This window comes from Homalodisca vitripennis, chromosome 7, assembly GCF_021130785.1.
Source record: "Homalodisca vitripennis isolate AUS2020 chromosome 7, UT_GWSS_2.1, whole genome shotgun sequence".
NCBI classification, from domain to species: domain Eukaryota; kingdom Metazoa; phylum Arthropoda; class Insecta; order Hemiptera; family Cicadellidae; genus Homalodisca; species Homalodisca vitripennis.
Genome location: NC_060213.1, coordinates 58,369,573 through 58,430,231, shown reverse-complemented (window position 1 = coordinate 58,430,231; position 60,659 = coordinate 58,369,573). Strand labels below are relative to the sequence as shown.

The 60,659-nt window shown below is 31.9% G+C and overlaps 1 protein-coding gene across 11 annotated transcripts; it reads right to left on the bottom strand.

Moving 5' to 3' along the window:
- Window positions 1-6,452: 6,452 nt before the first annotated feature.
- Window positions 6,453-46,753, bottom strand: LOC124365855 (cyclic AMP-responsive element-binding protein 1-like). 11 transcript variants are annotated; one of them, XM_046821925.1, is made up of 8 exons: window positions 46,620-46,753; window positions 30,467-30,629; window positions 25,137-25,286; window positions 22,008-22,173; window positions 19,378-19,467; window positions 16,769-16,921; window positions 11,889-11,976; window positions 6,453-8,484 (listed from the first exon to the last, which is right to left on the bottom strand). In XM_046821925.1, the coding sequence occupies exons 2-8, from the start codon at window positions 30,602-30,604 to the stop codon at window positions 8,337-8,339; spliced, it is 933 nt and encodes a 310-aa protein (XP_046677881.1). In that variant the 5' UTR covers window positions 30,605-30,629; window positions 46,620-46,753; the 3' UTR covers window positions 6,453-8,336. The 11 variants fall into 11 exon arrangements, with proteins under 11 accessions (XP_046677881.1, XP_046677880.1, XP_046677884.1 ...); XM_046821924.1 differs by lacking the exon at window positions 46,620-46,753 and adding an exon at window positions 46,478-46,613; XM_046821928.1 differs by lacking the exon at window positions 46,620-46,753 and adding an exon at window positions 46,478-46,613 and having other exon boundaries at window positions 16,778-16,921.
- Between the last annotated feature and the right edge of the window lie 13,906 nt (window positions 46,754-60,659).

Sequence of the window (60,659 nt, the reverse complement as noted above, 5' to 3'; positions counted from 1 at the left end):
CTAGTACGTAAAAGGAGCTTTTATTTTTTTCTTCAAACAGTTCCTGTCTTAAATCTTCATTTTCCCTCAAAACTGATCCGTTTAACTGCTCCGCAAGTGAGGTACAATTTATCTGGTCAGAATAGTTTTCATGATTCCCTTCAGCTGTCAAGTCAATTTCCTGCTCCTTATTTTCAGTAATTATGCTACCAGTATCCTTCAAGCATTTCCACTCTCCCAAGAAATCTTCCTTCTCCATATTCCTTACATCCGATAAGCGTAATCCAGCACACTTTAAATGCAACCACATATTGCACAAACCAGTACATAAAATTGCAGAAGACCGCACATTTATCCCACACACTCCACAGGGATATTTGGCCATGATATTTTACTATCAATGTGAATCAGCGAGTTTGTTTAATTTATTTATTTACTAAATTTCAATAGTTTATAAAACCACTTGACTTGTCCAGTAAGTTTTAACTTTTAATTATAATAACATAAAATAATATATAAAATAATATAAAAAATGCTATGATAAACAGTTTTTATATGTGAGAGATAATAAAACACATGCTTAAAATCTCAAAATAATATAGTCCAGCTTCAATTTTCAAGCAATAATTTAAAGCCTCAGGTTGGATTTGAACCAGGTATCTTCAAGTTTATAGTCCAAGTCTTTATCTACTGAGCTAACTCAGTAGATACAGCTGCTATGAAAAGTAGATTAATTTTCTTAGACGTCTTAGTTAAGAATAATATGAGAAATTTCCATGAAATTACACAAACATACAATTACTTGAAGAATCATTACAGAAAAAGTATTAAAGAAGCTAAAATCAAATTTAATACAAATATAATAGAGAATAGTAGTAACAAATGCAGAGCGGCATGGAATATCATTAAAAGTAATAATAATGTTAGTACCGTAAGTTTAAAAAATTCAGTAATATCCCCAGACACTTTTAATAATTACTTTTTGGATTCAGTGGAGACTATTAAGAACAAAATAGGCACTGCCCCTTCTAACTCAGAGCAGCTGCTTGCGTCTGTTGAGAAACCTGTTCCAAATGTACATTTTACGTGGAATATAATAACACCACTGGATGTAATCAATGCAACTAAGCGTTTAAAAAACTCTAATTGTAATGATGTTTATCAAATGTCCAATAATCTTCTAAAACAAATCATTGATAACATATCTTTGCCACTATCCTGCTGCTTTAATCTTTGCCTGTTAGAAGGAATCTTTCCTGATGAATTCAAAATTGCAAGAATTAGTCCAATTTTTAAAAAGGGATCTAAAGACAAACCTGAAAGTTACAGACCCATTTCAGTTATTCCTGTAATATCAAAAATATTTGAGCTTTTAGTTTTTGATCAGCTAAGTGCCTATTTTGAGAAAAATAATCTTTTAAGTATTTCTCAATTTGGATTTAGAAAAGGTAAATCCACAGTAGATGCAATAGATAAGCTGGTGCACGAAGTGCTACTAGCATTTGAAAATAAGGTTTTTGCTCAGGCTACCTTTTGTGACCTGAGCAAAGCCTTTGATTGTGTAAATCACTCGGAATTATTGTTAAAACTTAAATACTATGGTATTCAAAATTTGCAACTTGAATTTTTTAAATCTTATCTTTTTGAGCGGAAGCAAAAGGTTCTAGTGAATAGTGATTGGTCACAGGTAGTTACAATTAAATATGGTGTCCCCCAGGGATCGGTTTTAGGTCCTCTTCTCTTTTTAATTAGTATAAATGACCTCCCTGCTTTTATTGACTGTAAATCAATATTGTGTGCAGATGATACCACTTTCCTCAACATTAATTCAAACATTGATGAGCTTAATATCTTGGCACAAAGTGCTCTGGATAAGGCATCGGATTGGTTTAAAGCAAACGGTTTTTTTTTAAATGAAGATAAAACCCAAAACATAATTTTTACTTTAAGAGCTATTGGTATTGATAATAATTTAGATAAATATTCAAATCAAGTAAAATTTCTAGGAGTTTGTTTTGATAAAAATTTAACATGGGGTTCTCATATTGATTACATTAGCTCAAAATTATCTAGGGTTATTTTTCTAATTAAAAAACTTACTAATTGTATTGAAACAAATTATATTAGATCCGCTTATTTTTCTTATTTCCAATCAATTTTTAGATATGGTTTAATATTTTATGGAAACTGCAGCAGGATAGATGAAATATTAATTTTACAAAAAAGAGCAATCAGGATCATGTGTGGTGTTAGTTTTTTAGAACACTGTAAACCTTTATTTATAAACTTAAAAATTCAAACTATTTTCAACTTATACATATATGACTTAGTTTTGTATACTTTTCAATACCCTAACAATATTAAGTATGCTGATCATAGCTACAATACTAGGAGTAAGGCAAGTAGGCTTACTACAATCAATTTCTGCAGACTAAATAAAACCATTAATAGTCACCAGGTTGTTTCACTAAAAATTTACAACAAATTACGTAATTTAATAAATATATACCCTAAAAAAGTGTTTTACAATAAATTTTATAATTGGCTTCTAAACAATCCTTTTTATTCTGTAGATGAATTTTTTGCTGTATCCCATATTAATTTATAATTATATCTAAAGCTAAATAAGGACAATTGTTTATATTTCTTGGATGTGTTTACATATCACTTATATTTTAGTATGTAAACATGTATTTATTTATTTATTGACTTGGCTACTGGCTGTAAAGTGACTTTGTCGATGAGTGCAAAACTTAATATGACAATAAATATTATTATTATTATTATTATTTGAAAACCAAAAAGCCTCTTTGAGCCCTTAACTCTTTTTAGTTGTGATTACCTTGAGTTATTAACTACACACAGACATTGATAGCATGCAACAGTGTGACAATAACATTTATGTTTAACAATTTATTAATTCGATGTTAGTTTTAAGTTAAATTAGGTCCTTTCCTGTGAATTTACGTTGTCTTAAAATAATTTTAATAACGACAAGTTATTTACAATATAAGTGTGTCTAACCGTGTTTATTAGTCAAAGATTTAAGGACTTTCTATTGAAAGAAGGATTAAACTAGGATGGTTAGGTTTTAGGTTGATCTTTGTAATAATAAATTATTTTATGTCAGTAATGTAAACATTATGCAAGAGAAGTAAACATACCTTCTAAGTGGTTGGCTCTTAATAAAAGAAATTCAATGACAATACTCTCTATGAGATGAAATCTATACTTTCCAATAAGTAGTTTTTTACTGTAATCCATTTCTTTTAAAACTAAGTTTAACCCCTTGACTGCTGTAAACATTGTCAAATGCTAAGTCCTTATGGCTACCCCCGTAAATGTATGAAAATTGTCATCTACTTTTTGTTTTTATAAATAGTTGTGTAAATAAGAATGACTGTCATCTAGCAGCCCATTAAAAAACCATTACAATCACAGCTATGTTTTTGGTAATAGAAGCTGGTCTGTTCCCAAAGCAATATTTTTAATTGTCTCAAGACCATGTGTTTTTTCTGCAAAAGTTAAGTCATTCGAGCCACTGCGTTGGTTACAGTAATACATCATAAATTTTATTACACTAGGTGAACATAATTATTTTATAGTTTGAAACTTTAAGCTAACTGTTATTAGGAACTCTGTGGTATGAAAATCGGTGCAGTGAGGATTCAGCTCTACATGGGCAACCTCACAATAAAGAGATTTAAACTTTTATCAATATTACACAATATTATAAAAATAGCTTTCACCTATGTACTTGTGATATACACACATATGGCTCCAACAACTTTTCCCATTATCAAAGTACACAGCATGTACAATGAGACAGAGAGGATCTTTCAACTAATTGAAGTATGTTATCCTCTTTTCCCAATCTTTTACAAAAGCTTTGCTATAGGAGAAAGCTACCCTACAGCCCGGCTCTCGCCCTACCATAAGGGACTCTGTTCCTTTTTTGGTGAGGGTATCCCCTATTTCATTACCATGAATGCCCTCATGGCCCGGCAATCAACTGAGTATAACTCTCTTCTTTTATGCCAGTTCTACCAGAATATTCTTGCATTCCCAGACTACTTTCGTAACAAACGTACAGGTGTCAAGTGCCTTTAGTGCAGCATGGCTGTCGGAGAGTATTAAATATTTTGCTTCTTTTGGCCTCAATTTGTATGAGTCTTCTGGTACATGATTCTATTGCCTTGACTTCGCTTGGAATACTCATGGCAAGTTTTCCCAGAGGCACATCTAGACTAACAACTGGTCCATATATTCCAAATCCCACCCTAGAGTCAAGACGCAAACCATCTGTATAAAACTTCTGAACTCCTTTAGTAGGGTAGGCATCCTAACATTTCAGCCTCAGGAAATTCCTGAGTTATTTTCATATGGCCTTCTGAGGAAATAGTCTTTATCACCTTTGTACCCAGAAGCTTCATTGCGCTTAGAATAGCTGTCTTCATCACCTCCTGACTCAAGAGGAGATAAATACGCTGACTAGGGCTTTCTTTTCTTTGAAGGTGTTCTCCACCGCTTCCATTAAACTGTGAAGAGCAGTAGTAGTTGACTTACTACTTACTTAAATACGCATGTTGAGATAGACTGAGTGGGTGTATCTGTAAGATTTCATCCCTAATAAGTCTATTAATAATTTTTACCATGAAAGAGGTTAGACTTATGGGTCTGTACGAGCTGGATTGAGTCGGATCCATCTTTTTTCTGCACAAACACCACAAATGCCGACCCCCAGTTCTTTGGAATAAATCTAGGGCGTAGCTGCTTATAAACAGAGTAATCAGCATATTTAATAAGATGTCCAACGCTTCTTGGAGAAGGACCGGAAAAACTAAAGCTGCCCCAGATTTAAATGGCAGGATCTTATTGCCCATTTAATTCTTTCAGATGAAAAAATTCTTTTTGATTGCTGTCTAGATGTAGCTACCTCCCGACCAGATCTCTCCCCAACTAGAGAATAAGGATCATTTTGAGTCAAAAAAACCACCCGGAAAGTGCATATCCAAAAGCAGCTTTAAAGTCTCCTTTTGTTCACTTTAAGGCCTCCATTGGCCTTTACTAGGGACCCCAGAGGGTTAGAGTGAACTGTTTGGAGAGTTTTATGAAGCCTGGCAGCCTCTGGTAGGCTATTGATGTTTTTGCAAAAATTCTTCCAGGTTCTTATTTTATTTTATTAATTTCTATTTTATATTTGTTTGGGGCATATAGATAAGGGATCCAGGCATTTTTCCTTTTTGCCCATTTTAATAATTTTTTAATTTTGTTTTTAAGTGTTTCTAACCTCCCAGTCCACCAAGGCACATCTTTCTTCAGCCTGTTTTGTCTAAGGGGACAGTTTCCCACATGCCTTTATGATAGCTTGTTCAACTAGTTGAGCTGACCTTTCTAATTAAAGTTCATTTTTCTGGTAGGGTTCTATTTACTCCACTCTTTGGCTAAGGTCACTCGGCAGCCCCTCCAGTTGGTGGACTTAGGAACCCTGTGGGCACGTACACCTCAACTCCTGCCTCTGTCGAATCTAATGGGGCAGTGGTCCGATACATTCCTGTGAAACATGCCACCTTTCTATCTTTACATTTTTGAGTCCATAAGATACAGTTATACCCAGAACTTCTCATCTTGCTTTAGTAATAAATGTCGGACTAAACCCTCTATTTTCTAGAATTAAGTTGTTTGAGAACAAAAACTGCAGGAGCTCCTCACTTGGGTTGATGTTGGTGCTGCCCCAGGTGTGGTGAGGGTTGCAGTCAAAGTATTGCTTTATATAAATATGAAGCTTTATACAAAATTTTAAGTCTATAGATAATTTTGTTTTTGAGATATCGTGCAGACAGACAGAAAAAATAATTCAAATCTAACTTCTCTACACTTCTTATTATCAAAGAAATAAAAAAAAGAGGAACAGGATGCTAACCAACTCAAGTGACTCATTCCCTATGTGACGGATGTCAAGCAAGCTGTTGACCATTTCTACTTAAATCTTTAAAGCTATTCAGGATTCTGAGACACTGTTCTTTAAATTTAAATGTCCAATTTATTATACAGTATATCAAGAGATAAACCTTCCAGTGACCAAAATTCAACTCAGGAGGGCTTAGTGTGCCGTTTAAAAGATATACCAATCTTTCAATGTCCCTGTCTTTCAGCAGAAAACTGCATGTAAAGCCGTAACATCTAGTGAACAATAAAAATGCATTTTTGTTACCAGACACAATAAATGCAAAATTTTATCATTTTTAAAGAAATAACAATATTAAAAGAAATCTTTAAAACTTGTTATTACAAATAATGTTTTAACTCATATAATATGGCTAAAATCTTTATGGTAGAACGAGAGTTGTCCTCATCTTCCTTAACTGTCAAGTTGTTTTTCTTTTTCATTTTTTTTATTAAACACTACATATTGTTATATAAAGGTGCACTCAAAAAAGTTTAACACTTGGGAATATTTGATAAAACACTTATAATTATAAAATATAAGTTTTATTTTTCTGTACAAACACATAAGTGTATTAACTGTGGTCTTTTAAAATTAAGTCTAATAATTACACTTCGTATATGTTACATATGTCTATCATTTTGAAAGATTCTGTAGATGGTAATAAAATATTATTTACAGCAATCTAGTACAGCTTAGTCTTAGTTTTTACAGCAAAATAACAAAGAACAAACACACTATACAAACAATTTACGGTAATCCCTTAAAGGAATAGGCAGCTACCTACCCTGACCATTCCAAAATAATAAAAATTGGCACGTGGAATAATTTTTAAACTATAAAAAAAATCAGTTTGAACATTTAAAATCAAATAAATAAATTGATTCTCATAAAAACATAGAATGAGCATAAAATACATAATAAATTGCCTCAAAAAAATAAACAACAAAACAAATTATTTCTGTCTATAAAATATATTTATGTTATTTGTTACAAATAACAAAGTACTTTCTAGATCATAAATAAACAAACTAATTGTACATTTACAAATATTTACAAACAACACAAATCAATATTGACCAAGGAATAACAATAAAGCACTGGTGTCGCAATGACAGCTTAGTGATCACAAGATAATGTTGCCAAAATTATAGTATTGTTAGGACTTAGCTATGTAAAAAGTACAATAATGAAATAAAAATAAGTGTGATGAAAAATTTAAATGATCAATTTTACTTTTACTTTTAAAGATGTAACACATCGGAAACTATAAGCTCATCAAAAATAGTCTTTACAGGAACACGAATTCCTTTTGATTGTGTAAAAATTACCAAAATACAATTAAGTAGCTGGTTAATGACTTTTCAGACAAACAATCGACTGAAAAACAACAAGGTTTGATTCAACGAGAGAACAAGTTTTAAGCGTAAGCAATGGAAAACTGTCTACCATAAAGTGCATTTAATTTACATTTGTTAACGAGGCACTTTTCCCAACAAGGCTGCTGATGAAATATATTGTTAAATATAAACTTTAATGATTATTAAATAAATACTCTAATTTGTGATAACTTGATCTCTAATGATGATGGTAGAAAAATAAATAATAAATTTGCCTGCAAATTATTGATCCAAAGAGTATTTATTTCCTTATTACTGATAAGGAAAGTAAAGCATGAGTAAATTATTTTCTTTTATAATATAAAGAAACCTTTAACTTCTGGTAACAAGAAATATCTTTACGAAAGAAGTAATAGACTCAATATCTATGAAAACAGCAGATACTTGATCATCAGTAATAAAAATTGTCACATGCATTGAAAACAGTTTGTTAATTGTATTATTATTAATACATGAAACTATAACAGAAAATGTTTTAATCAATTCATGAATGAGCAATTAATTCCAAGAAACATAGCAAACATTATTTTCTAAACTTTATTAAAGCTATGTGTTTATACATAATATTTAAACCATCTGCTTTAGAAACTACTAACTGTTTAAGGCTGTTAGCACATTCAATCCAAATTTGTATTACTCTTACTTTAAACTGAGGCACCAAAATTATCTGAGTATATTCTAAGCCAAACTAACTAATAGTAATAATTGGAAATGCCTACACGAACACAGCCTAGTAAATATTGCAACAAATCCATATAGATGACCACAATGGAAAACAAATAAACATAACCATAATAAACGGTTCATCAACAGCCTTGTCCACAATAAAAGCCTTATTTTGGTTCCAAAGTGTTCCGAGGGTAACCGACTGCGATCGAGACTAGATCGTTACAACTACGGCGACGTACCAACTCTCGGGGGAAGGGACAAAGAAAATATATACTCTGGCGCTGTGAACCCTTCCTTCCGAGGGGTCATTGAAGGCCTCTTGTTCAGTCAGTGGGGAATCACTATTCCGTCTTCTGCTGGCAGTACAACTCCTTTAGAGACTTCAGTTCGTCTATTAAGGCCTTGTTCTGGTTCTCCAAGACAGCCACTCGGTTCTCCAGACACTTTATATACTCCTTCTTCTTTCTTCTGCACTCCCTCGCTGCTTCTCTGTCAACAGAAGTGGTCAGGTCAGACGTAGAACGATACAACCACAACAAAGTTTGAGTATGGTAAAGTACTTTACAAAGTAAATTTCCATTAATAAAAGTTAAAAATGCAATTAAAAAAAATTAAGTAAAAATGCAATTTAAAAGTAATTAATAAACAGCCACACTTACTTAATCTGTAAATGGTAAAACTTAAATTGGAACCTCAATTATATATTATTATCAAGGGTATTAATGAAAGTTCACATTATCACAGATTTGATGTACATATATCAAGATGGAAAAATTGTATTGTTGAGAGTTATGATTTAAGATGTTAACATTTTAAAATATAACAAATTAAATTTTTTCCTTATTCCATAACAAGAAACTATGCCTAATCTCACTCCTGGAGCCACGAATACTCCCAAGACCTTGAAAAAAGGTCAATATCTGTGACACTCCCATGAATGCTGCCTGTGCTAGTCCTCTTCTGCAGCCTCTGCTAACCAACCTTCCAAATATTTTATGACACCAGATACTTCTTCAACCAAAGTATTAAACTAAAGCCACAAGCAGTATAACAATTTTACATCAGCATACCCAGACAATAACCAGCAAAATAAATAAATTTATACACTTATTGGAAACAATTCCAATATCTATGTGATAATCCCCATCGTGGACTAAAACCACAACAAATTGAGAGTGCACAATTAATACTAAGATATTGCTTAAAAACACACTTCAGTCGAGAAGAACTAAAAAATGGAGATTTATGTGGGAGAAAGGCTGGAGTAGAGAAGGTCATACACACTCTTAAACCAAAAACCTCATCTGGTACTGACAAAATATCAGCAAAGCTGACTAAATCCTGCAAAAAAGAACTATCCGCTCCTCTTACTAACATCATAAATAAATCACTTCAAGAAGGAATCTTCCCAGACCAACTTAAAACTGCAAGAATTTACCCAAAATATAAAAACGGGCCAATAACCGACACCAGCAGTAATCGATCTATCTCACTAATATCAACCTTTTCCAAAACTATTAAAAAGATTGTGCTGGAAGGCCTCTTGCAGCATAACAACCTTTGAACAAGCCAACCACACGGTTTTCTAAGAAGCAGATCTACAACTACCGCCCTCATACAGCTTTTTGAACATTATCGTTCAGCTAGAAGAAGGCTGCACAGTAACCAGCTTGTTCCTTGACTTCAGCAAAGCGTTCGATTGCCTAAACCATTGTCACTTACTTGAAAAACTAAGAACCCTAGACATAGAAGGAACAGCAGCAAGTTGGTTCTGGAGCTATCTGAAGGACAGAAAACAAATAATAGAAATCCAATGCACCAAGGAAAACACCATGCAAAGGGCCCAGTCACAACTCACTAGTGTACAAAGGGGAGTACCACAAGGATCAGTACTGGGCCCAGTGCTATTCTTGTTGCTTACAAACGATCTACCAGACTGGCTTCAGGGTGTCTGCCAAACAGTTATGTATGTTCTTTGTTTGAAGGTTATTTTTGACGATGGAAGGATTGTGAAGGAAACAGGATTTTTCCGGACATTTGCCATCGTTCAGTGAAACAAGAAATCAGTAACACTACGTTTCGAGATCTGCAATCTGATCTCTTCTTCAGGTAAAGAACTAACCTAATACATAATTACAAAGAACTAAGCTAATACATAATTACAAACTAGGTTAAAATAAACAAATCTTACCAAAGCGTTGTGGCACGCCTAGGTCAGGAATCACAACCACCATGTTGTTTGTCAACTTCACTAACTCTATAACCATGCACTTAATAAAAAACTATACAAAACACTAATTATTATAACTTAAGTTATGTATGCTGACGACACCGTCCTCACTGCAGCAAACAAATCAATAGACCACCTCAACATATGCACAAGGAATACTTTGAACAAAACTAAACAATACTGCCAAACCAACGACTTAGTCTTAAATGAAAATAAACTGTCCAGATTAACTTCACAACAAAACACAGAAATGCAGACCTGACAGCACTACCTGGCTTGGAAGCCAAAAACCACACTAAGTACCTCGGCGTCATCGTTGATTCAAATCTAAACTGGAAGCCTCATGTTGATCAACTTTGCAAATAAACTTTGCTCAGGCATCTACGTAATACGTAGAATAAGACACATGAGTAACATAGAAGTAGCTAAAACTGCTTATTTCGCTCTGATTGAATCACATCTGAGGTATGGACTAGCAGTGTGGGGGAAGTACAACTGCAACTAACATTGGGAGTTCTCAAGCACCAGAAGAGAGCTATCAGGAGTCTGGCAGGTCTGCAATTCAGATAAAGCTGCAGAGAGTCATTCAAGGAACTTAAAATTCTCACAATAATATCTCTTTATATTCAAGACATCATCCTACAAGCAGTTAACTCAGGACAACAAAGACATAACAATATTCACAACTACAATACAAGAAATGCCTTCAACTTCAGCTTGCCAACACATCACCTGAGCCTCTTTGGAAAAAAACCATCTTACAAAGGAGCCCTATACTTCAATAAACTTCCAGATAATATCAAACGGCAACAGTCTAAACACTTCAAGAAAGCCCTGAATGAATGGCTCCAAGAGAGACCCTTCTATAACGAAGACGAATTTTTTAAATCTGACCTATTTATGTAATATGTTGTTGTTTTGTTATGTAAACAAAAATGTAATGACTCAATTATTGCTCTCTATGATCATGTAATAAATAAACTTTGTCTATTGTCTAAACCATTAAAATATACCAGCACCGTGAAAAGCTCCTTCAAAAGATGTGAATTTGTTAATAAAATTATCGTAAAAAGATTACCTTATTAACGATTTTCAAACACAAAATATAACAAAATCATTTTGGCAATCGGTAATTTGTGTACTGCCGTTAAGTATCCGGTGAGTCTCTGCAGATTCGATTGTCGAACCTCGTAATTGATTGTCATTCGTATCGATCAATTCTCGAATTCATATCTTGGTTGAAGATTCAGTGGATTCGTGATTTGGCTTTGACACATCACTAGTTATTATCATTATGCCATAAAAACTGATACTTTAAACAAAGAATTTCTATTACTTAAAATCCATCACTTTTTGGTGACATCCATGATCTTCATTAAAATCTGTGACATCTTTACTTTACTTTTCAAAGACTTTGGTGACCAACAGACACTCTGAATATAGTTCAACGTAGTTGAAACGCTGTACAATGTACATCACCATAAAATCTACTTTTACTTTTAAAAGCATATTTTTATAATTTTTCATTTTCTTAAGGTGATCCACAAGAAGGCTGCAAAAACTTGAACACAAAAATTTAGATCACACCTTAATCATCTTCTTCACCATTATACAGTAAAATTCTTTTGTGATTGTTACAATATATTCTAATAACAAGTTATACCTGTTCTTCAGTAGCCGAAGTTCCCGCTTCCTGGCCTGGTCCTCTGCCATAATTGGTCCTCCCGATAGGCTTCCAGACTGTGTCACCACTGCAACAGTACGTAGCATTGTTATTATGGAACTAGTTTTGATTTTAATCAACCAAGTACTGTCTACAGAAAAATGCAATGAATGTTGGTTAAAAATAATACCCTGAAAATTTGAATTTGTTGATATTTATTTTATAAAATTAGAAAAGCCAACACAAAAATTTCTTTTAGTATTGATATAAAAGCTATTCCCATATCATTATCAAGAAATTAGTAAAATTAGAATTAACTAGCCTAAACCCACGGCTCCGCTCGCGTGTTTGAAGTCGTGCATCGCCTGATCTGTTTGCAACCGCTCGATTACTTTGCATTCTCAATCTATCATTCAAATTTGATGTTTCTCTTTCTTCTTGCGACAGCATCATTCTTGATGCTGATGTTCGTATTCGATTCAATTCGTTTACCTTTGCGCGCTGGTCGTTGCTTTGATTATTACGAATTCGTTTTGTTGCTATCGCACGTGCGCTGTGACGGCTTAAAGCACTTTTTTTTCTTGGCGGCATTATGTTATTTTCCAATAAAATTCGTCAAAAAACTGCTCAAAGGAATTCTTTAAAAAAAAATGTTGAGAAAAACATTCTTCAAAGAATATTTACATGAGAAAACAAAAATACTTGCCTATTTTTTTAAACCTTTTACTGATGGAAAATAACACTGTTCTTGGAAATTGTAAAAAAGATATCAAATCACGTTTATCAAAAATTTGACATTTGTAACACGTTGTAAATGTCAAAAAATGTTTGTTTACATAGAAACGTCAAAAATATTTATGTTTACTTAGTTACTGTCAAAAATAACAACAATTTTTTGTCGCATTATATATGTTTAAAAAGAACAGCTGATTAAAAATTTGAAAAGACTCTTTCACTTAATAACATATGTTTGCTGCAATGCATTTCTTACGGGTATTTCTGTAACCAGTGGGGCGGAATCCTGAATCGGGAAAGGGATAAAAAGTATCCTATAACCTTCTACAGATCAAGACGAACAAATTAAAAAAAAAAATTAGGCGAATCCGTCCAGCCGTTTGTGAGTGATGCTGTTACACACGAACAGTTTCATTTTTATATATATATAGATATCAAATTTGTTCAGTTAGGCTTAATAGAATGCCTTCAAAAACAACATAACATTATTGTTACATTTGCACATTTTTTTAAAATTGTACAACCGCCACTTTGTTTGCTCTTGATCCAAAAGTAACATTTTTTAAATTGTGTACAGAATGAAAAATTTTTGAAGGAATTAAATGTAAGCAGCTCTTCAGATCTACTGATTGAACTTCATTAACCAATAAGATTGTCTTATTAAAAAAGAGAAACATATTTCCTCGGTTTGTTGACTTTCCTCATCATTCAATGGAAAAAATATACATAGATCCCAAATTCTGTATGACTAAAATACTTCAATAGAGAATAAACTTTTGTTCAACCAATTTTAATTCAGTAGGTGGTCATTAAAAGAAAAATAACAACTTAAAAATTGTGCATGGCTGAGTGTGGGACTCTCAAATCTACTGTTTGACACAGTTTCAAGCGTGTTGCTGAAGTACATGCATTCTTTACCACAGTTTATAATTATTTATTTGATTTTGATATAAATATTAAGCATATGAACATTAATTAGTGAACATACAATAAAATCATGTCAGAAAAGTAACCATGCTGATAAATAAACAACTGAAATCACATAGCCTTATACGATAGGGAGAGGCAAAAACAATTACCGGGCATGGAGCAGATCCTGTCATGCTCAGCGTAAGCTTGGACTGCTGCAGATGGTGCATTGTTATTGTTTATTGTGGATAAATAATAAAGAGAACTGAAGATGGATTTAAAATATGTAACCAGTTCTGTATCGTTTATCATTTCAAAACCACTATTGGTTCACAATTATTCTTATCTTTTCATTGAAATTTAGCTTTGAGATGACTTGAACTAGCTAAGAACTGTACTCTTTAAAGCAAATCTGCAGAATTTGTTCTGTAACTTTATGGAGAGCACAGGCGAATATGCTGCATAGCATGAACTAATATATTTTGAGTTGAACAAATTATGTTCTTTAACTCAGGAACTGGTGGTCAAATTCCTCTCAGTGGTGGAGTGTTTTTTTGTATCTCAAACTCTGCCTCGAACTTACTTCATTATCATATTTATAAAATGAAATAATTATGCCATATTATGTTATATACAATTTTATTCAGGAATGTTCAAGGAACAATTTCCTTATAAATAATAAGTATATACATATTTTAATGTAGCCACTGCATGCTTGCAAACATAAAAAGTAAAAATATTAATTCAAAATTTATTTGTACAAAAGTTTTGATTGGTGATATGAAAAAGTATACAATAAACATGCGGACACTAAGGGAAGTTTTACTAATCCAACAGAGGTCTACACATGCACTTTTTCTCTAATCATTGAGATAGAGTTGAATCTATTATCTAGATTAACCAAGGAATGATGTTCTCCTTATGAAATGATCATTATATTCAATACTTCCAAACATATTTTGTACGTTATAAATTGCGTATGGTTTTGTGTTTTTTTAATCACTATTACATTTTTTCTTATTTAGTATGAAATTACAAGCTTAGGCATTTGCTGCGGGAGGCCAAATTCCAGCTCTCATCTCTACCCTGACTCATTGCCTCAGTGTGAGCCCAGTATTGGGCGGGGAGGTCATGCTGCTTACCACCTGAAGTGCCCAGTTGCACTGTTTCTTTCCATGCAAATCGTTCTTAGATCACCATCTTGGTTTGTTTTCTCTGTTGTCATGATTAGTGTATGGTGACCGTGTACGTGTAACTACAGAACTGTAGCCCATTGGAGGAGGATATAAAGCTCACTAAACACCAATTTTCTGGCGGAGAAGAATCCGATTCAAGTACAGACAGTTCTCATGATAACAACTTGTGAGAGAGTGGAGAGTGGTGGTGAGAGCGTATAAAACATATTCTTAATAAAGAAATATTTTTAAATTAAACAAACTGATTCATGAGTTCCAATGGGGATAGGGGCTAAAAGCCAGTGGAGTATTACCAGTATGAACTAGATGAGAATCGGCACCAGTAGTGGTGGGCTGGAATTCCAGCCCCAAAAATTACATCACCAATTCCAGTCAACAAGGGCTGGTGGACATCTTCAATACATTTTTTTGGATATCCAGATTTCTCACAGCGAATTTGTTTACCACCTTTCCTAGTCTTTTCCATTTTCAGAGGGAAAAATGTATAGTATGAAGCAGAAGTGAAAAAAAAAACACTGCACAACTAATATCTAAATAAGAGATATAGAGGAATAACAGGAGTGAAGTGACACTTCAATACTGAGAGAACACATGCTCTTTGTAAGGGTAATCAAATAATTCTGTCATATGTGATGATTGTTCTTCTTTTATTTTTAGAAATTTAATTTCATCACAACTATATACAAGAATCTACATGAGAATTATGAGTAATTTAAACGGGTATTTGCTTACAGTAAAGTGTGGCTTGAATGAAGGCAAGTTTTTCAATCTCCAACAACATAAAGCATTCAACATTATCATGCTTTATTGTAAAAAAAATAATTATATTGAAAATGTTTGCAATGCCATACAATGTTCATAAAGTTATAGAAATACTCCAATATAGAGAGTAACAAATGAATCTGTTATACAATAGGTATATCCCAGAAATGTTACACCTATATTTTTCCTTGTTGTCATTATAATGCCGACCTCTATAGGAAAACAACAAATCTACCACAGTACAAAAGACAGAAAGTCTAAGCTCCCCTTGTATATCAACTTGAAATAACTCAGAAAACCTCCAGATCATCCAGATTGTTCAATTAGTGTTTATAATTTCCATGTCATTTTATTAAGTATAGTGTATAGAGAATAAAATGCATATTGAATTTACTTTATTTTGAAACAGTCATAAACTGTTTCTAAAATAGTATAGACCTGTTTCCTCACAAAATTTCAAGATTGAACACTATTTTGTTGAATGTATTATTAGAGCTATAATTACAGTTAATTAATGCTTTGATAATTAACTGCCCTAGCTATTTTTCTATGTTACCCTTAAGAGATTGCTGGCCTAATTTTTGAATATTTGAAAGCAAAAATTGTTGCTCAATAATAACAACAAACTTTTATCGCTAGATTATCATATTTTTTGCAATGAAATGAATATTATAACACTTTTCAGGTAAAATTAAATACAATATATTTTTATTCTGTGTTAGTGCAAAATGTTTTTACAATGATTAACTTTCACTTTGATTCAAAATTGTCCATATATACATATATATAAGATTTGTTTTGATTTTTTGCAATACCACGTGAAAGGCAATGAAATACAAATACAACAATGTATCATCTTACGTTACGATGAGAAACAAGCAAAAAAATCATCACCAGCCTTCTAGAAATTAAAAAAATAAATACTTCAGGATGTAAGAGTGAAATATGCAACTGTACCTTAAAATTAAAATGTACTCAACAGAGATAAAAAGGTGTCAGATACATTGGAGTAGAAAGGATTAAAATAGATACTTCTCCCAAAGCACTTTTTGTGAATCGTCACAGAAAAGCTACTTCAACCTCATTATTTGATGCTGTAGCATAACCGTTTTGGAGTTGCAACACAATCAAAGTTCTAGCAATTTAAACAGCCAGTCATGTTGAGAGAATTAACATGACAGTGAGTAATCTAATTATCTATACTTATGCCCCTTCACTTTTTAGATACAATAAACTGAACTAAAAGAAAAGGCAGGCACGAGAATGTAGTCTGCCGACCTATCTCACCAGGCACATAGAACTGCCCATCCTGTCCCTGCGTGTACTGTACAAGCGTGCCACTGCCTCCCGTAGCGTTGGTCATAGTCAGTGTGTGCAGGCCCGTCACCGCTTCGCCTTGACTCGTAAGCTGGATTGTTCCCGCTGGTATCACTGCAACAACACATAGTACATTTAATCTCTCTCCTCAACATTTATAATCACCTTTTGAAAGGTGTCAAAAACATTCAGTTTTCAATAAAAGTGAATGTTCAACAAATAAAATAAGACAAATAATGTTCCTCTGATAACAGTAGCGTAGCCAAGGGGAGAATGTTAGAATGTATACTTCCAAAATGTTGAAAGGAATTAATTCAAAGACAGTAAAAAGTACTACAAGGAGCAATTAGTATTTACGATTAGTACTTGGGATGCCAACACGAAATCATCTGATGAAGGTGGGTTTAAGCCAGACTCTGTGGAGAGGCAAAAGAGCAGAACACATAATGCTAATTGTTCTGTTATTTGCAAAACCAGGATAAGATTTCTAGAAGCCAAGAGTCCAAAGACATCAGAGAATAGGAGCCCTCAAATCTAATAAGTTTTTGCAGAAGCCTCAGATTTGAGGGTTAAGAATAAGTAAAGGAGGTGAAAAGGTCCTTTCAGGACTAAGTACAGAGACAGGCTCTTTCACTGAAGAAAAAAACACTAATAATAAATTAAAGGAGTTAATAAAGTATGCTATAATTTGTAGAGACGTTTTTCTTTAAACTTCATTTCTACATTAACAAGAAAGAGTACTATGGTGTATCACCATCCACGGAATTTGGCTGAACATTATTGAAAATTTCAATTTTGTCTGCAGGAGGATGTACAAATTTATTTTCTGTACAATTGTCTGTTGTTTGTTTGTGCGCAGAACACCTCAAGAATACTATAGATTTGAAATTTTAAATGCAACTTCAGCAAAGCCTGTTAAGAGACATATTCAAAGAGTAAGTGTACTGAGGCTCTCAGGGCCGGAAGGATTTTTTTCTCAACATGGCTACACTGCCATGTAGCCTGTTCTCTTCCCTCCAAACCGTGGGATTGGATCTTTTTTATGACATAATCCTAACTTCCAATCCAATCAAATCTATATGGAATTCCAGTTATAACAACTTTGGTTTTACGGACTATTTGTTTCATTAACCCTTTCAGGGCCAGGAGCAAATATGAGATGTTGCAAATTTTTTTCTGTCAAATTCTTAACATTACTTTATATTGATTGTACGCATTTTAAAAGATTTGATTATTTACAGGCATTACAAAATATAGCTGAAGTGCTTGCACATTTTCCATATACTCCACAGGAATATTTATTATATTTAGACATATTGTTCCTTTGTTTATAAATAAAACCGTTGTAAAAATTAAACTATAACATTTTTTAATATAAACGGGACAAAAATACAATTAAGGCTCTTATAAATAGTTATTACATCAATAAAAATACATTAAAAAAGTCAATTCTGTATTAATTTTAAAATACATCAGTTGTAAGCTAGACAAGATTTAAATATAAAAGATACCGTAACTTGATAATAATTACAATGCATATGTACAAAACATTTAATATTACAATAATTAAAATATAAAAATATAGAGATTTGTTAACTAAATCAAATAGCAGCCAGATAAAAAATTAAAATCAAAGTATAATTATGTTCAGCCAGGATTACTATAAATAAAAGAATTGAGATTACAAAAAGTAAATGCCACCAGTGAGATTTGAACCGGAATCAGTTACATTAGAAGTCTGTCAGCTTATCAAATGAGCTATTTGGTACTGATAGTAAATAGTCAGAACAAAACAGTGACAGCTCAGTTTGGAGATCTAGCAAGAGAAAGTTTTTTTTTCTTATCTTATGATAGTCACCTGGCTTTCCAAAATATTATTGTTAGCTGATAAGTTTATATCTATCAAATTTCCAATACAACTGTTAACCTTCAAAACTATTATGTCATTATGAGATTATGTGATAAAGTAAATTAAATTAAATGTTTACTTACAAGAGTGAGGTTAAACTAGTTAAATATATGAGAAATTAATAAAACTTTAATTAAAAAGTAGTCTTACAGTCCAAGTCCATGTATTCAAGAATGTCACTATAGAATAATGTTCACAAACATACATAGTTAAAAACAAATGGAAAACTAAAACTTAATATAATTACTTAAATTAGACACCACATTATGGTGCCTGTCACTTCAGGTTTGTAGCAAACCAGTCTCTCCTTACTTACAGTTTCTGCTATTTCACAAGTTATTATTGTATTCTCAAGTATTTTATGAGTTTCTCACGCCTTATATAATACAAAATTACAATGCAGAAACCCAAAATTTTTGTGTTCTTTGAAGTTTTTTCAAATAATACAAATAATATAAACAATAAAAAAAGTGTAATAGGAAAATTCATTATAATATGAAAGTTTTTGTTTAACCTTTGTTGATTGATCTCTTGTTGAGGGCAAATAAATGTTATACATTATTAATCAACATTTTAGGCCTTTTGAAGTCCTAGTAATTTTTAATGCTACCAGATACTTTAATTTGACTGGATTTCCCTCCTAGAATGCAGACACACTCACCTGCCTGGTAATGTGTTGGTAGAGAATGAGACGAGAGCTCGGAGTCCAGGTTAGAGTCACAGTCGGACCCTGACGACTCCACCTTGCCCCCTGCACACGGAAACAATCAACCATCTGGAGCACTCATACCAACAGTTCAACTACTATATAGACCAAATACAAAATCCAATGAAAAATTTGTAAGGTTGAAGTATGTGCAACTCCAATATTTATTATTTTACTACATTTAATGGAACTTTATTGTACATATTAATTTTCTGGAAATTTAACAATGGGATTGGTATCAATTTCTTTAGCCTTGGTGAGTAGCTACAAATCTTTAGACTGAGCGCTGACAACCGAGAGAAAGTGATCATTTAAAACCTCAACACTTTTAGTGCATAACACATTTAAAACCTCAAAAGGAATGCAGATCATGTTATATAACGTTACTGATGTTTTCAAAGTCACTTTATTAAGATAACCTTGCCTGACGAGGGTGTATTCACTGATGCGTCGTGTTCGTAAGGGATGTTCGTAATATAATTCACTATTATGAGCGACTGCATTGTGTTACTTTAACATGTTTATAATGTAGAAGTTGTCTTAAACTGTTACTGTTTTCACCAGCTTATTCAATATAAACATACAAACCACTTAAAAAAGTAAGAAGTCTAGTAAAACTGTTAAGTGAAAGGTATTGACAGATTTGATATGTGTATTAGAAACATCTCAAATTAATATAAATATGTTTGGATTATTTGGATAAAAACTGCGTAATTAAATTTGTTCCCTTACAATGTGTGCTTTTGTGTTCTTATATACGTCAATATTAAATAACATTTAATAATCTTTGTATTAACAAAAAGAACTAAGTCTGAGATGTAAATATATTATTCTTAAATATATTTTCTAAATAGAGTTTTGTAATCTCATTTTAATGACCATTTATATATAAGGGTTGTCACCACTCAAGAGTTACAGCTACAAAAACTGAAGAAGGAATAAGGGAATAACATGATTGAAAGGACCAATTTTTCATGGAGTTCAAGATGGATGAGAATTGAAAAACAATCTTTCTCTACTACTGCTACATGATAATAAGCACATTGTAATAGTCAGTAGTTGAGGTGTACAGTATGTAACTTCACAATCTAACACCATCTTGCACGTAATGTATAGACTAACAACCAACAAATACTGTCAATGCTCATCCATATTAAGCCATATTATAACATGGCAGCCGATTTCGGGTGTACGAAACTTCGCTTTTATTCAGTTGTGATACAAAATACATAACTTAATCTGTAAATTAAAAAGAAACTTGCCAAATGAGAATTTTGTTCATTATTTAGAAAATTAGTAGTTGAAATGGTTAGCAAAAATAATTAGTATAATAGATAACCACCAAAGTTAAATTTAATAGTAGTAGTCCAAATTACAGTAGGACCTACACCAGTTAGGTAAAATCGAAATTAAATTAAGAATTTAGACTCAAGGTGCAAATAGGTGTTATTCCTTCACCTTTAGAACAGTTCAAAGGTTTTACAAATAGTCTAAAAATGTTATATTTACAAGAGATAGCTAAGGCAAAACACAACTCATGATAGGCCTACAATGAATTAAAAATTATAATTGAAACCAAGTGAAAATATAAAGCTAATGACTAATTAGATGGCTAATATGGGATGAAAAATGCAAAGTGATGTTACTTATTTCTAAAATGCCTACAATAAATATATTATTTTTCATGTCAGTTTGATTGTTAAAAGCTCATTATTTTATAATGAATTTAACATTATCAATTGCAAAAATAACTAAACTGTATAGGTAAAATTTATCTTCTTTTCTTGTGCGATGAATTCGTTTTGTTTTTTTACAATAGTTATTCCATTGCAACTGCTGCATAGTAAAAAAGTTCTCACACTTAATCTGCTTTTCCACCAAAAGGATGATTTATAAAAAATCTATTGTCTATTATACAATAAATTAAAAAGTTACGAAATACTTATTGATACAAGATTCAATTTACTAATACAAATATTACAGTGGGGTGTTCAGTTCTCAGTTGCTGCTTTTAACTATGGATATACTGATGTTTAAAAAACAATAACAACAAATATTTAATTACTCAAGATTCAAACAGCATTAGGATGCAGTTACCTCTAATTCATTTATGTCACTGAACTTATTTCCTCCAGATACCCTTTTTTTACATATCCAGATTTTACTGCAATTCCTATTTGAATATGATAATATGTTTAAAGAAATACTGGAAAAAGGATCGACACCACCATGACTTGTAGATCCAATACTGAATTTTTGCTTAAGCAATGGATATTCTAGTCAAAATGTTTTCATTACTCGCTCAATCTAATACTACACAAACTACATACTTAATTTATAAATGAATTTGAGTTTAGTACCAGTATTTAAAATAAATACAATCAGAACTATGAAACTGAGCTGACTCCACAACCAGCTGTGTATAAAGTTCTCAAATGGGTAATGTAACAGAACATTTACACATTATTAAAAAATTACTCTTACTTAATGAATAGTTTGATTTTTTTACAAGAGAATAAAAATTCAATTGCATTATTCATCCCAACTAATGTTAAAAATGAAAATAAAGTAAAAGCAAAACAGACCAAAAAGAGGTTTGAAGAAGGTAGTCTTGCTACCTGAGATTTCCGCACCTCCAAGATCGTTGAGGATTTTCCGATACGAGGGCCTTCGGGTCAGAATGTCCCTTCTCTTGCGCGTCGTCGCATCCTCGTCATTAGATAAACTGTCGTCTGAGCCTGCTTCCACCACCTGTTAAAAACAAGCAGTTGTACATTTGCATTAAAACACAAAAGTACTGAATATGTACAGTAACTGATCTGGCTGCAAAACATATGTTGGAAAATCTGCTTGGACCAGATAACATGAGTATGATAAAACAGACTGAAATTTTAATTAGCTCGTAGAATGAATGGAAAACCGTGCACATTCAGTTTTGAACCATAAATTACAGCTGCAATAAATAGTAAACAAGCAATGGATTTTTATATGATGTATTGGCTTTGAAACCTCTAGAACAAAGTAAAACTATGTCAGACTGTGTGTCAGGTGACAAAGTTCACTGATGATTCAAGAAAAGTTTCAAATCTAAAGCTTAGTTAAAAGTGGAGGGACATGCATCATTATTGAACTTGATCCTTCTATGTAGAAATGAAGTAATATGAAAAATTAAACTTCTGTAGCTCAATTTGTTCTCAAGATATCCTGTGGACAGTTAAGCTTCGCTAATATTCAATAAAATTCCATGGAGTGACATGTGCCATGATCAACGAACTCAATTTTTTCAAATCATTTCATCATTTTTATTTGCCACAAAAATGTACAACATCAAGTCATAAATACAGCTCATTACAGCCACGTCAAAATCTTAAAACTAACAATAATTAAGCTTATACAGCATAACAGTAATTGTAACAGAATAAAAAACGCAATAATCATTAAAAATACATATTTTTAATTTTGAAAAGTTCCTTTAAGCTATAAAATTGATTCTCCAACAGCCAGAAATAGAAATTATTTTTAAATCTGTCAAAGGGATATGAGCTAATTTGTCTTTCAACAAAATTCTGAACCTTCAAAAAAACCAAAACATGGTTTTAAGGGTTTTTACTTAACCAACATGGTTCAATTTCAGCATAATTTTTATTACACGTGTTATGGCTATGAATTTCATGAACTTATAACAGTTTGGAATTGGAAGTCATGAATTGTGGTTTACAATACTCTCTTTTTTTAAGAGCTCTAATAGCCTTCTTCTGCAATAATAATATTTCTTCAATCCAAGAGCAGTTACCGTACAGTACTAGTCCATATCTAAAAACAGATTGGAAGAAGGCAAAATATACACCTCTAATGTAATTTACTGGTATTATGTCGTTCAGTCTACACAAGAGTAAAATAACTTGTCTTTTATTTAAGTAATCAATGTGTGCTCACCATGTCAAATTTTTGACAATATTAATATTAATACCCAAGAACTTTACCACATTTGAGAAACCATTATCCAATGAATCCGAATTGTGCCTAAGATTAAATAACATTCGTTTAGTTTTGTCCTTATTAAGCAACAACCCATTTGCATGAAATCGATTTGAGGCATTTTTTAATATGTCATTTGCCAACAATTCAAGATCATTAAAATTTTTACCAACGTTAAAGGAGGTTGTGTCATCTGTATATAAAATGGTAATCTGCATAAAGCCAAACAATATAGACTATACACAGAAATGAAGCTTCATAGAAAAAGTTTCAAAGTTATAGTTCAATTTTTTCTCAAGATATCCCATGCACAGACAGAAGAGGTATGTTGCCAATCCCAGATGATAGGTTTCACTAATGCTAAGCCAATGAATGGCATAAACCATTTCAAAATATTAATCATATTAATTGACCAGCACTCATCTCATTTTGTGATATTTTTATAATTGTTTCTATAATTTGCAAATATCTTGTATTATATTGACTTTTCTTCAGAATCATTACCATTAATTTTCTACAGTCATTAGATTTAGGCTGACTTGTATGTATATTGCTTTTCTACCTCTATATTCTAAAAAGTTTTAAATTACTGTACTGTACTGTATTTTAAAGTTGGTTTCAAAGGTTTTCAAATTGTCATTTTAAAATAATTTCTTTTATATCAGTATAGTTTAAAGTTTTGGCAATGCAAATGTTCAAAAATGAATGTCTTGTCCAATAAAGACGACTATGACTATTAGGAGATTACTTTTTGCGGCCTGAGCTTGTCACTATCCTGCTGGGCCCAGCTACTAGATATAGACAATAGGCAATAAATGTTATCTATACGTTCCTTGAGAATTACGACTACATCAACATAGTGGTATAATTTAGATACAATGAGTGCCAAGATTTCATTCATACTTCCAATTTAAGAATGCTCTCTCTTCATGGCATCGCAAATGTTCTGAGATTTGATGCTTTCTTTTAGTCTGTCGATGAACTTATCTTTTGGTTTGAGTGACTATCAATTCACTTCCTTGGAAGTAAGTTACACGTTCACTGCCACGTGGTTCACCACTGACTCATGGTACACTGTTAGTTGAACAAACCCTATAGGATTTCACCAAACCTACTCTGTGTTGCTAAACATTTATTTGTTACTGGATCAAAGTGGCAAAAAGTACTTTTCATAATCAGTATTACAATGACGTGTATTATTACTTAAATTAAGGGTAGCTCATGCTGCATATGACTTACTTTGTTTACAATTAATTTTCATGTGCAGTTGTACCCCTTGTTTGTCCCAATTTCAGCTGTTGTCGTTCTCTGCTGCATTATTGCATCTGCCTCCAAGCTACAGGCAGGATTGATCTTTACATTTGTAACGTTTGGAAACATAACACAACTCATGTACATTTTATTTCCTCAAAACTCATTGAAAATATAATGTGTAGGGTGAGTCACTGGTAGCTTGTTAAAGTAAACACTGTGCACAGAATACACTGTATCCGTAACAGAACACAATCTGGTATTCCACCTATTTCAGCACTCTAGCACTGGTCTACCCAAACTATCATATGCCAAAGTCCACCATCTTCATTAGACACCGGTGAACTATATCGCACTGAAATATTGCATCTTTATGAGTCACTGGTGACTCATCTCGTGCTAGCCAACGTATCAGTTAAGCAAGGCTTGTGAACCAAAACCACAATAGTGGGGAAAGCACTCAGAAAGAGGGATTAAGGTACCACTACCTGAAGTGTCTGCAAGTTGCCTTGGGTTGTCTGGATGACAGAGTTTGGTTTGCCGACCAGAATGACGTTGCCCTTTGTGAGCACTGGTAGCTGGTTGTTGGCAGATTGTATCACCGACTGTTGGTTGCTCTGAATCACTGATTGCCCCTGCAAAAATAATTAATCGTAAGAAATTTCAAATTTACAAACCACACTCAGAATCATGCTAAAATAGAGCTTAGACAATAAAACTTGGTTATATTTTCATATTAAGTTGCCTATGCATTGGATATCTTACTAGTAAAATATTTGAAAATAGCAGGCTTTCTATGGAATTGAAAATTCTGTACAAAATACTCAGATGAGTAATGTTACTATTATTATTTAACTAGTACATTATCAACATAAAACAAACCAGTTAATCTATAATAAAATAATTTGGACGATTTTCCTTCATAAAGTTTGGTACGTTCTATTAAAAATGCTATTGGCATTGAAAGAATCCCTGAAAAAAAAAACCATTGTAGTTGTATAACTGAATATATTTCATATTAATTCAAGAGCTGCATTACAGAAATCTGATACCAAAGAAATGTACATTCAATATTTTAATTTATACTTATTTATAACAGTTTCACTTTAAAAAAAAGAATTTAGAAAATGCTTCTTCAGCAAACAAACAATACATCCATAGAAAACTCTTGTTATTATCAGACGGGCTAGCCAACGAGTCAGGATGAAACATGTTAAAGAATAATATAGAAGATTACACTGTTTGATGTAAAGTACAAAGTAAAATGTTATAATATTTGCTGAGTAATTTTCTGGGAATATTGAAATAATAATTTATGTTGTCAAAGTGTACAAATTGTATAATCACACAAAGCACAAATGACACAGGCATGGAGTCATCGGTACTACTGTAATGATGTCTTGTTTGCATGATGCCATTGTAACATCACTGTACTTTTTAATCTACAATCTTATTTCTAGTTTTTTTTTTACAAAACTATAAGGACATTCATTACAGGGAGATGTATGTCTCTATACCTGCCATGTTAATTTAGCTAGGATAATACTCCATCTCAAGAAGTAGTTAAAATTATAATTTAGTGAAATATTTAACATGTTTTGTGGACATGTTATTTTATACACCATACCGAATTCACAAGATTAAATACTAATCTGAATTTTGTTGTAATATGCTTATTTTTAACACATTGTTTTTATTTTTTGATATTTTAACTACTGAAGTAGTTGTAAACTGGTGTTATAAAGATATTTGACGCTAATATCATAAGCTGACATTTTTTAGATAATGGATTGTTTATCACATATTGGTGAATATGTTACATTAAAGTAAATAAAGTCCTCAGACAAATCTTCAAAAGCACTGAAGTGACTTTTTAACAAAAAGTGACTTAAGTGATAGAGGTTTGATCAAAATTCATCAAGCTATTAGAAAACAAATAAACATTTCTAAAGCCATGGAACAAAGGACTGTAAGTTATAGTTTTAACCTGTAGATTAGAAATAACACATTTATCTAAGGTCATCTTGAATGTATATTTTAATCCTCATGAACACAAGTTCACCAAATCAGCAAATAATAAAGAGATTATTTATTTCATAGTTGATAGTGGACTTTCCTCTATAAAGTTATAACGAACTGCACGCTAATGCTCTGCGCTGTGACATCTTCTTATTGATTCATTTAAGACAATTTTAAAAACAATAATCTCAAGGAAGGTTTAAGAGCAACGCATATTTAAACTATAAATATAATTATAATATAGAAATATTATGTTAAAATAGTTACAGATATATATTTTGGACAGGAAGGAGGTTGACAGAGGAGGTCAAAAAGCTGGAAAAATAGAATCATTCTTATTCAGCAAGAAAAGCACTCCACATATTATTGGTCTTGTGATGAAAAAAGGCAAGGCTATCATTTAAGAAGTCAGAATAATTATGTCAAAAATGTTCCTCAAACTATCAATTCTATGGGATCAATGGACATAAAGCTGCCAACTCTTGTCATCAAACGCATCCTAAAAACAAGCAATTGATGAAATCACAAAGAAGATTATAGGTTAAGATATGAGGTCATACATACATATTATTAACCATAGCTGCTGAAATAATATAGCCCATCCTAGTACGCAAGAGCCATGGAAATCCACCCTGAATTCACTGAAGACAAGTTAAAGGCATTACTGATTTGGTGTCCACATAATGGTGTCCTTATTTTGGCAGATGCCTAACAAGGGATTTATACAGAAGAAGCAGAATCACAAGCAACAAATCAGGTTTGGAGGCTGGTGTTTATTTTACTTAAAAGATAATCAAAATGTTACAGAACAGTTTCAGAAACACGCTTCAAGATTACTAATAACTTCACAACATGTGAAGTGATTTTAGATATTTTTAAGCTTTCACACTTTTCATTTATTTCGCTTTTATACATCCATGTAGACATAAATTAACCAGCTTATACAATGAATATGCATAAAACTGTTTTAATGCCATACATGAAATCCATAAAAGATTCTAATAAATACACAATATTATATGCAATATTACTAAAGGTCAACTGTATGTGAACAAAGTTGTAATGTAATGTGACTGGTGCAATAAAAATAATTCAATGTCATAAGAATGTTTACAGCCAGAACTGGCCTTCTAGTACGGAGGAATTGCACACAGTTAAAGCTCAATATTGCTAACACTTGAACCATGTGCTCCTTGTTGTTCATAATAGAGCAAAAATAAATACACAATATTATATGCATTATTACTAAAGGTCAACTGTATGTGAACAAAGTTGTAATGTAATGTGATTGCTACAATAAAAATAAAATTAAAAATAATTCAATGTCATAAGAATGTTTACAGCCAGAACTGGCCTTCTAGTACGGAGAAATTGCACACAGTTAAAGCTCAATATTGCTAACACTTGAACCATGTGCTCCTTGTTGTTCATAATAGAGCAAAAATAAATACACAATAGCCCAGTAAGATCTCCGACTACATCAATATTAATGCAAATGCAATCAGAGTCAACTTGAGGTCAACTGATTAAGATCCAAGTGTTTTCTTTAAAGCATGTCTCTAATACTGTCTCTATCACCAAATTCAAAAGCATATACAGGGTAGTTTGGGAGGAAAGGAAAAATTTTAACAGGTGATTGTATACTTAAAAACAAGAAAAATAGTTTACTTTAGCATAGGTTCTGGAAATGCCTTTTTAAAGATGATAAGGCTAGCGAAGGATAACCCAGATTTCCATTCTAAGGATTAAATTAAACCGGACTGAAACCATAACAATGGTAATTAAGGCAAAAATTTAATTGTTTCATATGAATTTTGACCTCAAACATTTAATCTACTTGATTCTAGAACTGTAAGTCCTTTAGTTTGTAAAATATCTTGCTTAAAAGACAAAAATGTTACCGTCATAAAAGAAATGTTTAACGTTTGTGGCTCTTTAGTTTAATTAAATGGCTAACAAATGCATAAACATCCATTAAACAAATTAGAGAATTTAATCTGAGAAAATTGATGTAAAGAAAATCTATAGCAAACAAATTCTAAATGAATCAATTAAAATTTAATTGTAAGAAAACAAACTCTGAAGCAAAGGCACTTTGAACAGTATGAATGCAATAATAACAGGTGTTACTGCATCATGCCAGCTAATCAGTTTCAACTAGATTTTATTATTTTATTACCCAATTTTTAAGTTGGTAGCACTGATCATTGTTACTGTTGGGTGCTTAAACACAGTTTGACTTATTTGTATACGCCTGGTTAATGTTGGTTGTGATTAGTGTTATTGCATTTTTATCTGTGAGACACATTTATTTCAAATTCTATTTACTATGTTTATAAATACTTTAAAATAAATTAAAATTCAATTTGTATATAGAAATTTGCCAGATTTGTTTCACATTTCTTTTAATAATGCATCACGTATTTTCTCATACCGAATACACAGATATGATACATGTGTATGGCTTTAGTAAATGGCAATGCTAGAGCTTAAGTTGCAGAATATCAACATCAGTGTCCTCAACATAGAGTACCAAATCATAAGGTATTTAGCAGGATTTTTACCAATCTTCGTGAACTGGTTGTTTTAGTAGCGTAAGAATTTTATCTGACCGAGGACTTCAACATGAAGATGATGCTGAAAGTATTCTTCAAGCAGTTAAACGTAGCTCCACTACAAGTTCACGGAGAATATCTATGGAACTTAATATCCCAAAACCTTGTGTCTGGCGAACTTTACACTTGAACACATTGTATCCATTTCATATACAAAAAGTGCAACATATTCAGACAAGAGACAATGTTGCGTATCTGCAATTCAGTGAATGGATTAAAACACATTGTTGTATTGTTTCAGGAATAGTATCCACAATAGTTCACGAGTATTTACTGACGAAGCTACATGTGATGGTGTAGAAACAACACCAGGAATTTCTATTAGTGGGTAGATGAGAATCATCATGCTACAACGGACAATAAATTCAGTGCAGATTATCAGTCAATGTGTGGTATGGTATTGTTGATGATGAATTAATTGGCTCTTCCATATTAGAGAACCGATTTTTAGTAGAAACATACATGGAACCTTTACGTAATGAATTGTTTACAAAGTTTTATTTATTTATTAAAGATGAATTTTCCCACATTATATGTATTTGTAATGGATAGGAACTATTTAGATCAATATAGTAATATAAGAGAGTTGTTAGAAAGTGAACCAGTACATCATGACAGCAGTGATGAACTTGATAGGCCTAGTGTAAGATTTCAGTGCCACAACCGAAACTAGGTTTATAATTGTACATTTTTGTGTATACATTTCTATGAGCGTTTTACACAAGACCCAATAAGTTTCTGTATTTTTAATGACTTTCTGCATTCTAATAGATTGGTATGACTATTGCTAAGCTCCAAATAGATGTTATTGTTATTGTGTTATTTCACTTTTGCAAAAATCACAAAAACATCTAAAATTTAGAAATGACAAGATTCCAATCTTGCAGTATGAAATAATTAAAAGTTGGCCAAAAAACTTTTAATTATTTCATAGTGTGGCTTTTCTGCGGAATATAATGCTACTGTTAAAGTAATTCTATAGATGCCAGTATTGAGTTTCTTTGTCATTCGGGGTTCGTCAATGAAGGATCTTCCAGTCTTTTGATTTGGCAAGAGGAATCTCAGTTTGTGAACATGTCTGAATCAAGCATTAAAATTCCTCCAGTATCGATTGATGCTATCCAGTCTGCCACCAAAAACATAAAATCTCACTCAGCCTGGGACATCACACGTGTGCTCACCTTCTGTGGCTGCGTGTTATATGTAACGATGGTGGCCTCCCGAACATTAGTGACAGCTATGGGGTGAGGTGTGGGAGATGCCGCTAGCGGGTCACCGTTGCCCCCAGATGTCCCGTTCTCTTCCACCATCCCGTCCATGGATCAGGGGAGCCCCAGGCAGGTACTAGAACACAGACACTACACTTAGACTCATGAACTGTGATCACTAAATTAGAAATGACAAACTATTTTATACACTTACACTAACCCTTTAAGATCGGCATTAAACTTATCCTTTCAGATCACTTGGTCACAAGGGTGACCATGGCTGTTTTCTGCGTCAGGTCATTGATTTATGACCATGTCCTGTCAGCTCAGCAGACCATAATTACAGTAAACATTGTTCAGAATTGTTTTGTATCCGAATGTCAGTGTAACTTTAGCTGCTATAGTGTTACCTATCAAGTTATAAAAATACATATAAATAGCATTTGGTGGAGACGAAACTAAAAATATGGAAACAAATTTGTTTTCTGTTGATACTACAGATATACTTTAGGATGATTATATTTTTATTCTGCATAAAAAAATATTTTTTTAACACATCAACCAATAACTTAAATTATATATTACTTGGTTCATTTAAAAACCAATAATAAGTAACCAATTTCAAATACTGCCATTCAAATCAGAGTCAAAGTGACATACATCGTTACACAAGCGGCAAGTGGTGACACAGCCGGCCACTATGTGTGGCCTAGCGAGCTGAGAGTAAAACCCCCTAAGACTCCATCTGAACTGAACAAGAGATGTTTTGACAACATTGTTGGCCTCCCGATCGCAAAGTGTTAAGGAATCGTAAACAGTATTCCACATCTTATACACGTTTTGAATTTAAACATTGATATGTAATCTGTGTGTTATGCACTATATTTAGAAAGTAGATTCTAATTAATAGAATTATATTTAATAGCATTTGTTTTAGTTTATCCAATAAATTTTAAAATACCCACACTTTCTAAATCTTCAAACATTATAAAAAGACATATTATTTTACTATTCTTATGCAGGGGTGGAACATCACATACACTGTATATTTCTATACTACATTTTATTTTACATAGAGGTGGTGTACAATCTCAAAAAGATTATCTTCATAGATACAGATTAAAAAGCCTGATATTGTGGCTTTGGTGAAGGCAAAGAGAATTAGCTGGCTAGGACATGTACATCGGAGACAGGAGGGCACAAGGTTAAAAGAGGTCTACCAGGCGTACCGACAGGAAGGCGCCCTTTGGGTAGGCCAAAGATAAGATGGTGCGATCAAGTGGTCGAAGATGTGACCCGGTGTGGAGGGTCTGTGGATCTGGCGGAAGACAGGGTGGCGTGGAAGAGGCTCATAGACGAGGCAAAGAATCGACTGAGATTTGTTACGCCCCGGCAGTAAGTAAGTAAGTATACAGATTAAAAAGAGAGTCATCTTCGACTAATTCTTTTATATTTTTCCTTGAAATGTTTTAATCACTAAATTGTAGAACTAAATATTCAAATAAAATTTATGTTCATTTATCCATTAAATGGATAATTGAACATATGTCAAACAATGTACTTAATGAAATTTTCAACAGAAAATATACAACCCAAAATTAAAACTTTAATAAATATAGGGTATTCAAAATGTATACCATTATAAAAATAAATTAGCCTACTTCAAGAGACAAACACTTTAATTGCAAATTAAAAAATATTAAAAGAACAATGATTTTACTTTAGATAAATTATTTTGTTATGATTCACTCCTTCAGTGAGATTTTCAAATCATAATCAGCCCCTTTTTATTTAAGCTTCCGGAACATTTGTCAACCAACGTAATTATTCAGCACAAATAAATAAAATACTGCACATTTCCTCTGCCTTATTCATTTTATTACATTTGTATTTCATACTCCTCTGCCTTATTCATTTTATTACATTTGTATTTCATACTAAGTACATCAGTTTAAAGCTATATTATTATCAATAAAACATATCTTTCCATAGTTTTAACATGTTTGTCTAGCGCCAAGTATGAGGTAACAGATAATTTACTTTTTTCGCTTTCTTGTAATCTTTTTACTTCACTGAGGTATTGAAAATTATATAAATTTCTACTTAACTTTATTGAAAATGTTGAAGAAAAGCTACTTTCTTGTCATTACTATTATGACATTGTTACACTACCAAAAACCATAATAATTATTAAAACACAGAGGCACCTTTAGGCAATAAAATTTCCCACCATTTCTCAATATTTATTATTTTTCAGTGATAATGAAAGTGATGTCATGTTTGAAAAATAATTTAACTAAGACTAATTACTGATTAACCATTTACGTAGCATGTTTCTATTTAGATACATCATCCTGACTGGGATTAATCTTTGGGTTGTGACAACACTTTCTATATACTGGAAGTATAAAGGCCAGTACATTGTTAAAAAGTTAATGACTTGTCAAGTAGATATGTAACACATAATATACTTTGAGATGAAAGTTTGTTTTTCCCACCTAAATATAAATAAATAAGTGGTATCAGTGACTTTTTAACAGTAAGAGTGGCACTAATCTGTTTAATATCTACCACAAAATCTCAAAATAAAAACAAAAGGTCCTTTTTGGGCTATGGCTGTCTACTGTATTTACAAGTTTGAAAATTCACTGTCAAGAATCATAAAAGTGGGAGGGACTTGAGACATGCCCTAGAGAGAGTGGGGCAGTTGCTTACTCATGATAGGCCTGCAAAATCTACAATTCAGGTATGCTAATGATATTGTCAAGGCCACTGTAATATTCCGTCCACTTAGCCCATACTTCACTGAGAACCTAGCATTGTTCTTACCTCGGGGACACAAAATAGCCTTTTATTTTTTGTAGATGAATAATTTGTTTTTTACAACAATAACTTCTATGTTTAATTAAAACCAAACACGTTACAACATTTAAAAAAGGTATTACAAAATAATGAATCAAACTTTTCATTTTGTTCTTGAATTAAAAATTTTTGAGTTATCTAAACAAATATTATATCAACAAGAGTTAAATTAGAATTAGTTTTAAATACATTTATACTGTATTATGACATTTATATTTAGAAAAATGAAAATAATTTTGTTACAGATATTATAAATAGGCTGCCCTATATAGCTATGTTTTTAAATTAATGTTACACATTATATTGTAATAAATTTGAACTGAATTTTAAGGACCTATTGGCTACAACAGACACAAAATACTGAATTTTTAGTAAGTTAATTTATTATTATTAATTCACTAGTTAAGAAATTAAATCAACAAACTGTACAAGTTTGTTTAATCCAAATGAATTATACTCTACACCTAATTTTATGAAGAATATATGATTTTGCATACATTCCCTACATAATTTTATGACGATATACAACTTTGTTGTGTATGTGTTATTTTTAAATTTTTAAACCTTCACAGCCCATGTGGGGCACATTTAACTTTTTTGAACCACCTGATAAGTTCCGAAACATGTAGTGGAAATCTATAACATTTTGAATTGTTCTGATAAGGAACAGTACCATATTTGAGTTACTTATACAGTTCTGGGGCTGTACACCATGAGTTTTGATGATTTTGCAATTTTTAAAATTCAAGAATGAAAAAAGAAAACTACAATTTTAATTTTGAATTGTGTTGACTTCAAACTCATCATCTACATTGGCAATTAATAAAAGTTTTTGACTATAATTGCCAGCATGTATTATTGATAGTATTTGACATGTATTTGATGTCGATTTTGGGATCAATATTTAGTTTAGTTCAACATAAAAATATTTAAAATAATCGGCATGGAACCCTTGGCAAAGAACAAATTAAGAAAGGAATGTTTATAATTTTGATTAATTGTTTCCCCAACCCACTTCAACGATTCAAAGGTAGAATGAATTCACTTGTGCCAAGTATGAGTGTAAATTGGTGTAGGAATGTTCGGTTTGGTGGTACCGCTATGTATTGGAGGTAGAGACCAAGGTCACATGTGCTCTCTGCTGTGCACTATTTGTTCCTTATCACCACAATTGTCTCAACAACTGATAACTATGTTTGTTACCTTGTGACTCATGTACTCTCCTCGTTTTACAAATATCTTTACGTTTTTGTTTTCATTTTAGTTTTGTTACATACAACCCCTTTCACAATAATCTGACGGGTCATTGCACCTTCAGAATGAATCATGTTTTTTCTTACACTCCATATTATAGACAATATCAGACTTATATTAATGTTGAACATGGTCTATTCTGTGATAAACAACTTATTGTTTTAGTAAATTTAAAATGTTGTAAAGATTAATATAATATGATTGTAAAACAATCACATTCCTATCCAAATAAAAACCAAAATTACAATAAAATTTAATAAAATAACTTGTAATATCTACCTTTTGCAATGGATGGATCTTTTAAAACCCAGTTTTATATTGATGAAGTTCCAGTATCAGTTTTTTAATTAGTTATTTCAATTATGTACATTTGCATATACGAAATTTTAAATTGTTCTTAGGAATTTAAATGTTCTGTTCCTAAAAGTTCTTCACAGTGGCAAATAAAAGAGTTACATAGTTTTCCAAATTAATTTGTTACTATCAATATCATCTAAAATGTGAAAATTCATTATGATTAATTAGAAATAACAATTCATAGAGGCACATTATGAAAGAACACGAGAAGTTACATTGAGTAATGACAAGCCTGCTTTTATCAGCCAATAAACACTCTGCGCCACAGACAGAAGTCACAATTCAGCTTGCCAATTGATAACCAGCTAATCACAACTGATAAGCCAGGCCCTGTAGCTATAGGAGATTTGTGCTTAGTGGGAGTGGGCCTAACAACTTTCTTAACTAAATTAACAAAAAGTTGTTAAACATAAAATATATAGTAGTATAAAAGAACTGTTGGATTTTTTGAATTAAATTCCAGTTAATTCCCAATAAAAAAAGTTATGATTTTATTTTCAATACAAATAGTCATGAATCACTGATGTGTTTACAACAAAAACATAAGTTTTTTTCCAGGAAATTATTGAATACAATGAGCTTGAAAGTTGACAGCAGATCAAGAAGTACGCACAGTTTCACAATATTTTATTTTGGTTTGTTGTGAAGAACTGCCCAATTAAAAAAAATTAAACTTAAAAGATCCGTTTTTAAATCTTACCCAAAATAAATCAAGCTATACTACAAATCATAATAAATTAAAATAGACAAAATCTTCAGATGTAAAAAATTCAATAAAAAATATTAGTTTTTTTACACCTAAAAAAGAGGGTAGATTTCAACCTCGAAACACAGTTTATACATTTTGTAGCATTTACGATGGAAAATGCCCAAAATCCTACTATCCTTTCAAACCATCCATTGTCAATAACAAACTTTACATAAAGAGCTTATTGTTGAAGAAAATGCATTATGCATCATAGTATTTACAGGTACTATGTGTTCTAATTATAAATTAAACTCAAGCTATCGAAAAGGTTCAGCAGTTTTTCTCCATCCTTTGTATTCCTACACTGGATTTGGCTATTACTAAAGATCAAGAATTTGATGATTATTAAAAATGACACAAGTACTGAATATGTAACCTTTTCCAAGAGCAAGAAGAAATAAGGTACAAAACATTCAAGAGTAACTACATTTCAAAAGATATTTGCCACATGACGGACCAACAAAGTGAAAAATAAAAAAAAACTAATTAATTGGACTCTAGAGCGACTCAAGGCTTTGAATGGCTATAGATTTAACTGAATGTTGGTTTATCAACAGATAACAACACATTTCTAATTTCATGAAAAGCAAGCACGGAAAACATTGGAAACAAATGAGAACAGACAAGAGTCCCTACTTAATTGCGAGGTCACATCTACAGGACAACCTAGTGTAGATTATGATAACCTTACAGCTGACCATGGGTTATCAGGGGAGCGAACAGAAACAAACAAGAGCAATGTAAGTATGTGAGTGGAGTGGAAAGGAGTTGGCTGCGTGCCAGAAAGCAATGCTGACAAACAAAACATTATCACTTCACATACAACACTGCTCACTCACTGCAAGTACAATACTGGACTTCAACGCTATACTAACTCAAGTTACTTTGATTTCAGAAAATATAGCAACATTTCGATCTCAAACTCTTTAATCTTTATTGGGAAAATTGTGCATTATGTAAAAACTAAATACATTTTTCTTTTCAAAAGTTAAAAACTCAACATTTTTACTTGTAAATAGCTCAACGTGAATGCTAATATTGTTACAAAAATCTTTCTACATATTGATGGTAAATCAAATATCTGATTTAGCATTAATACGAATTTTATTATTTAAACTTCGGAAAGAAAAGCTTTAGCAAAATATTTTAATTCCCATCCATCCCTTATTTGCACAATATTATAATTAATGACTTTGAAATTGTACTATAAATAGTTATTTTTAGAAAGGAGTTAAAATTATGGATTTAAGGATACTGTATTTTAAGGAAACGTCATTTTAAGGGAAGACAGCACAGTAATATTTCAATACAACACATACCAATTAATTATCTCAGTGCCAATCAGAATGCACTTGGGTAATTACCATAGTTTTATTTTGTTGATAAAAATAACTTTAACTTTATTTATTGTTTATTAAATAAGTTATTTTATTGTTTTTTAATTATGTGTAAAATTTGAACCAGTAAAATCATCTCAAAAAGGTATTTATTAATATTTCACTTATTACTTTGTTTGTACATGCTAAAACTAAGACAGCCATCTCAAAAAGAAATGAGTTTAATTGTAAAATATTAGAATACTAGCTCTAATACATGTTAATGTATAACTACATATGAATCTGCACTGTAAGCAAATCATCACTAACATGAAACATTATACATTAATAAAATAGTTTATCAACAAATTTAACAAGTTACTGAGCTTATTTAGAATAACTATGAGTCAAAAGAAAATATTGTTAAGATAGTGACAAATTATAAAAATTATGCGTTGCAAATTCTATCATATTCTGTTTTATTTACAATCATATTCCACAAACAAATGCACTTTGTATTATGTTTTCTTTAAATAAATTTTGTTTCTACACAAACAACATTACTATCATTACCTTGTAATGCTTTTGTAGGCGGATAATGAATACTATCTCTTACACATATTTCATTCCCAACCTTTAAAGGTAATATTGGCACTGTTTTGTATATGTTAATTGTTTTAAGTCAGTATTCATCCTATAATAATTATTAGGTTCCATTAATTTGATACTAATGTAATCTACAATTCCAGAAAAAAACTCTTATAAAGATTCTAAAATTCTGTACCATATGAAGCTAGATTCAAATTATCTGCTACTGTATTCTTTTACTTGTACACATTTGCAAAATCCCACACTTTTTTGCACTAATTACATGAAAAGGTTATCCATGGTGAAATTTAATGAAAAAGAAGACCCACCAAAAATATTTTTTTAAATTTTACAGATATTTCCAGTGCCCCATATATATCCCTTTTATAAAGAATTAATTTCAGGCTTGTTGAATTTTGTTTATATGAAAAGAAGACATTTTTCCAAATGTAAAGGTGGACAATTTTAAATGAATCATTGGTATATTTTAATGTACTTTTAAAAACCAGTGCTATTCTTTTATTGACGTTTCGTCTTACGATGCAAGGTGCAGTATGTGGATGTAACCGTAGGGTGAAATCACGTGTATGGTCTATGTTTAAAACTGGTAGAGCTGTTTAAAAAATTCTCTGTCCAAGAAATGGAATTAAATTTAACTTTGACAAAAAAACGTAATTTTTTTAAATCTCACTAATTGAACCAGGGCTAATTTTTTTCAGCGATTGGTCAGGGGCAGAATCAGATTTGTTTGATAGTGCAACAAAACAGATGCCAGCACTCTTGACGAGTTTGTAAACATAAACAGCAATTACATGTTGACAAACACAACTAGTAGTTTTATCAATGTTTACAGCCGTAAATTATTACAAGCCTAAGATACAAAATTATTTACTGTTTACTGTGGAAGTTAAATAGTGTTAAATATCTGTAGAAACTTATACATAACGTAAAATAAAAAAATATTAAAAACCATTAGGTAATTTTATTTCAATGAATTAAAAAAAAATAACAGTCAATGTATAAAATATAAATTATTAAAAAACCTGAATTACGTAGAGAGGAAAATTCAATTGTTTATTTTGCATTCATGATTTCCTTATTGTATGTATTTATCACCTTTGTTAAAGAGAGAGTGGGATTCGTACTATATACTTAATAAAATTTAAATACATTTATTTCTTGTTCGCCAGGAAGAAATTTAGATTTTTATTTGTCTGCATGTTTATATATATATATATATATATATATATATATATATATATATATATATATATATATATATATATATATATATATATGTGAAACAAAACAAATATATATATATATATATAATATATATATATATATATGAATGATTCTTAATTTTCATTTTTTGTGTTGATGTTTATGTTTAAATATTAGCTAAATATTAGAAAATGAGTATCTCTGTAATACGTTAATAAAATAAATCAACACAACGGAATATAGAAGGACCCAACAAAAACATACAATATAAGTAGTGTACAGACAGACAGACTACACCTACCCTAAATATCTTTTTTACCCTAGACAGAGCTGCTCATTTAACCAAAAAGAATCATACGAGTTTCAAGTCTCTAGCGGGTTTTCTATTAAACAGTTACAAGAGGTGGACAGACAGACAATGACTTGTTATCAAGAACGCCATGTCGGGTCCTTATAACTGAGAACTAGCCAACATATTCCCTAAGTAAAGATGTGATTTAAAACAAACTGTTAACAAGATTATCAAACAATAAATCATGCAAGGTCAAATATCACTTTGATTACTACTACTGATTGAAAGTGTATTGACTTGATTGAAATCGAAGGACAATAATGACAAATAACGCTAAGGATAAGAACTAGCTTTAATCAACTTAGTTTCTGCGTCCACATACTAAATTTTATCCTGACATAATAACTATAAAAAATTTGTAATACAAATATGATCCCGCATTTGGCACAAATTTCAAACAAAATATTCCCGGGTTAATTTTCCATTCAAAATTTATGTGCATACTAGGAGTTTACAAATTATTAAACAATCATGGTAATTTAATTAATAAAACTATCTTATTCAGCTTAATGTAGTTTTAATTATTGACCTATTATACAGCTAGTAAAAAAACTGAATTATTATAAAATATTATGTGCCATTCTTAGTGCAAGGAAAAATCTCACAGAGATTGCGATGACTCAGAGAGTGAGTCACTATGGGTCAGTAACGCATTCATTGTAGGAAGGAGATTATGACATAACGAAACCATAAACAATAATTGTTAACAATCAGAAACTAATTTAACAGGTTTGTTTATATTTTCATGGTAAAATACAAATCAACAAGTTTAAGTCCTAATCAAGTGTTAGAGTTGTTTTACTGTCATACATTATTTTGTAATTTGTGTTAAGATAATTTTAATCTAAACTGTTGGTTACCATAAAAAAATATTCTAGAATTGTTTTAACCTTAATATAATAATTTAAGCCATTATTGTTACGCACATGCCTGAATAAGGTAAACTGTTTCTAAAAATGATAAAATTTTTTAAGCACAAATACTGATCTAAATACCTTGTGTTTGAAAAAAATTGTGTTAAGAAGTATGTTTCAACCATAAATTGGGGTAGAAGAAAACATCTACTAAAGAAAATAGTACGCTGAATGTCCTAAACTCTCATTCCACCACCTAACTATTGAACGGTTTAAAAATTGTCATACATAATTTTGGATATTTTTGATGGATTTATAAATTACTCCCTCTACTCAAATTGGGTGCGAGGGGCAACTATAAGGTTTGTAAAGGTTAGAAATAAGTAAGTAAAACGATTTTAAAGTAGAGCAAAATAATTTTGAGAGTGGTACAAACTTTGCTTGTTTATAGCAAAAATAAACATACAATCCAGCAGCACAACCACACTTATCTCCGTAGGATATGAGGCTGTCCCAGGAAGTGGTTATCTACCAGAGAAAATCTTGTGCTGTTTTACCACGAAATGTAATCATGCTTTTTAACACTTCAGTACAATGGATGACTCTTGGTCTATTGAAAGAGGTAAAAAACTCATAACTCTGTACCATAAGAAGTATCAACACATGACAAATTTTAATTCCTCACAACAACTGCACATCCTAAATGATTACTTTGTAAATCATCATGCTATGCATGAATGATTAATAGTTATCAACAGAGAGGAACGTTTTCATTCACCAAAACGTCTGTGGTAAACAAAATAACAAGTTAATCTAAGTTGACATACAAAAATATGATGTCCATCTTTGCACTTGCTCAGATGTTGTATCAAGAAAAACAATAACATCTAACTCAAGGTTACAGAAACAAATTACCATATTACTATTTCGTTCTCTAGAGATAGAACAATAGCGTAATAAAGAGTGATGAAAATGTCAGCCTTCATATAAATTTTAAGAACTAATAAATAGAAAATTAAATTCAGGATCTTCCATTTAGCATATTCAGAATTTTGTAAAAATACCGCAGAAGGAGGGTTTACAGACCTACCTATAAATTTCAAATGGCAACCCAATTTTAAATTTATTGAAAAGTAAGGAAAGCAATATTTTAACCAGGAATGCTGGCAAATAATTAAGATATCTGATCAGTATTCGTTACAGGCTATAAAAAAATAAAAAATGTAATTGACAAAAGTTACAAAAATGTATGTAATGTAATATTTTAAGTGTCAGAAAATGTTATAAAATATTAGATAAAAGTACTGGAAGTTTTTCAAAAATATTATCCAAAAGTGCCATGCCATTTTCCATATATTCATGTAAAATTAGTATTAAGACAAAGTCCTAACTTTGTTACTTATATGCAAATGTTCATAATTCAATTGGTTTTGCTCCGCTAACATTTTTTAACTGAAAAATCATGTTATTATTAGAAAACTAAACAACTAAAAAATTGCATCCAAAAATACCACGAACCAATGAATAAAGACAATAAACCAAGAATATTTTATTTTCCACATACCCACATTTTTATTGCATCAAAAACCTTTTTTAAAATCCATTTCTTCCCTAAATACACTACTTTACTTTGTTACATAACTGATAACTATTTACGACAGCTAATGATTAATGCCTTAGTGCTTACAAAACAATCAATGAGACAGCTGAGCAATGGGAAGAGAGCAGCTCTACCTAAATATACAAGTAAAACAAATTAATCATTGCCTTCTATAGGATGTCAACACATACCACTATTAGGGCTTGCTCTTTTTCTGATTGCTGTGAAAATGAAACACCAGAATCTCTAATGGTTTCTTTTAGTTTTGTACTGTATGACTATTGGTAGTAAATCAAGCTAAAAATTGTGACCAGTGAAAAAAATTATCAATTAGCATTTTTAGCCTTTTAATACTCTCCCACCTCGACCCCCACTAAAACTACTAGACTGACATTCAATTGATCATTGGAAAGGTCTCACATTATGAGATGTTACACAGGATACCATCCTGGACCCAAGCTATTCCTAAATTATAATCTGTCCAGGAATACTATTGATGCATATTTAATTCTGCTCATAGATGTAACAATGTTAGCAGTAGAATCTACCTAACTTGGGATTTCTGAATAGAGCAACACAGATTTTTCAAAAAGCAAACAACTGAATTAAAAATTTGTCTAAAATTAAACTTCAAAAATTTTGAGCTACCTAGCTATGTGGTAAAATTTTCAAAAATAAAACTTTCCATTTATAGTTTGGAAGAAATTGAAGAAAAACTAAAATGTTTATGGAGACACAGACTATAAAGGTACAAAGAACAAAGAAGAAATAAATTTATATATTTCTAAGATCAAATGTTTAGCCAATACAGCTTTATCCTACTACTTGGTGACTGAACCAAGTAGTAGTATATATTTGGATCTGCCGTAGTAGTATACAGTTAACATTTTTAAAGCATAACACAGCTTAAATAAACTAAAGAGAAATACACAAAATATACGACGAGTTAGTCACAAGTTAGGCTACTCTGTTTCAAATATCTTAATTTGTTGGTCAAAACAATAATCCTGTTTGTTTATGTCATGTCAATGTTTTCTTCTGAAGCTAAAGACAGATGTAGTAATTACTTTTTTCAGCTGAATGTCTTCTGTTTACCAACTTTTGAAATTCATAAAGAAAGCAAATAAAAGTGGTGTAGGCAACTGTGTCTTCAGCTGTCATTAACTGAATTAAATTTTTTGAATACTTGTAGAAGACACCATTTGTACAATTCTGTTAGTAGAGTACATGATCTGAGCTTGAATTTAGGTACTACCTCAAGGGATGTTTTTCATTCTTGCAGAAGTGCAGAGTGCACCGCTGAAACACCTGATGATTTAAGGCATTTCTGATCGGTACTTACCCATGCCAGATAACGCTGAATTATGACAAGTAACCACCACAACAATCAAATCATCAATATTTCTGATACTCTAAACTACCGAACAATAACAAACCAAAGGGTAGGGTACGATAAGCGGACCCGGTTTTTTATATCGAAATTGGCAAACGATATTACTCAATCATAACCGTCGATATAATCAATCGATACTAATTAATTATTTTGAACAATCAACTTAAATAATCTATATCAACAGCTGTAAACACTTTCAAATAATACACTTAAGGTAATAATTCAATTTTACATAATTAACATTTGATTATTAAGAATGGCAGTCAATTTTAGAAAACTACACAACATTGCTTTGAAAGATGATAAGACATGTTTTTCGTGGCTTCAACATGTAGGACTCTTACCGAAAAAACCCATTATGTGAAATTTGTGGGAAAGAAACGAATGTAACCGTGATAGGAGCAAATATAGTCGTCTTCAGTTTTCCTAATTTTGGTTATAATAATTTGTTTGATCACTGTTATTAAGTTCACATTATAATTTAAAACATATGTATGTTGTTGCAGAGTACAGATACTTTTATATCGATTGACATTCTAGGATTTGAGATGCGAATATTAGGTATCGATGAATACATTCTTCGATATAAAAAACCGGGTCCGCTTATCGTACCCTTCCCAAACCAAATTACACTATAGATATTTCATACTATGGTATAGTTCGGCTATGTTTTATATTTAAAACGTAATAGGCTTAGGTTAATTTAATGTTGAGTTAAAAACAATATATGTGTATTTATTAAATATAACAAACAAATCGGTGTGAAATTTACTTCATACTATTCTGAAAGATAAGCGTGTTTGACAGCTTGTGACCCAAACAACAGAAGTTCATCACCATTGTAGTTCTGGCTATTACTCAAATACTACACAAATGATTTTACTTATTTGAACTAATTTGAAATATTATAATTATAAAACATTAAAAGCAGCTAGTTTTAATTAATTGTGAATAACTACCTATAAGATGTTTTTATATTTGATAGTTTAGGTATTTCTAATCCATAACTTGGTTTCTCGATTCACTTGTTGTAGTGGCCACTTATTATATTGCAGCCCCCAGATAATACAAAATGAAAATTGATCCGACTTTATTCTCTTTCTTGTACTTGTTAAAATGTCCATAAGTAATTTTTTAACACGATAAAATTTATTGTTATCAGTTGAAATGAACTCAATTTATTATCAGTCAGCTAGCTATCAAATATTACCTCCTGAGTACAAGCAAGTGTTGTTAACTTCCCAACATGGCTATTCTTTTTCTTTACACTGTTACTTTGTCATTTTGAAACATTTTAATTCACTCTAAATAAACTTCAGACAGCGAGCTATTAAGTTAGGTGTCAGTTGCATGAAGCGAATGCTGCTTTTTTTCGCAGTGTTTTATTTCTCTAATTCTCGCGGGTTCAAGGAGTAATGTAACACCCATTACCTTTTTGACAATTGCACACAGCATATATGCCGAACATTAAGAGAGCCATTGCCAAGTGCATATTCGGGATTAGACACTGAGAAGAAAGTGTACCAATCTCTTACATAAAATAGATTGATGAATTGCCACTTAATATCATCTTTCACAAAACTAGAATTTTGTACAGTAACATATTCAGGATATCTGAAGATTTTTAAAAATCTGCTATATGTCACAGATGTCTGTAAAAACATGTAGATGGTGGCTGCTTGGCAGTAAAAATACATGTGTCTAGTTAAAACATATTTATCAAAATTTACGTAATTGTATTTGGCTGCAGTATAATAAGTGGCCACCACAAAAAATGAATAATCAATATTTACAATTGTTTAAACTACCCAAACCAAATTACTTTATAGGTATTTCAAATTACTGTATATAGTCAGCTGTTTGTAAAAAAGAACAATTTAATGATGAATGAAAACTAACTTAGGCAATGTATTTTTATAAAATCTAACAGAGTAATATTTAGTTACTCTTCACTATTTGGAAGGATAAAAATGTCTGCAGCTTGCAACACAAGTATACTGTGTTCCTGTCTTGTCAAGAGGCTACTTTGCATTAGTGCGTCTGCTGCAGCCGTCTTAATTACAAATAACAAGTTTTTGTATTCCAACAGTTTACGTATTTGTAATTTGAAATTTAGTACCCTGGTTCGATTGTGGTGGTGGCTGCTTACTACACTTCAGCCTTTATTTATATATAGGTATACTCTATAAGAATAGGCTACTTATGAATTTAATATTTCAAAATTGTTTTAATATTAGGCATTATTAATAGGGGAGACTTTAATAAGTGGGCTATACTCATTTGATTGTTGTTATTGAACTAGTCAATATATTATCCAAATTCAATATTATATATTAATTGTACGAAACAAGAATTATAATATATTAACAACAAGAATAATACATTACAATTTCTAAACACATAAATTTAACAATAACATTACAAAATAACAAATCCAACTATGGCCTAGACATACACATCAGAAATAGGGAAGTTACAATATTTATAGATTACGTGGATAGCAGTGAGCAACCATTTTTGTAAAGGCAGTAGCCAAACCCACATGTATATCTAGAAATTTATCACATAATTTCCACATATTTAACGACATTTTCAAATTCTCAACAAATTAGGCCTAAGCTTACCTCTTGCTGTTTATTGTTACTTACCTGTGCTGTTTATGACTAACTAGTAAGAAGGAATCATAAGTTTTGTTAAATAAATTGTAATGTTGAATTATTCATTAGGATAAAAACAACTGAATAAAGAGTGTAGGTCGCTTATTAAAGTCTACCCTATTAAATTATAACAATTTACTTACAAGCCTAGCAGTCAACCTACTACACTAGTAATAAATACTTTAAGCTTATTTTTCAGACCATACATTGATAAAATTATTTATTATATCTTTGCTGACTTCTTGTGGTTTTTAAACTTAACATTTTAATATAATAATAAATAATACTTGCCTAGGCTATATCCAGTTTATGTAGGCTAATACGTTAGTCAATTTCAAATTAATCAGCAAGAAACTGTTGCAAGCACATCTTATTTTTAATGTCTTAAATTTTAAAGAACAGTAAAACTAATCTAGACCTACCAATAATGTATGCATTGCCAATCAACTAGAAAAAGGAGGATAAGGAGTAGGCCTACGCGAAAACATCGGCACAAGCTCCTCTAACACATACAGGTTATGTTTATCATTCTTTAACCTCAAGAGCGCTCGCCTAACCTTTGGGCCATGAATGTTTCTGCAAGGTCATTTGTCAACATGTGTCACAATCACTATTTCCGCGCATATAGAGAGTTTCTGTCTATCCTTTATGATGGAACATACCAATAACACTAATTAAGGATTTAAAAGAAGCCAATATTACAACATATACTGACTAAGATGAAAACTATTTGGAAAACATAAATCTAAATTTATCGTACGACGCCATCATTATTTTACCTTTTTCAGTATTGAAATAAAATGGCCTTGCGTCATGTCTCGAAAATAACGAAACTTCAATATTTTTCCTAAATCACAATCATAACATTCAGGTAACCATGAAAGACGTCTGCTTGTTAATATCCTTCAGCTGAATACTTACCAGTTACGTATTCCTCGTCACCAAGTTTCCTGCAACCGGAGTGGGCAGACAGGCAAATACGTAGTCGCCACGTCAAAATTCCAGGGCTTCGTCACAAGGAGTGGGGGAAGTGCAAACGCGTCACCCTGTTTTTGTATCCATGCGCGCGCTTGCCTCCAACTTCCGTTCTGACTGGCGCAAAATAATACCAAATACAAAACATGGTCAATACAAATACAAATAGAACCGCTGCATTTAATACAGTCTTTTGTCCATTAAAATCCCGCTTATGTAACAAAATTGGATATAATTAGAACTACAACCATGCATCTTTATCGTGAACTGCTGATTTACTTATATATATTAAATTAAGCTGATTTCTAAATATTATGAATTATTAATATGGAATATTGTAGTAAATTATTTAATGTTTTATTTTAAACTCTTATTGATAAAAATAATTCCGAGGCATCTACCTTAGCTTGTATAATGTTTTACGATCGCTTGTATTAGTTTTACAAAGGTTTTCTTTGGTCATATTACATCATTCAGGCTATAACCAACCATAACATCTACATTTCTTGACCAGTAAAAAAAATTTAAATTAAAAATATTTAAATATAAATTTGTTGTAAATTAAACAATTTTCTCTGAGTTAAAAAATTAAGCTTAACTATATAAAGTTTACATGTTACGAAATAGAAAATTCCACCAAATAGTGTGTTCTCTTGTTAGTATTTATACATGTATGTCTCCCTTTAGTGATTGGCATAGCCAGAAACCCTTTTCTCGAGGAATTTTAGGACATGCATAAAACGTTATTGGCATTAAATAATATCATGGGATCTTATTCCAATCGGTCTGTTATTCTGGTTATTTAAACATAGGTTAATGTTATTTACATTAAAACATAAAACCAATATTTAATAGTTTTATTATTTTGTGAGGCCTTTCGATATCAAGGATATCTTCTTCAGACACATCACAAAAGTAAATACAAAAAGTAAATTTTATTTTAATAATAGTTAAACATATGTGATTTAATATTAATTTGTCCTGTGTGGCGTAGTGTGTAAATACAATTAAATTATTACTGGTATTATACTATATAAATTTTGAATGTTATTTTTGTAATCTTCGTTTTAGTAATATTGGATTTTGTATTGGTCCATCTTCTTGATTTAATAAATCTTCTGTGTTTGTTTGATTAATGTAATATGACTCCCATGCATTTAAATGTCTTGGAGTGATGACATGTTTTAATAGTTTTAGGTTTTTCTGTGATATAGTGTGTCCAGTATTGATACAATGGTGTGCGACGGCCGATTTTTCTGTTCTGTTGAATTTAATGTGGGAGCAATGTTCTTTATATCGTGTATCAATTTTCTTCTTGTTTGTCCAATGTATTTTTTGTTGCAATCATCAAAAAATACATTTAATTTGGTATATAGGCCTACCTGTTTTATTAATAATTTCTTCGTCATCTTTTGGATTTTTCAATTTATTCTTCAAGTGACTTGTTGTTTTATATGTGACGTTTTTATTTTAAGCAATGTTTTTTATTGATATAAAGAACATTGCTCCCACATTAAATTCAACAGAAAAGAAAAATCGGCCGTCGCACACCACTGTATCAATACTGGACACACTATATCACAGAAAACCCTAAAACTATTGAAACATGTTAACACTCCAAGATATTTAAATGCATGGGAGTCATATCCTTGATATCGAAAGACCTCACAAAATAATAAAGGTATTAAATATTGGTTTTATGTTTTAATGTAAGTAAGTTATCAGTACTAATATAAGCTCCATCTACATTTCAACATGACTCTCAAGTCTGCAGAGCGTAACAAACTTCACAAATTGAAACAAAAAGTAAGATTAATTGATTATGATATTCGTTTTTTGTTTTTTTTTTTTAATTGTAAACGTAACAAAGTATTTCCTAAATTTATCAAAATAAACATACCTATTAAAAACACGACAACTAATAAGGTTCTTCATGATGCAAAATTGGATTGGCTTAGTTTGGAAATAACAAATATTTATTCAAAACAAGCTTCTTTGGAATTAGAAGCTATGGAACAGCATTTGAAAATTACCAAAAATTTGTCACCAGTGTATTATGACATATTTGAAGAACGATACCAAAAACTGCTCAGTGTATTGAGTTTAAATGTAATAGAAAAATGAAACCACTTGAAAAGAAGTTTGATAATTTAATAAAGAATCAAATTAAACCTGAAAATAATAATAATAAAAATGTATTCCCAAATCAGTGCTTAGTTCAAAACTTATTTTCTACATCATTTTCAGACGATGAAGTATCTCTTTTGAATAAAGGCTTAAATTTCAACTTCCGTGATTCAAAAAACATTGAGCCATTATTGATTGATATTGAAACAAATATTGAAAATTTAAACTCAAATAAAAAAACATTAATTAGATCTGATATTTACTGAGGAATGTACAGAGTTACTATGCTGCCTTTAATGTTTTCCTGCTGATACGTATAGCTGGATAACTTTTTCCAAAACAGCTCAAAACAGCTGACGTTAATTCCCCGGTATAAGAATTCAGTTGAACTGCGTTGTCGAACAAGCCCTTGTTAACAGGATTCAATTCTTGCCCTAAGACTCTCTTTATGTAACATCAATTTTTTGTGATTTATGGAGATATAATTTTCCAACTTCAATTCTCTAATGCTGAAGCAAACTTGAGCACAAATAGAGATTTATAGCTCATAAGACACACGCCAATCATACATCTTGTCGATCATGCTCCGTCTAACATAAAACATATTCCTATGCCAGTTACTCTGCAGGATAGAGTAATTCTGAACATGAGAAAGTTTCCCACATTTGCTAAGCTTAGTCTGTTACATATGATAATATCTGTGACTATCTAAACTCACTATCTATGATTATATCTTTTAACTATGACTACTGTTGTTGCTGCTACACCACGCTTTGCTGGGCGAGTTACCGTCGTAGCCAATTTCCACATGTAGTCACGTGCTCTCGCAATGGTTCACAAAGGCAGCCAGTGTTCATGAAGAGTTGAGGATTTGTGTCATCATACAGCAGGCATGTTGAAGAAAGCAACATGGGCCGTTTGCTGTTAGTCACAAGCATATTGCTGTTGAGAGGTTCCTGGAACATTGGCTATGGATAGAAATAGACTAACAACTATGCAAGCCCTGAAATATTTGGACAGTGGTACAAAATTATTGGACCCTTGTCAAACCTCTCTTCCAAGAATTGCCTGTAGAACATAACAACATCACTTTACGGTGTTGAAGTTCGATCTGGAGAATCTTCACTCCCTTGATCAACCATATCATCACGTATCCCCAGGTAGGTCTGCTCGGTCTCAATGTGCAGTCTCGACTCCCTCCCCTTACGGATACTGTAGACTGTTCATCAATAAAATAAAAACACTGAAGACCCTCAAGCTTTCTACATAAATACCCCCACGACTCAAAAATCATCCTACACATAATAGGTAAACCTTGGAGTATGAATAAGGGTTCTATAGTCCTTAAAGACCACCCTTCCTCTCAACACTACCGATCCCAGCCTCGGAGCAAGCTCCCACATCAAATCCCTTGCCTCATCACTTCCACATAGTAGGACTAAAGCACCTCTTTCAAAGTAACACCTCCTGAACTATAGGTGCATACCTTCGGCTGAGAAAATCTTCTCGAATATGCTCTCCCGTAGCCCCGAAATGTCATTCGAGAAGCATTTTCCCCCGAAGAATACATCAACCCTTTTTTGCTGAAACGGAGTTGGAAAGAGTTTCGGTCGGAGCCGAATGCTTCTTAACCATAGCAAAAGCTGCCATTTTCTTAACATTAATCGACTTCTTACCACCTCTCCTCCATTCCAATACGATAAGACGAATGAGAGTCATTAGCCATATTATTCCCCTCCTTACCAATAATTGTTTATATAACTTAAAGTGAAGGATGAGATTGTAGTCCAGCCCACCGATCCCTAGATCGATATCCGTTGAATCAACTTCCACCTTGGGGCCACCAACTGCATTTTCCTGATTGACGATATTTTATTGGTCTGCAGGGATAAAAGCATTAATAACGTGCTGATGTGCGTTACTCCCTCGTGTCGAAGATTCGAGATAAAAAGCTGTTGCATATGTTTTTGTTGTTATTTTCAGAGTCAATAAAAATTCCTCGAGCACCGGGGAGGTAACGGTCCACGAGGTAAATCCCTAGCATGGCAAGGAAAAGTCATTTACGCTTCTCACATTCCAAGAACTCCGCTTACATCGTACCAGTTCTCCGCCATGCATCCTATAAATAAGCACATCGTAAAATAGGAGTAAAACGAGAGAGATAAAAATAAAACGATTAAAAACAGTGTCGTTAATAGAAAATGGTCGAGTGGTTAGTGTTGAAAAAGCATGTATCTTATTCTGAAAGAAGAAAAATTAAGTGACATAAAGGAACATGTCACAAGTAAGTGGAAATATGGACATACCTCGGGTACCTTGTGGCATATACGTACATTATAAGCACCTGTGAGGTTTCTGTAACTTAGAAATCATGTTCGGCACTAAGGACTAATACTTGGATTTATGCGAAAAAAGAAGTAATTATGAAATTTTATATCAAAAGACTAAGTTTAGTATAGGAATATTAAACCTACACACTAAACTAGAACCATTCAATAATTCTGTTTTTAGTTTGATTTAGCTTAGGATTTGTATTGTTGTATATTAGTGTATATCCCTTGTTACTTCAAAAACGAGGATTTCAACCGAATCATATATGATCAGTCCGTTTGCTCTTGGTTCTAATAAATAACTCAAAATTGTGGATCACGATGAATGTGGAATTCGACGTACTTTAACTACTTAGATTTCCGTTTCATTTAGAATAATCTAGTAGTAAAAATCCAAAATTGTCCAGTGCAACTAAAACATACGCCAATTGTTCCGTGAGAAACTAAACATTTTAAATGGTGTGACATGAGATAATTTAAGGATGCTGTGTGTAACATAATACGCCAAATACAAATACGTATTTTCATCCTAAAGTGTAATCATGTATCAATAATCCTAAAAAGGAACAAAAGAGACTATAAAACCCGACATTTTAAAGTGTATAAGGCGAACCTCTGTAGACGGTCCGTGAGGAAAGATCGGAAACTGTTTAATATTAGTAAGCCAGGAACAGGAAATAATCGAGTATAAATAAACAGAAATCGAAATGAGCAGTTGAAGACCTTGCGTAAGGCCGCCAACTTGGTTGGTATAACTGTATTCGTTACCTATAGCCTGTTCGGAGAGCAGTAGCCTATGCAGAATTATGAACCTTCGCCGACACAATCGCTCTCACACGCGCATTCACAGCCCTGTAGTCGGGCTGCCCTGTCAATCATCGACTATATTCCCAATGTACGTTCTATTTAATATGTTCTGATTGAAGCCACTTTTAAAAATATTCAAACAATTTAAAGAATACGATATAGTTATGAAATAATAAAGCTAAGTTATTAGACTGCAGAAAGCACGGGAATGGTGGGAAGGCACAACAAATTGTAACCTTGAACAACTTATCCAGCACAAGTATTTAAAATAACACTGGTATGCCTCAGAGAATTGAGATCTTGTCTACACATCGTGGTGCACTTGACTGTGCACCTGATGGGGCAATAAGAAACCATAACATTTAGTACACACTGGATAACTGCCTGGTTCTACCAAACGGAGCTTTTTTGTAAACTGGATGTGGGTGTCTTTTGTAAACCGCTGATTTTGAAACGATGTAACACGTTTGAATGAATCGGAAACTCTAAGAAAGTTCAAACTCTAGTTTAGCTTTTGAACTTCGAATTCGCTCCATTTATTGTATGGCATTAAGCAAGAAAAGCAAAGCAAGTCATAATCCACTAATGCATCATGGTTCAACTTTGTAACTGTAACACTGCAGAGTGAATCTCACTCAGGCTTGTCTTGCAAAGTACGTTGAACGTTGACCCCTGACTTGCTGTTCTGTTGTTGCAGTATGATGAGAAAGTCCTTTTTTCCATTCATAAGTTAGGCTACTGCCTCCACTCTGAATGAAAAATCTGCGAAAAAAGACAAGATTGTTGCAATTTTTTATATTACTGGGTGTCTTGAGGTAGATGTTGATCTACCCTGCAATACGACTTTCAAATTGCAGAAGCCTGAGGATTGCGTAAAGGCACAAGAAATTGCAGCCTTAAATAATATCCACCACAAAAAAACAATACCGTATTAATTTTGTTTGAAATATTCAGTGAAATGTTTAACGTTGAATGAAGCCTACCTAATTTATTTAAATTTAGAATTATTTTACATACCTCGATGTGGTGTGTTCTTCGATTAGATACTTCAAACCCCGGACCCCTCCCAATTCCAAGTCCTATTTACGACATCACCACTACAAGAGAGGTTTTTCATGGCCAGATGTGTAGTATGCGTGTAAAGGGTAGTAAGTAAGGGTTTAAAGTAGTAAAGGGTCTGTAATCGCTTTCCGAGCACAGAAGAGACTACAGTTAGTAGATAGAGACAAGAACGTAGCCAATAAATAAATTTGGGGGTTCAGACAACTGATATTTTCACGTAGTGGACAGAGAGTAAGGTCCCATTTTGTTGCTTAAAAATTTCTTGGCCTGTTTCTTGGTTGAGAACGATCTTTCAGCAGTACATGTCAGTAATACTGAATTATTTAAATAATAATAATAATCGTTTACTAAAAAAGTAATTGAAGAAATTAAAATTTTGACGGGGCACCCCTTGGACCTCCTTGCTGGCTTCGGTCCTTGGATAGAGGCTGTAGGTAGTAGGATGTCTTTCAAAATGTGTTGTCTAATGTTCTACCTACTCTCAGTTGGTCTATAACGAATTTTCCCACAATGAAGCCTGCAATGTCTACATTATGCTCGTTATGGTCCAAGAAACAAAATAATTAAGTATTGATACTTTCCGAAACACTCGTTATTGTGCGACATATTCCGGTTTAAATCTTATAAAAACGTTTTGCTATTGGATGTAGCAAATCCTTAGCGATTAAAAGTAGTCTCGCTTGAACACCGTATTTGCAGCATATCTGCAGTATATGCTGCAGCATTGGTTTTGCAGATGTAATCAACGATTAATCACACATTATGTAAATATTCCAGAATTTACAGTTAGTTTAATAAAACTTTATTATTCCAAAGGTAAACATTGCCGAGATTATAAAACTATAGAATTTCTGTACTGGATTTGAAATATATATCTAAATGTAAATATTTATAGCATCACTCAGAGCAAGACAGAAATATAGAACCTACACCGAAAATGTGAATTGTTAAGTATGAAAGTAATTTCAAGAATTACAGGCACAGTTTATTCTGTATAATGGTAACGTTTATAGATTCCAAATGATTAAAAAGTTAAGATTAGCGCACAGGTGCAATCAATTAATTACAGTTTTATTTGAGAATTTTAACATTCGCAGATAACAATTTTTCTAAATAAGCACTTTTATAAAAAGTTATTCCGGCCGACGTAGAAAAATAATAAGAGCATTAACATATTTGAATTTAAAGACAGGATAAACCGTAAAACAGGAAAAATGTAATTTGGAGTCCAAAAAATTACCTGCAGAACTAATTAAGGTGACGCAATATGTCTGCAAGTAGGGAGTGAATACGCATAACTAGTATTTCAATTTGTATTTCATCAAGCAATACCACTCAATAAAAATATCCAGCAGGGCCAACAAGTGAAAGGAAAATATCTGAAAGTAGAAAAGTATAAATCAAAACAAAAATACCCAAATTCAAATATTTAATAGCGTAATACACACTTTTTTGTAAAAGCTATAACCTAATAAAGTTATTCAAAATAACATGTTTTACACAATTTAAGCACAATCGTGTAAGTATTTTCAAGTGAAAAGAAAAAACGAATGAAGTTATTTATATTTGAACTATTAGTTTAGTGTCGAAGATCAGTAATAAAACCTTATCATGAATTAAGAAATCACTGACCAACTATAAAGCAGAATACTCCTTGTATAACTAATTGGGAATAATGAGTTAAACTCTATTACGAAAATAACTCTCTTTTGTTGGTCAACTGTGGTTGTCCTAAACCTAAACGAGTAAGTTAGAAACAGCTCTGTCAAGAATGAAAATGTTTTAATGTCATTTCATATTTAAAACTGAAAAGAAGATATAGTGTCATACGATATTGAAAAGACGGTCGCCATATTATAAAATGCTATAAAATGCAAAATTAATGAAGAATAGAAAATATGAAGTTCTCTGTCAAGAAGTTCTTCTGAATGTATTAATTTTTGTCACAACTTAGATGGATACCCTGTATGTTACGTTGATCGGTATATCATCCCTTTTGCGTAACCCGGGAAAAACTTACCTATGTTTTGTCAATTTGTCGCTTTTCGTGGCAGATCTCAGGAAAGAAGCCTATCGGAGGGCCACCACAACAGCTTTGTATACCTTTATTTGCAATCCTTTAAATTTTAAGTTTTGTTTTCGTATAAAAGTGGATTTTCTTGTAGTTGTTGCACTGTTTAGGGATGTTTTAATTTACTTGTTGTCCCACTTGTCTTCATAATTACTGTCATCATTGACTAATTACCATACTTCTTCACATATCCACCACCAACTCATCAATTAAAAAGCTCATTTCCACAACAGTCCTTTTTTAGAAAGCTGTGGTTTCATCAATAAAAGATCCACGACTTCATCCAGACTTCGAGAGTCAATTTTAATTGTATGAGTTCAGAGCCTGGTTTTCTTCAATTGGTAGACAAACTTTCTCTAAACATAAAATTTATCGTCAGCCACGTTACTTTTATGGAGATCAAAATCGAAGGGTAGCAAAAGTGTTAAAAATATTAAACGTTATTTTTCTCTTTTCATGTTTTTCTGACCTTGATACACTTAAAACTAAACGTCAAACTCGTACATAAATGAATAATCAGCGTCACCTAATCATATACAGACCATATAGTGGCGGCGATTTTCAGTGTCTTGTCTTTCTGTTTTTGAGGTATGTCCTTGTCTGATGGCGATATAACTTATGTCTGGTCTGAAGACCAGTTTTAAGTGTACCAAGTTAGGTAAAATGTAATCTGAGGGGAAATAATCGTTTCATATTTTTAACCCTTTCTATACCCTTTAAGCATGTATCTAGACATTTTCTATTTCCAATAACAAAATTAATATTAGAAACTTTGTATTCATTTACCAGTGCTTCAATTTTACGATTACCCATGTTGATGGTTAACCCCATTTTAGGTTAGAAATCTATAGTTCCGTTTAAGGTATTGATTTTTGACAACGAATGGTTTGTGAATGAACACTTCAGTCGCTAAAAATAATAAATTAACATTTTAAATAGCCTTGTAATGTTTCTTTAGAGCACTATTATAGTAAGACACTACCGAGGAAATAATGAAGGTCGCCCGCGTTTATTATCTGAAGTGTGGTCCAAGAGAAGTTCTACACTAGCCCCGTTTCTGTTCAAGGGTTTAGACCTCACTAAACAGACTGAAATATTGTTTGCATTGTTTTCAATATCTTGCTCTAGTGCGCCTAGAGTTTAGTCTCATAAAAACAGGGTAAAACCTTTAACTGTTTTTCTTCCTTTTACCCATCGCAGAATCTGTAATATGTTTCATAAAGGCAGGTATTTTTCTAAATATCTTTGGCATTTGTAAAATGAAAAATTAATTGAGGCTAGAACTTAATTTTCTGTTTTATTTGTAATAACCAGTAATAATAAGTGTAAGCTGAAATACAGCTGGATACATATGAACCAAATCTGTAATATGAAGACTGTAAGGTGTAAATAAAAACTCCCGGCGGAGCAAATACTTTTTGTGTTTCAATGTTTATTGAATTGTGTGTATATGTGTGTGTGCGCGCGCGTTTGGGAGTACTGTAAAATACACCCCACCCCCGTTATAAAACCTCCTTTACATATATATATGTAACAAGGTTTATAAAAATTTAATTAATGTATATATGTATATGTGTATACAAAAGATGACTGGAGTAAATAACATGTTTTTATTTAACTCAAAACATGCCTTTTCCTGAAGCTAGGACTTACATAAATACCGTAAAATCTCATTTATATCTTCAACCGTTCTTATTTTCGCTCCTTAAATGCTCATAATTTTCTTGGGGTGATTAAAACGAATTTTACTTTTATGTTATCTTAACGACCTGCGACTTATACATTTAAAACATTGGACTAAACTATAACATATTGCACGAGATTGCGCTGTGGTGTGTGTGTGTGTGTGTGTGTGTGTGTGTGTGTGTGTGTGTGTGTGTGTGTTTGAGTTAAAACTATATATCAGGTTAGTCGTAATTCAGACTCATATATTTAACTATTCCAACTAAATTTATTATTATTATTATTATTAAATACATTACCGGGATAATCCTACAAATATGTTGAAATGTTGAAATACAATTAGACAAATTTAGATATGGCATTATCTTGTGTAACACACATTGCGCGTTTTGGAACATTTATTATTTTTATTTTTTTTTCTCTAATCCGACTCGCAGTTATTATCCGGGAGAATTGCCACTCACATAAGACTAAGAAATATATACAGCAGATAAAGACACCATTAAGTGATGTGAATGACATAAGGGTGGAAGAGAGAAACTAACCTCGTTTCTTTTATAAAATTCATTTGGTCACTATCATATTTGTTGAAATTTTGTTTAATATTTTCACAAACAAAACATAACATGTCTTTAATAAATAATGTTCAAACAGTCGAGGTCGATCTATCTCTCATTCATGATATAAAAATTATGTTTTGGCCCCCAAACTCGAATCCTGGGTACGTCACTGTGTTCATTAGTCGTGGACTATTCCGTCAGGAAATATTTAGTACCACTAGCGTGTGGTAAATACAAGTAAAATCGTACAAACAATACTGTCCGAAACTTTGTAAATTATTACCCTGTCCAATTTTATTATTAATTTTACGATGTGAAAGGAACCGTTATTCGTCTTGTATTAAACCACTGATTCGATCATTGCTTACATCAAGTTTTAAAACGAATTAGTGTCCTAAACCTTGTTGTTCTGTAATTTTTCATCAGATATTTTTGTTCTGGTTAAGGCTGTCCTTTTGAATATTAAAATTAAAAATTGTTTTAGGCACAATAATGTTTGAAAATGTAGGATTCGTTGCATTAGGAACTATTTATACTGTTTTTCAATGCTTAATAACAAAATAATATATACTAGCAGTTACCCGCGCCTCCACACGCAATTTTCAAAATCGAAAGCCATAACTTTCTTAGTTAAAGCCTCTATGATATTATATGATGGAGTCCTACAATTTTTTGAACATAAGGAGACATATCAGGTATATGTTATTTCAGATTCCATGGTTAAGAGATTTAAAATGTAAAAAGTTTGACTGCTTCTATTTTAGGTTTTGTTGTGTGAATAAACACATACATATAAGTCTCGAAAAACTAATTTGGTCAAACAAATGCCAACTTCTATATGTTTAGATTAATTTCCTATCCAAAGAATTTCAAATCCCATAGTTAAATTTGACTTGTGCCCCGACCAAGAAAATATATACCAACAAAAACTTCGAGTAGAAAGTGTCTACTTTCGGATTTTTTCATTTGCTTGCTGTCTAAGATTTTTCAAGTGCCATAGTGATAGTTTTCTTTTCATCCCGATAAAGAAAATAATGACTTACTTACGACTGAAAAGTTACTCCTATCGAAAGAGTTAGATACGACCGATTAAATTCACTTCCGCTCTAATTTATTTACGGCTTCACAGTTGAGTTTATTTTATTGCACTACCAATAAAATGAAAACATACGTGGGTTTTGGAATCCAACTTACATTTACAAGCGTTTATTTGCGGTCTGCGATGTTTCTGGTACTATAAGTAATATTCATTTTACCCCAATGAAGAAAATATATTTGCACACGTATACTTAAAAAGACTACTTTAGTCAAAATGGATTTAGTTTCGTCGCTTGTATTCTGCTTCTGATATAAGATGAAGAGTGTGCCATCGCTTTGCTTTTCTTTTAATTACAGTAAACATTTTAAGCAAGACAACCAGTTTCGATAACCTTATGTACAAAACATTTACAGCTTTATTCGTCAAGGTGGGTTTTAGAACTCCGTTTAAATATCAAAATAGGAATAACAAAACAAATATAAAAATAGTTTAATAGCATCTAAATTACATTTAAAGAGCCACTGGGCCGGTGGAGCTTTCTATAGTATATATAATACTGGAGGCCCTTGGGTAGATCCCGATGTGATGCAGCAGGTCCAATGGCTTCCTTAGGTTGCTTATTGTTACTGTTTTTTGTCGCTTTTTGTAACATTTTTTGTTATACAGTATATGTGATTATGTTATTTTAGCTAAGTTTAATAGTCTTAAGTTTGCTATTATTATTTGTTAACTTATTATTGACTAATATGTGTTGATGTAGGCCTACACAAAAACAACTGGATGTTCAACTGTGTTAATAAAGATTCAATTCAATGTTGGTTTTCAATCAATGCAATTGTGGCTTTTTCTTCAGCCAATGGTTTGATTAGTCTCTGTCATTGTTTTCCAATTAAATCTTACCGTAAACTTCGACAATATTTGACTATAGTCACATTAATAAAAGTGCCACTTTATAACACGTTAGCAATATTAGTCCAAACTCATTCAGGTGTTTCTTAAGGTTAGCAATATTCAGTTTTCAAGCGGAACTTGTAGAGGTTAGGAAGAGGTGCGCGCGGAAAATAATCAAGGAGATAGCGAATCGACAAGTTATTTCCCGGGTTTTCCATCAGACCGCTGACGTAATCGTTGAAGTCTGTTAGCCGCCGTCAAAGGGCAGCGGTACCTAAACCTCACTCCACACCGTCTTTTAAACGAGCAAAGTTATCTTTTAAACAATCTATAAGAAATAGGTTGCAGATTTATTTGTGCTTACTCAAATTTTAATTTCGCTACATACACAGTAAGAGGCTCTCTCACTTAACTGTACTGTATAAGATGAAAGTAACAATATATGTTTTTACAATAACTTTGTGTATACATTATACCACAAAGTGTGTGTTATTATAGGGTTATCTTATACCAATTATGTTTATAAGGGTTTAATAATAATCTCATAACACTTATTATTTGTTATAAGTTTACAATTAAAAATCAATTGTATCTGATAAACAATCAACATTTTTCAAAAATATTCAATTATAATTGGTCTCTGAAACCTTTACGGTTTGAAAGGTAATAATAACCCTTTCTAGCCAATTGAGATGCATTCATCAAAAACTTTACAAAACCCATCACCAGATTTCTATAAGTTAGAAGATATAAGTTTAATTTTGGGTAAAACGTAATTTAAACAAAATTGTCCCTAAATTGTAGGTTAATTTTGTTAAAACTCTGCAAGTAAATAAATCGAAATTAAATTAAATTTAAAATAATTATTTTACTAAGAATAGAAGTAGGATATAATGTTTTCTTACATTTAAATTCTACAAATAAAATAAAATGCTGTTAACTAGGAAATATTTCAAAATTACTATTAAATTAAATCAAATTGCATACCGATATTTAATAACAAAGACATGTTTTACTTGTAATAATATAAACAATAAACTTACAAGGTAATATTACGCCAAACCACGTGTCGCGTAACAGACTTCGCTAAGGTCACATGCAACATTTCAAATCTATAGCCCATTTCATTCTCTAGATGTGCTGTGGACAGATATACAGACAAGTCATCAAATAGAAAAGAAATGTTTACATCTCCCCGGCACACAAAATAAAAAAAATGTGTCAGCCTATTGAGGAGTTAATGATGCTCAGCCAAATTTCATGATTCGACATACAACAATACAACATCATACAGCTCATTCTTGTCTATGTAGAAATTAAGTTTTGTGCAAAATTAAAAGTATAAAGATTAACATTTTCTCGAGATATCTTGCCTTATGATACATTTTCATTCTTCATTCTTATTTTTTATCTTCA

What these genes read in the sequence shown, in the direction of transcription:
- LOC124365855 (XM_046821925.1), bottom strand. Translation starts at nt 30,604, where the DNA reads ATGGACGGGATGGTGGAAGAGAACGGGACATCTGGGGGCAACGGTGAC. An exon ending in ATAACACGCAGCCACAGAAG is followed by an intron (nt 25,287 to 30,466) that starts GTGAGCACACGT and finishes TTATTTTTGCAG; the next exon opens with GGGCAATCAGTGATTCAGAG. An exon ending in ACTTGCAGACACTTCAGGTA is followed by an intron (nt 22,174 to 25,136) that starts GTGGTACCTTAA and finishes TGTTTTTAACAG; the next exon opens with GTGGTGGAAGCAGGCTCAGA.